Here is a 66,024-nt window from a genome sequence, read left to right as displayed (position 1 = left end):
TGCTATTCTAATCTATATTGTCAGCATTTTGTGAAGGTGGTGTGTGTTTGCTAACAATATATTAATTTTTATTAAATTTAATATATGTGTTAGGTGATGATACAACAATGGGAAAAAAAAAACTATAATTTCATTTTTAACCATACCTGTGATCTAAATAGATCGTAGACAGTCCTAAGTCAGTTAAAATGGGAAGGAAAATGTTAGTATAATATAGTACTTACAAAAAAAATATTTAGGAACTAGTGTAGTACCAAAAAGAATCTGAGACCCAACTAGTGTAGTACCTAAAATAATTCGGGATCCAACTAGTGTAGTAATTTTAAATTCGGGACCCAATGCGGATGCAGCCATCAAACAACATCGATATTCAAAAAAAATATCTTTGAAATATCCTAATGGGAACACTATTAAATGTAAAATATGAAATTTTACACAATTAATTTATTACATTTTTACAGTGGCGATAATTATTAGAGCACTAAAAACAGTACATATACGCAATTATTTTTCTTATTATCACATCGTTAATTCTCGTTTTAAATAAGCTTAACAATTAAAAATGTATGCATTCTTATATTTATTTTTAGTAAACGTAAATAATTAGTATTGATACGTTTCTCATTGTAATAGTCATCAGAGTCGTCGAAAAGTTAAAACTTGGAACAGAGATAAAAAAACACGTTGTTAATATATAGTTCTAATAATTGTAATACTCTAAAATCATGAAAGAAATCATTCTCTACCGTTTCCCTAGTGGCCCTGGGTAGGTATGGGTGAAACGTGTGTGTGATGGTATTTACGCAAGTAACTAGTTCCTAACTCTTTTCCTACATTTCTGATTAGCACTACGTGCTCTAACTGTATTTGTATCCATTCTTATCGTTTGGCGTTATTGTGCGACTAACGTTAACAATATGCTCATTAGGCAGATTAACATATTAATAATGGAAATGGATAAAATTATGTTAACGCAATCTTTACCGTTTTAAACCGTATTTGTTTCATATACGTCATATTATGATTAACTTATTTATAAAATATGTTTATGCTACATTTACCCTTTTCTTAAACTTTTTTGTTTCTTCTTTATCATATTCCGATTAACTATTTTAGTATATTAAAATGACGCACTAACTACATTAATTGTATTTGGGGTTTACTACAAACTATAAAAATAGTACAAGGGAATTCCTGTTGGAAATTTCACATAAAGAAATTATCGACGAATTCACCAGTCTTAAAACGAGAATAGCAAATTCTCAAAGCTGAAAACTTACATTGTAGTAATAATTTATAAATATAAATTGAATTATTAAAAATAATAAGTAAAACTAAAAGTTAAAAAAAACATCATTAGATTAAATTTTTAATTGGTTAAAAGTTGTTTTCTTCTAAGTTTGCCAAGGGCGCTAGCGAGTCTTCCTACGCCACTGGTCTTAGTATACCTGTACATTATACAATAAACGTAACAATGTAATTATTACGGTTTTTGATTATTTCACGTCATAGTTGAACAACTTCAAGTATTGGAAATTATCACATACTACTGGAAAAAAAATTCTAATAAATGCAGCAGATACGATAAACCGGTAAAATGTAATATTAAATATCAATAAAAGCTGTACATTTTTGTATTTTAACTATTTCCTTCACGTACTTGTGATTATGAGTCACAATAACGTTTCGATTGGCCATAATTTCAATGTGGGTTTAAATAACCGACGAGTTAGTCGGAAAAAAAATTAACTTAAAATCCGAAATGTTACGATCGATAAAACGTCGGATATAACATTCGTCATCATCACTCGACGATACACATTGATACATGAATAAGACTTACACACAACACAACCGCGTAAAATGCACCGTCACCCTAACAACGATTTAGTTGTCATAGTAAACTCATAATGAAACCCTAGTCAAAACCATATTATCAACCGGTTCTGCTTTTATTAATATATTTACCCCAGGTTATTAGGATGTTCATCGTGATTTTATTATACGAATTTAGTACAACAACCGGAAAAGGTAATGCGTGTAATCTACCAGAAAAACAGTAGACAACTAATGAAATAAAAATAATAAATTTATACAAGTTAAGAAATATAATTTTATTTTTAAGAAAAAAAACCATGATTATCTGTTACGTTTATATTAAACACAATTTTTTCCGCAACTTTTACGAAATTTCTAATATCCGACTCAAACTCAAGTATAAATAACAACGAGAATTATGGTCGGTGCAGGTAAAAAATAAGTTATTTGAAAGTTTGATACTTTTTTACAACGCGTCTGATAGATTTACATTCTCGCGTCTCTCCAGATGCTTATCTTTTTTTTTCTCACATTGTAGTGGCGTAACCACATTTTTCGCAGTTATCGATTTCATATTATTTCGGCGATAGCCCGCGGTTTTGAAAAAACTCTAAACTTGAGTTTTCAAAGCGAATAGTTTTCTAAAAATCTGATGCCAACATTTTTTTTTTTTTTTGAACACACTACGTACCTACTCGTGCTCACACGACTCGGTCAGTGCTAAGCGCATTAATGCACATACGATAGACTGTGAAATCGGACATATTTATTTCTCTAATAGGTATTTTCAACTAACGTTATCGTAGTGATGATTCACCGTGTACTTAATCACAAACGGCGTATAATTCGATACCCATTTAACAGTAGATTGCGGCGGACCCGATGGATCGTACGCTTTACCGATTCTCAACAACCGAACCGTTGTTAGGGTAACGGCGGTGCGCGTTTTACTCGATGATCCTGACATGACGTTCCGGACAAAATGTTAACATGATCCCTTGCGACAAGACGTATGCGTGTCGAAATGAAATCACACTTCACCGAACAACGCGTTACGCGTACGGACGAATCAACGTCACGCTCGCGTTACATTCGCGTGGTCCGAAATCGTTTGTGTTCGGTCTTCCCGTGTCCCGAACGCGTCGCGAAACGAATGTTTTTCAACAAAAAAAAAAAAAAAAAAAAACCGGTGAGGTACTGTTGTAAAATATTATTTATTTCCGATCCGAAAATCCAATATGCCCGCAGATGCCGCCTGCTTGAAATACCGCGCCGAGACCGAGGTTTGCTTTTATGCTCGGTACGCGTGCAGCTCGGCCGGCCGTACAACAAATACAATGTACAAACCGACCTCGGGTCTTTGCGAACAAGAAAACTGTAACAGGGATTAGTACCGATTGTGCTGGTCCGCATTCATACGCGCGAACCGCAACAATACGATTAAGTAATGATGTGGCGACGAAGGGAACAATAAACGGTAATAATATTCGTACGAAACCGTTTGGTTGGTTTTTTTTTTTTTTCTTCCGTTCTCCTTGTATTTTCATTTTTATTCGTTTCAGACATAAACCGTCGGTTTACCTCTTTTTTCGTCCTCGGCGAAGCTGGTCCGACGACGAACCGCTCGACGGGAAGAGAATTCTTTACAAAAAGTAGTGTCCCGGCGTCCGCTTTTTTTCCGTCGCCGTTGTTGTTTATCCGCGTACGGCTATACGTGTACGTGGAACACGACGGCGCAACGTTACAGCGTACTGTCGTCGCAGGTGGTGTGTGCGCGCGAAGCAGATGTTGAGATTGGCTTAGGGGCGATGTCGTCTTGTATCGAAAGAAAGGACAAAAAAAAAAAAAAAACTACACAACATAACACAAAAGATCTAGAAAAATCCCGGACATTCATTTCTCTTTCCCTCACTCTCTCTCTCTCTCTCTATCTCTCCCTCCGTCTGTCACCCCGACATCTTTTTCTTCCCATAAATCTGACGCTAAAGACGCGTGCCCCGACGCTCGTTACACCGCTGCTACCACTGCCGTCGCTGCGCGGCCCGGCGGCGGCTGGATTAATATATTGTATAATACAATAATTGGACTTCAATGGGGGCCCACCACTTGATATTGTGTTGAGCACCTTCCCGCGGGCAATGTTGATCGATGACTTGGCCGTGACTTTTGCACTCCGCGTCGCCTACGTGTTTATCGGTACCTACCTATACCTCGCCGGTACCGCGGGTAGAGCAAGAGGTCGGTTGACATTATTGTTTTTGTCCACCGCCTGCAATTCATTGTTCCCGGTGCGCAGTCACCCCCGTAAGAGTGCTCGACTTATCGGTTATTTTTTTCCTCCCCGCCCGCGTTCCAGTGCTCCCTTTTTTTCCCGGAAAACAAAACCAAATTCAACAAGTACGTACGACCGAGGTGGCGCAATTCGTACACTTTGTAACTGCAACGCGAGTCGCCGCCCGCACCACGGCATATTAAAACGATCCGGGTAAAACTTATACCTATTCACTCACTTTCTCTCTCTCTCTCTCTCTCTCTCCTTTGCTGCATGAGTAGTGAAATCACCATAAAATCGTTAGAACAACAAGAAACCGAAAGTATGGGTTCGATTATAATAAAGGTACAAATTGCAATAATATCGTGTAATATCAGCTGAAATAATGTTTAAAATCAAAGCGTTTTGAAGCAGCGCCAACAGGATAACAGTTTTTATATCGAAAATGGAAAACGGCGTGTTCAACTGTACTGCCCTTATACCTTTCTGGTGGTAGCAAAACTTCTCTCGTAATTCGATTAAGCCGTTGAGACTCAAGAGCTTACGTGTGCACACGTAGAGAGGGAAATTAACGGTTAATACGTGCATTTCGTAACTTTTAACCTATAAAATGTAACCGAGACCGAATCGCTTATGAACGCAATATAATCTTGGTTAAAAAGTTAAGTTAAGGAATTCTTGTAGGTTAAAAAATATGTTTCGTAATAAAAAAAAAAAAAAGTTTTGAATATGGGTTATCCGTATACAACATTATAATGTAAAATTAACGATAAAACTTTATAATTTTTCCACAATATTAAGTTGATTTTTAAGGATGTTCACTACACTTTTTAATCTGAATCATACATTTATTACATTTCTTATACAAAAATTTAAATTTATCAAGAGAAATAATATTATTATTTTTTTTACGATTCTTATGATTTTTAGCAGTAAAAATACTTTTGATTTTGTGTTCTACATAAAAAAAAATATTTTTTTTTAACATATCCATGAATAGTATATGCACTCATAAAAACTAAATATTGAAAAAATAGATTAACTATTTACATGCTTTAAGAGAGCCGAGTAGAGTATTAACATTTTGCGATGTATTACCACTTTAGTTCAATCCGCCTTTATAATATAATATTTTAGATCTTTTCGGGCATGATTACCCATATTCATCCCCTCTTTCCCAAGTATAATAATGAGTGATGAATATTTTAATTGTTATCAAGCCCCGTGACCTACAAATGAAACTCGTGAAACAAGAGGCCCTTAATAAGTCAGTGGCTTATCTGAACAAAGAGTCTATCAGATATAAGAGTAAATCGCTATTTATACGGGTCCAAAACAAACTGAGCGCGAATGCATATCTCAAGTTACGTATTACGTACAAGTGTATAGAGACAGAAAGCGCCGAATGACTAACGGCCTTATGATCTTATCAATTGTATCTCTTAACTTCACTAACATTTATCAGTTAGTGATGTTTCCACCTCTAGAGATTATGAAATATTTAAATATATTAAAAAATATTCATAATTCATGAAAATAATTAGTAGTTCAACTTCAACTTCAATTACTGATAAATATAAAAGACAATTTCTTGTATACATAAATAGTTATAATAATAAAATGTCAATAGTTAATAGGTAGGTATAATATAGTTAAAATATAAAATTGGTTGATTTGTCACATTCGTTACAGGAGAACACATATAATTCCTTGTTTTTTAGTTTTTTGATTGGTGCTATACTGTCAATATTAGTTAAAGAATGTTTTATTTTAATATGAGCTCTAAGATTTTTTAAAAACTCAAATGAATTTCTACACACAGTGCGTGTTACTTTATTTTCAGACATGTTTCATAAAACCTAGTAAAATTTAAATTTGGTTTTACTCATTTACATATTTTTACTGTAATGTATTTGACTTACATTTAAATATTCAGTTGTACGGCAACCCAAAATGTACAAAATTCACTTAGGTAAATAAAAAATGTATGTAAACTTTAAATATATAAATGTAATAAAGTAGTATTTAAGTGTTAAATTATTATAAAAGAACTCTATGTTGGTAAATAGAACAAATGTTGTGAAAGTTCCTTTTTAATCCAACATCTATAATCTCAAGTAGAAAATTCCTAGAAATGGGAAATCATAAAAATGATAAATTGTTCATGATATGACTCTAATCTTGGTAATAAATGAGATTATTAAATAATATAAGTTATATTTTCATGAGATGATACATAGTTATTTATAAAAATATTATGAAATGTTATAGCTCTATAACTATGGTCTGCACCTTTTTTTATGTCAATCAAAGGTAGGTGTGTAGTTGAATGATTAACGAATCAGAATCTAAAATATTGTATACAATATGTTCAACCTTTAATATCATTCAAGAATGGATAATGGTCTCTTACTATTTTTCAATATCAATTTCAACAGTTTTTAGGTTTAAATTTATTTTATATTATGAATAATAAATAAAATATTGAACGAGAATCTTGATACTTGAGATAAATGTTAAATTTTGAAAATTTTAAATGCCTATTATGGATAGTATATTTTATAACTCAACAATTCATATTTAAATATTTCATAACGTCTGGAGGTGAATTTATCACAAAATAAATTTGTTGTGATAATACTGATAAATATAAGTGAAGATGAGAGCATAGGCGTGTCCAAACCTCCATAGCTGAGGAGGCCAGTTATAAAATTTAAATTTTTTACTTACTACAGCGATCTATAATCTATACTTATATTTGTGACTTATTTTTGTTGTATGAAATGTACATAGCAGCTAGAATTTTTTCGCCCCACCAAATCAAAGATTTTTCTGATCTTAAAATTGGTTTCCTAGGCTATTACAACTATGAACTTATAAATAAGACCTATTAACTATTGTACTACTTAGTTATTTTTTATACATTTTTTATCAAATATACATCAACCTTCTCTACACATCTTATTACCTATAGTTATTATACAATAAACAGTTATTTATTAAAATATTACAAATAATAAAATTCAATAAATTTTAAATTTAAATTTACCTTCTAATTAAAATTACCTACTGTTACTGTTTCAGCCACGGTTATAGATACTATATATATATATATTCGTGGTTTCACCATTATAAGCCAAGAGGCCAAGAACGTCGCTGGGGAGGCCAGTGCCCACCCTGCCACCCCGTAGACATGCCTATGGATAAGAAATATGATTGATAAGAGCATAAGGCCGCCATTTTGCAGCCATTCGGCGTTTTCTGTCTTTGGACGCTTGTGTACTACGCTACTTTTGGTTAGATTAGCGTAGTACTAGGTAAATTTTGGACGTCTATAATGGCAAACATATGATCTACATAACAATTTTAAATAATGGAAAATATTCAAATAATGTTTTATAATTGCGCAGAGCGCTGGGTAAAATTAAAATTAAAATATAAATTTTATAAATATTTATTTACTGACATGTGTGTAATAACAACCGTATCGCTTATACTTCGACTACGGTCCATGGTGTATAAATAAACGCAAAAGTAGCTTGAAATATATATTTTATAATTCACTAAACTACCAGGAAATTAGGGGTAGGTGTAATTCTTAATAAATGGACCCGTGCATTTGGTGAACGCAGTAGACTATATGAATACCACCGTTTGATGGTCAAATAATCGTAAGAAAATAATATAATAAGTAAATAAATATAGCAGTAATAACAATAATAATAATAATAATTTATAATAACTACGTCAACTTCGTGAACAGTCTTATGTAAATATCGTTTTTCAAAAGTAATTTCGTGTTAAGCGGGTACTCTAACTTATTCACGAACGGCCAACTGATTTTTCCGAACTCAATTTGCTTTCGTGACATTCGTGTGACACAGCAGAGTGCATCTGTATCGTAATCATTTCCATCTTTATGGGCACTTGGAGCACTGGGCACACATTATTTCCTATTGGCAATCGGGACACGTGCCCAAGGCTTCCATCTGGCTGGGGGCCCCGAAAAATAGAAATTACAACTTTGAATTTTAATCTGTAACGTATTAATACGGCTGGCTATAAAAAAAAATAATTCTTAATAGCAGAAAAAAATGTTTAGATAAACAGCAATGTCATAATGTTAATGTCGGATAAGTAACGAACGCTTGATTGTGTGCGTTTGCATTAGGTATATTTTATTTGGCATTCCATTATTTCAAAAGATTTTCCTTTAAAACGAATAACTCGTGTCACCCGGCTACACAAAAGTTATCATACAAAATAAGCTTTTGATGTTCTTACTCGGCTTTTTCCGGTTTACTAAAAACGCCACTAAGCTCCAGGTGCCCAGGTGCCCATGCATAGCCTCGGTCGTAACGCACGTACCGTCGACGTGTGAATGTCGGCATCCACCATCGGAGATTTATCATTTTCGACGCATGCGAGTGTGTGTGTGCAAATTCGATGACGGTGCCGATGAGATGAATAATAAAGGCCGGGGACAATGGAATAAAGAAAACGGCGGAACGGCACAACAGACGGACGTATTATCATGAGTTACGTGAGATTAGATGCGCGTTTTCGCGCGTTTAATGACGCGTTCGTGCCCGCGGACGACGGAAGGGTTGTTTGGGGGGGGGGGGGGGGGGGGAAGAGAAGAAAAAAAAAACACGCACACCGGCTCTCCGTCACGCCCAGCGGTCACAGGGCTCGCGCGAGCTAGCGAAAACCGTCGTTTCGCGGCGAAATCGTCGCGTCATTAATAATCGAAGTACCCCGTCGCGTCACCGGCCGCGAGGGGTGTACAAAATACGGAAATAAGATGTAACGCGCTCTCCGCCCGTCCGCGTTACACGTGTACCCCGCACGGGGATCGTAGGGTAATGACGTCTCGTGTGGATCCGACGATTTATCGATGATCGTGCGTTTGATTTCCCGTATTCCTTTCCCGTTTTCTCATCGGTAGACGATCGACGACGACAACGACGACGATGACAGGCTAGATAGTTAGGGGGATAATGTAACATAATTACACAGTCTTTTTTTTTTTTTGTTCCGCTCATGCTGCAGCGATATATATGCGTAAAAGTATATACGCGTAATGAACGCGCGCGCGAGTAGTTGTTGGAAATTGGCGAGATATATCCATCTAGCTCACCGATGCGATTCAAAAGGTACCGTTTTTTTTTTTTTTTTTTTTAAATTGCCCTTCTCGTCGGCATATGTTTGTTCGGCCACGGTCTGCCGATTTCGTATCTCGCGCGTATTCGTAGCTGCACACCCGATGGTGTTCGTCATCCGTTTTCCATATATACACTCGCCGTGGTCGTTATAATTATATAATTTCAACCCTTTTCGCCCACACACACATACCACACCGCCTTTACAATATTGTTACATATTGTTGTAGCGAGCATGCGATACATATGCAAATGCGCGCGGTTACTGGTAATGATCACCTATAAGTACGCGTATGTGCCGCAACGTACTTTATGCGACCGGTTAATTATAACTACCGCACGCAATAAATATTATATTATTATGTTATAACGGAACGGGGTGTCGGCGGTGTGGGGGAGAGACGCGCGGCCAAAGCGGCCCCTGCACGTACAGCTCGCGCATCTCTTTGGGTAAACCACCTATATGGGTGTGTATTCGTCGACCGAGAAAAACGGCAGTTGGACTGGAAAAAGTCGAAAGTCACGGTTTTAAATAGACTCGACCACCCCGTTTCGATGCGCTGGCGAAAAATTAAAGAAAGAACAAAAAAAAAAAAAAAAAAAGGGTTATAATAGCTGGTTCAGGGTGTATGAGAAAAATCGTGGGGGCCGACGTTCGTATTACTGTACGGCGAGTATGAATGTGCGTCCGTACGAAAATACAAACACACACCCCGTTTAGGGGAGGATCGACGTGTCAGAGGAACGGAATGACCCCTGTGCGCGCACGCGGTGCGTAGTGCAATACGTGTGTTGGTCGTGTTTAATATAATGACGGCTAAAATGTCGTTTCGAATTTACTTTTTTTTTTTTTTTTTTTGATTGACTTTGCCGCGGCGGCGGCGGTGGTGACGGTGGCTAAACGGCTCGTTTGCATATGACCTCACGCTGACCGGAACAAATTGAATCATGCCAAGTCACTGCCCACCGAATGACAGATTTTTTTTTCCGTCCATTGTTTCCTATTTATGACACGTGCCGTTGACAGCTGCGCGTACAGAATCCCGACGTGCAACCACCGCGTACATATATTATGCATATTACGTGTGTATTTAACTTTCGAAAACGTTTAGCTCATCTAATAGTACAATACTCGATGCAGTAGTGTTACGTGTATCAAAAGGGTTAGGTCGTTTATAAGTTGAGTGACCGATACGCGAGAGCCGTTCATGCGTGGACAGCAAATATATCATTGCACACATATGAACGCACGCGCGTCCATATGTAAGTGTACAATTACATGTATAGTTCGTTAAAAATTAATATTTCAAAACCGACTTTTGTCCGTTTGGACTTCGATAGGGTGTATGCATAGTTTTTTTTTTTTTTTAAACGTAATGCAAACATGTTTTTGTATACAATTAAAATTCAATAACAACTCGGCACCACGTAGAAAAGAAAACACAAACTATTCATAAGATATAGATGGACATCTGTTTTCAAAGAGCTACTCATCCGTCGTCGACTTAAGATTAATTGTGCATGCATTATTTAATTGATAATGAATGGCTCTCCAGGTGTCGATGGCCATGGACAGAACTCTTAATACACGAGTCACGGAATTCAAGTGTTACATGATATCCATTTTTATCCAAAATATATATCCGTTTTTATTATAATCGTATTAGTAATTTTGTGTTAAGTACTTCGAGTTTCGATGTAATATTATTTTTACAGAATTAAGATAAGGCTATACGTTTTTATTTTGGATCTGATAGGTGACACGTGAATTTCGTATATTAATTTGTATAAAGAGCTCTAGGTGGAACACATAGCACTCGTATATCCGTGGAACGTGTTTTGCGACTTATAATTATTCGTTTATCAAGAAGAAATCGCAGACATCACCCATTTAAAAACGGTTTCGATCTACGTTTCTTACACCAACACCATAACTCTCGTGCGGTTATGTGTATTTTTGTTCTACTAATTAAAATTTTGATCATTTTTTTAAAAATAATTTTGTCCTAATTTCGATGTTCAATCATTTTCAATCACCTACTTTTTAAATTTCACAAATCGCCACCGGTGTACGAAGCGGAATAATTTCAAACGGTCCGGACAGTACCGTGAAGTTCATCGTCGTTGATATCACCGGGCATACGATGTCGAAACTTATGACGAACTATATAAACGTCCATTGTGGTGACCGTCATCCTAGCGATCTGAATTCAACGTGTGAGGAGGTAATACGGTTTTGTCTCAATATTATTTAATTCGTTGAATTTTAAGTATTTCTTAAACCTGGAAATATGTAACGGCCACAATATACCGACGACTATAAAGCGCGCCTGCTGCAGTACGAATGTGTTTAAACGGATTGAGTCTTTCAATGTGTATAATTAAAATAACAAATATCACGTATATTTTTTAGATAACACGACAAAAGGAGCTATAATACGTTTGGTAAATTTGCCTGAATTATCCGTTTGAACCGTACAGCCATACCGGTCCATATTGCCAACACCGGTCAAAAGTGGTGCAATCCGGTGTTCATGCCCCGGGCGTTAATCACAGAGGGGCGCATGTTACACATTTTCAACGCGTACTTTTTATTACGTTAAAATTATTTTCAAAAAAAAAAAAAAAAATAAAATCTATTGTCGGCGTATTATAATTACACAAGTATTTACCAATAAATTATTTTTAATGTAACAAATTTGGCAGTTGCACTGGTCATGACCAGGAAATGTCGGAAAATTTCAACGCATGTTGCAACTAAACACCTTAGAGTTCTGATACAATTTATTGAGAAGTTTATAGAAGAAGGTATTTAGAAGCACTTAATGAATCTAAACAAAAAACAATAAAATGATCGATAGAACCAATATTTCCATCTATTCGAGGAAGAAAAAAAAGTAACAAATGCCTGGTGGATTAGCAAATTATGAATGATCAACATTATCAGAAGAAAATTAATTTAAAAATTTTATGAAAAACATTTGTGATAGAATATTGAATGAGGTAAAAGAAAAATTTGACTCTATCGATGAAGCTGCAAAAGATTTTTCTATTTTGGATGGAAAGTTTTTATTTTACAATGCCAGCAATTTAATTTAAAAAAAATTGCAATGAACTTGTGTTCCGTCAGTTACACGGGTGAGCGATATTGAAGTTGTACACTCGTCATGGTAAGTATTTTTTGGTTTAGCGCCACCGACGTGTAGCAATAATGTGTTACGTATACGTGCACGTAAGAGACGAAAAACACAATTGCGGATACAAGTGTTATTCGAGCGAGGGGCGCGTTCGTTGCACGTTCGAGGGGGTGCTTTCGACGTAAATATTAGAAAATAATTCGATAACACGTGTGTTAAATCCTCATCGGTATGTGTGAAAAACACTAATGCTACTACTACTACTACACCCGACTGTGTATATTATAATAAAATGTGCATGTCTAGTGGACGCGGGAGCGAAACCATGGGGGTCGCATGCACTGCAGCTCATTATTAAGCCATTACGGTTATCTACGGCGTACATTACACATCCAACCCCCGTACGACGAATGTAGCCCATACAACGTAGTGCCTGCTCGATCTAGGATCACGGCTCGATTTACACACAATATCGTTTTCTTCTTCTCGAGATCGACGACTACCACGTAACACCGTAACGAGTGAAGTGGAGCTCGAGCACCTCTTTAAATGTACAGGGAAGAGAAGGAGGGGGTAGGTAATTATTTTGAGATAATCACTATTATAATATAGTTTAAACACACAACGGGGTTGATAATAGTTATTTATTATACTTGTGTTAAAAATATATATCCATAATATCGATGAAGAATAAAGATTATTGACCTTAGCGGATTATGCGTGGAAAACACTTAGTTGACTGAGAACCGGTGTAGCTGTACAACCAAGATGAGTTTAGTAAAACAAATAATGAGCGATTATGGAAGCGTGCAAAACTAAAAAAACATTTAATGCAGGAATGGCCAATGTAAACGATTACCTGATACCACTAACCATCAATACGATCATTAAAGTAATCAACTACTGAACGAACCAACAAATAAATTTTAGTTCACTGTCACGTGACTAACTATAGCGACAAAAACATGAAAATCATTTAGACACAACAGTCAATCGTTTTAATTGTTTTTTGACACATATACAATATAAATATATATATATATATAAAAAAAAAAAAGAGATCGGTCAGTAAATAATGGAATATAAGACTGACTTTTTTATTTTTGAGTTACACTTAAAACGTAGTCAATGGAACTTATTACTAAAGAAAAAATTTTAAAAACTTGAGAAAAAGTTGGGAAAATGATCTGAATGAAATGCAGTGGTAACATGTCTGATTAAAATTGATACTATTTCCGGGATACCTTAAAATCTATACGACTCTAGGTTGTAAGCTCTTGGTAACTGATTCGTAACTATCGTTTTTTCAGCCGTTGCATTATTATATTAATAAAGACAGTCGTGCAGTAATTTATTTTTGTTCGAAGTTGACACGCGTCAATTCGTTTTTGAATGGTAAGTGTTTTTTTTAATCGTATACACAGTACGAGATTAAAATGTTATCGTACAATGATCACAAAACTTATGGAAACGTCTACATGGTTTAACATCTGATGCGTTTTATTGTAATAATATAATTATTATAATTATAACAGTTATAGAAGCGCCTAAAATCTTCACGGTTGACGTACAAAACACTATAAACATATAAATGTTTTCGGTTATAAAATTAATATGTATTCTTTAAGGGTTTATTTTTTTACTAGATAATAATAATATTGTCTTAGAACTTAACACGTATAGAAGAACATATGTACTGTATAATATTTTAGGTACAATCACATTGCAGGTTTAATTAACAAAAGTCATAGGTTGTCATTCAAATTAACAAATCATTAATCATAAAAGAACAATATTTGTGATGGTTCGTTTTTTGAATGAACAATAAGTCTTAAAATATTGTTACGCCTATTGTATTTCACTTAATAATGAATTGTCTAAACCTGAAAGCATTAATAAACTCATAAAATTAATATACTCGGTTTCTATGCCGTTTTCCATTATATACCTATACAGGGCCACACAGTTGCAGACGCTGATACAAGAAAATACATGCATGGAAGCGATTTCCCCACCCAAATGTCACGAAACAAAATGAAAAAAAAAATTATAATATTATATGTCAAGCAATGATAAAAATTACATTTTTTCCATAGCAACTATACATTGACATGTTTTCAAAAATCAGAAGAAAATTAGATTTCACTCTATAATTTTTAATTTAATTTCACCTTTTCCCTTGAACAAAAACACTTTTGTTCAGGGGTATTTCTCGACGTTGCGCAGGCATCTGATCGCGTCTGGCACGAAGGCCTTCTTTATAAACTCTTCTTTTTACCCACCCCATTATACCTCACCTTAAAATCTTTCCTCACAAACTGCTACTTCGTAGTGCGATGTAAAAAAGAGTATTCTAGTATTCATCCTATAAGAGTAAGCCTCCCTCAAGACAGTATTCTCGCACCTACATTGTTCAATATATATACAGCTGATCTACCTCAATCAAATAACATCAACTTACCTACTTTTGCAGACGATACTGCAATAACCTTATCCAGCCATAACTTAGACTCTGCCATAAATAACCTCCAAGACCATCTAACTAATTTACAATACTGGTTTAACTTATGGAGAATAAAAATAAATGAAAACAAATCCACTCATATTACCTTTACCCTCAGCCCAAAAAATATTCCCCCCGTTTATCTCAATGACAAAATAATCCCCATGGACACATCAGTAAAGTACTTAAGTCTCCATCTAGATAAAAGACTGACCTGGGCAACACATATAAAAACAAAACGAAAATCCTTAAATCTCCGTCTGCACAAGCTAAGGCAACTTCTCCGTTCTAAAATCTCACTGGAAACAAAATGTTAGTTTATAAACAATTGATACGCTCTGCAATAACGTATAGAATTCAATTATGGGGCTCTACAAAAATTTCTAACCTAAAAATATTCCAAGCGTTCCAATCAATAAACCTTCGTCTCCTCGCTAATGGGTCCATGGTATGTAAGTAACAGTTCCCTACATCATGATCTCAACGATATCTGCACTAGTTTTGTATAATTGTAATAACTTTCACAAAAACTTCCGAAATTATCCTAATCCTGTAGACGCCAAGCTAGCATCTAAAACACTACCTGACTAAACCCTCTCCGTCGTCTCAAACTTAAATGGCCACATGATTTTATAATTAATTTATATTTATATATTATAGATAAATTTATTATATACAGTAAAATTTAATCTAAATATAGTTCATATTGGAACCAGTGTCAATGGACTCTCCCTTCCCTCAAGCCGTCCAGCCTGGTAAAAATGTCATCTAAATTACTTATTGTACTTATATTATACAAACTGTAAATTTTTTTATTTTAATAAAAAAAAAAAATTAATTTCATATTTAAATATTTTTTTTTACTGTTCTTATATATAAAAAGTTTTCTTTTCAATGAACCTATCTATTTTTTTTTTTTTAACATTTGTTTGAAAGTTTATTCATTTACAGCACTAGTTCCCCAACTAAGGGGCGTATATACATTGATGTGGAAGTGCAAGCAGTTATTACGAAGTACAATTTTATTGAATAATTCCGAATATTGTATAGTTTATATTAAAAAAAAAAACACCAATAAAGTTAATAAATTTCTTCAATATATAGGAGAGGGGTTGCGAGATTTTTGAAAATCTACGAAAGGGGAGTAAAACAGAAGAGGTTGTAAACTACTGCTTTACAATGTAAAGAAAAAATTATGGTAAACGGTAATACTTAAAATATTATAGAATTATTAAATTATATATATTATATACGTATTATGTCCACAATATAAAATTCTCCTCTCCTAATAATGACTTTGGATCTGTGCCTGCACAGTTATATATTATATGCATTAGGGCTGTCCTAATATTTCAACTGTAAAAATTTGATGCTAGGACCCTCCTCCCATTTGTTTGAAACTATATAAAAATAATTTAGGTTAAATTTTGTGATGATGACCACCCCCTTCCCGTGTCTCAAGTGAGTTGAAAATGGTTAAATAGGGGAGTTTTACGGTTTTCTGTATTGAACTCTAAAACAGTAACAGTTATGATAAAATTACAAAAAAACTTTATTAAAGAACATTCAATTTTCTATAAATAATGTTATGAGTAAAAATATTATCAAATCAACAGTTTTATAGATACAGTTTAATTATAAGAATATTATATAAACTATAATTAAGAAAATTTATATTCAACATTTTTTTTTATAACTTCATGACTGCAGCCGGAAAATGTTTTGGGATATTCTTGAGCAACCTGAAAAATATATTAAATTATTAGTCGTTTTTTATTGAAGAATCGATAGATTCTTTTTATCTACTTGTAAAGTAAATTGTTTTTGTTCCTTATTTTTTTGAAAATTTTTAATTATATTTCTATTATTTCTATTATATTTCACCTCTTTCTGCTGCATTTGTAACAATTTTTAATGACGATACAATTTCTTAAGCTTGTTTATATTATTCTATGTCTTTCCCTGTACTCGTAAAAATACATCAAAAATTTGAAACCGTGCAAATAGTTTCTACGATTTATTAGTTAATAAATTTAATGGATGATCTTTATTTAAAAAATGAGTTGTCATTGAACTTTAAATTTAATTTTTTTTCGATTCTTCTATTTCTTCCTCACTGTCATTACTATATTGTTCTTTCCCTTCTAAAATGTAGTTTACCATACATTGTTTTGTTTCACGATCGTCAAATATAGAAAACACGGCACATTCCACGTTCAAATACCATAAATGATTGATACATTTTCTTATGTCGACTTCTCCTAATTTACCATTGTAGTTCTTTAGTTCTTTTTAAAATCAACAAATCATTCATGGATGATGTAACTGGATGTGATGCGGTTTTCCACTCTTGAATATAGCATTTAACTATGAAACAATAAACTTCATCAATAGAGTTTTGTCCTCTTGTAGTAATTTTAAATTGATCAATGAAAAATAAAATGTTAATACAATAAATGGTTTTTTCCGTCTGTCGTGCCAAGTGATAAGCACCTGGTTGTCGAAATTTAATTCCACAAAGAGGTAAACCTCCTAGAAATATCAAAACCAACTCAAGAAATTCTCTGTAGTCATCTCTCGGGAAACTAGTTTAATCTTTGTATGCAAAATAAAGAGATGTCATTTTTAACGTCTTTCAGATTTTTATGCGAATTTTAAAAAGTAGAATATATTCTAAAATTGCTTGAATCTATATTTTTCCAATTATTTTTAAACCGTTTAAATAAAGGTATGTCAGAGCTATTCATAACAGTAATCTTCATACGAGCAAACACAGCTTGCAAAACTATTTCAAATATTATGATGACAACTTTCGAAAAATAAAATATCACGGTTTAATAATTGTTCTAAAAGAACATATGTCCCATTAAAATGACCACTATTACTTGGTGTGGTATCAAACACAAACGCCTGAGCATTTTCTACAAAAAAAATTGTCAAATTTTATAATTATTCTTTGAATTTGTTTTCATGTGTTTTTTGTAATTCTGTTGTTCATGTTTTATTTTTGTCTAATTTTCTCCATTCTTCGTATAATTTTTTCAGTTTCTTAATGCAATCTGAATTATCATGTGTTGGAATTCGAGCTTTCTTCATAGAAATTGAACATTCATCAATAACCAAGCGTGAACTATCATGTAAATTTAGGTTTACTAAACGCATATTATAAAATAAAACAGATAAACAGCCTATCTTAGAAAGCAATTTAGAAACAGTTATTTGATTATTCATGGGTTCAATTAAATTGATTTGTTGTCTAGGCATTTTTTTAAATAAATTTTGAAACAGTAACCTATAAATTATAACATAAAATAACCACTATAAAATTATAGAAACGCGAAACATTCCAATGAAATACAACAACTAAAATATGAAATGTACTTTAATAACTATTATATATTGTTTATCTATATAATTCAAAACTGTTATTAAATTTTATTTTATCGCCATCCGAGTTTTATTTACTTTTAATAACGATGACGGTAATTTCCCATTATTTTTTATATAATAATAAACATTTAATCATATCTTTAACCGTTCATAAAATCCATATATTTAAAAAACCGTAAATCCAATATTTTTGCATACCTATTAAATTATTTAGTTTTTCTTTATTTTCAGAGAAAACAATAGATTATGGTAAAATGTTACTCAAAGAAAATTTTATATTCTTTAATAAAATTCTTTTATAATTTTGTCATAACTGTTACTGTTGTAGAGTAAAATACAGAAAACCGTAAAACTACCTTATTTAGCCATTTTCAACCTTCTTGATGCACGGGAAAGAGGTGAGTCATCATCACCAAATTAAACGTAAATTATTTTTATATGATATTTTCCTCCGAAAATCATAATATAATTTATAATATATGCATTAAAATTATTGTTCGGTGAAGCATGTTTCCAAAAATTTAGCGAAATGCTTTTTGTATGTTCAACGAACTAGAATTAATTCGTTTTGACACATTTCAATAACGTTCAAATTATATACACACAAGATATGTTGTCAATCAACGGTTGTGGACAGGCTTGTAAAGTGTAACGCAATTATTTATTTGAAGTGTACTTGTCGTTCAATGTAATAAAAGAAAAATAAAAGTCATTAATGAAATATATTATTTTTATGATAACGAAGATCATCTATGTCTTAGTGTCACCCAGAGTGTATTGACTGAATTGTTCGACGATGATTTAAGACTCAATAACTGCTGTAACGGATTAAAAACGACCGTGTATCTATTTATATACGGTTATTATCACGGTTATAAATCATTAAATCGATTGAAAATCGAATCGATTAAGAATCCGACCGCCTAGTCGGTCTACTGCAGGTGCGTATAGAGATGAGCGCACGAGAACACGTTACGGAGTACGTAGACGTGCGCATTGAATCCACACATGTTTGCAGTCAGGCGTTAAATATTGATGTCTATCGCGGTCACGTTGCATTCGCATTCGAAATGCATTTCCAAAACGATTCGTTTGATCAAAGATTCGTCGCGTACATTCGCGTATCGATTTACATCGATCGATTCCCGAATCCATTACTCACGTAACGCATGTGTCGACGGATTGTGCCATAAATATTAATGCAGTGATCGGCGCGAACCGTGGTTCCGTTTTCCAATTGTTCGTGCTGAACGATCATCAACCCGCGCGTACATGTGCACGTTTCAGCTGCTGCTGCATCGTGTTACATAGGTGCACCGTATGGCAGTACACCGCTGCAAGTGATGCGCGTCTGTGATTACGATTGTATTACCGAAGACTCGATTCGTTCGTTCGAGCGCTTCGAGTTTATAGAAATCGATTTTAATTGGAAAACAAAACGTGTTACGCGATGTTTTGACGGTGGGGCTTAGGGTACACGTGTTCCTAGGGGCGCGTTTCTCGCGAAATATCTGTATCACGTCGGCGTGGAAGTGTTCTCCTACAAAACTAGTAGCAGCGTGTTGAACGATTCGGTTGATCGCTACTGAACGTGCGCGACTAACGTTCAATAAAGACGGCTACTACGATTAATTCTTCATACGGTATTTCATGATTCCTTACGGATTCGATTAGCCGTTCGTCGTCGTCCGAAAAACGAACGTTCGGCCCAACAGAACTATTTTTTTTTTTTTTCTCCTCGTATTATTATCTAAAAACACATACCGTATTAACAATAATGTATTAACAGTACACTTTAATTTTGCTTATTGTGCTGACACGGAACGCGTTGCGGTGCGCAGGAGAACAGTGTGATTAATTTCGAAAGTGGACGAAGAACTGCGTCAAGCGTACTACGTCATACACGACGCGAAAAACGTACATTTACCGGATGCACCGCCGCCGGTGGGTCCGATCTATTGCGTCCGCTGTGCAGCGAAACGCTATCAAAATATAAGTTTACGAGAATTCAATAGTTTCGTGATCACAGTCCCCGCGTGAACCGAAAATTAAATAACATACGAAACGTTTCGGAACGAATAAGGAAACGATGGGAAACGTAAATCGCTCCAGTGAACTGCGGAGGTTTCGCAGTCGCGAATTCAGATTATAACATTACGACCGTAGGTAGATGGTATATGTGTTCGACATCAACGAAACCTACGAAGACTCGTACGAACGTTATACGCAATAAACGGCCGCACAACGGACCAGTATTTTCATTACACTTTTGTTTCGTTTTTTTTTTTTTTTCTTCCACGTCACCGCAAAGAACTTAATGTAATCTACTAACGGGTGTACGTGCTATCGGTGTATTATGGTGAACGGGTGTCTTTATCGGGGACGGAAGTTGAGAATAAAAGAAAAAAGGAAAAAAAGGAATAAAGGTAAATCGAAAAACGCGCGGACGAATGGATACGGACACCTCGGCTGCGCGCCCGACCGCTTTACGGCCGCGAAACCGCTGCGGAACGTTGTTACGTTTGTACGCGCCACGGTTTTCGTCCGGGTTGGGTTCTAACCTAACCTAACCTACCCGGGACGCGTTACGCGACTTGTACCGCACCAAAGCGTTTACGGGTTCACGGGTTTGTTTCGCCCGACAGAAACAAGACCGGCATGGCGATAAATCAACAACGGACGGTAAAAAATAAAACACCGGTAGGCGCGACGGGTACTATACACCCAGTGCCGGTGGCGTAGGATTTCGTGTTGGTCCAATGTTAATTCTCGTACACGATCGACGTACAAAACGCATTAACGCGAGCGGACGACGAGCCGACGCCTTGTGTGCGGTTCGACGGGGTAAAAGTTTTTTTTGTTTCCTCCTCCTCCCCCCACCCCCTCCGACGGGGAGGGTCGCGTAGGCGAACGGTAAAAAATACGTTTGACCGTTCGTCCGGCACGGAAGCGCGACACGTATTCGAAACAAACGCGTACGTACTGTTATTCATTACTTTTAGTGTTTACTACGACTGTACAGCAATATATCCTCGTCCGTCGGGTCTCCGCTGCGTTGGCACACGTCAACGCGTGTTAATATTAGCGGTGTGAAATAAATCCGGATTCTCCGAAAATCCGAAAAAATCCGGATTTCGGATTTTCAGTCGTGAAATCCGAATATTTGGGTTTCACATTGTGGATTTCTGTATTCTAAAGCAAGTTTCCTGAACGTTGTTCATCATAATTTTTCAAACTTCAATTATTATATTTGTAATTAAGTATATATTTTCATTATTGCTTGTAATTTTCTGTTAGCTAAGCAAAAGTATATTTAGATATTATTTATTGTGTCTTTTTGGATAAATTATTCTGATACTTATAAATGTTGTTACTAGTTTCATGTATGAATTGATATTAGGTCGTAATATCTACACGTTATTGCAATATTGATAATTGTTGTTGTTGTTATATTTTTGCTTTAAAAGTTTTTCTATAAATATATTAATTCATTAAAAAAAAAAATGTGTATTTATCAAGGCTATATTATAAGGATATAATAATAATTATAATATTAATATTTTAATATAAGGAATCCATAAAATACATTAATTCAATGTTTCACGTGCGTGAAGTTTGGTAGAAGAAGAAGGTAGGTACATAAGTACGCTATGAGATAGTAAAGTAAAATATATGTGAAGGTTTGGAATTAATAGAACAAAGTGGGAGGGGGCTGCGTGAATTATCCTCCACTCAATTAAAAAAGCCTATTACGGTGAAATTAAGAAGTTCTAAAAACTGGTAAGATTAAATTAATATTAATAAAAACAATTATTAAATACAATTAATATAAATGTCTATAAATTAAAAAAAATAATACCCAATGAAAAATTTAAAAAATAGTTAGTAAAAATGAAATTTTCAAAAACACCCGGAGTCAGGGATCGCAATTTTTTTTAAGTCTACTATATGGACCATATGGAAGGGGAGAAACTTCATAGACGCTGGTGGGCTACGTGAAGTTCCCCAAACAAATATTTTTTATGGCGCCCAAAGTAAGGAGTTACAAATTCAGAAAATTATGTTACAAATAGTTACAAATGAGGTATAAAAGAATGGCGTTGGTCCGGAGTCGATGAGACAAATTCGGGGGGCTGTTCCCCCATCAGGAAAATGTTGATTTCGCCCAAAGTAAGGAGTTACAAATTCTGAAAACTGTGTTACAAATAGTTACAAATGAGTTATAAAAGAATGGCGTTGGTCCGGAGTCGTTCTGACAAAGTCGGGGGGCTACGTGAAGTTGGCCCCCCATCAAAAAAATGTCGATTGCGCCAAAAGTAAGGAGTTACAAATTCTGAAAATTGTGTTACAAATAGTTACAAATGAGTTACAAAATATTGGCATTGGTCCGGAGTAGATCAGACAATGTCGGGGGGCTAACTTCACGCACGTCCGGAAAACTATTATTTACCGGTGGTTGCCAATATTTTCACCCGGATACGGGTTTCGCTCCGTTGTGGTCCGCGTAACGGCCATGCGTAGCAACCAAACGTTGCGCCCGGGGCGAAACTTCGAAATGCGCCCTTACGTATTTTCAATTCGACAATATTACGCTTATTAGATATTATTTTCGATGATTGCTTTGATTATAATACGAAGGCTGTTGAAGATTTTTGTAAACAAAATATACGACATTGACCGTTGTAATTTTTAACATTAAACGCGAGATTTTCATTTTTGCGCTCTCCCAGGAATTGCGACCCCCTAGCTACGACCCTGGTCGCACGGTTCGGTTGCGGGTTTTCGCGCTGGGCTCCATTGCCGTTGCCGTCGGGCACAGCACCCGATCACGTATGGGATACGCGGGGAATAGGGCTCTGGCGGTGGAAGGCCGGGAGAATATCCGTTGCGTGATGGGTTCTGGAATTGATCATCTCCGAGCGAACGTTCACCCGGTCGCGACGGAAATAACGAGAATCCGTCTGCCGACGACGACATAATATGTCGATATTATCGTGACAGCACGTAGGCTGCGGACGCTGGAGCGCAAGTTTTTTTTTTTTCACGAAAAAATAAACAACATTCCGCGCCGGATTACGTAATACCGTGTTGCCGCGCGGTCGGATGTCTGCACCCGAATCGCGTTGTTTTGTTTTTCGAGAAATTGTTTAATCGAACCGAAAACTACAGTCCGGAAAACCGGAACGAAAACAAAATGCCAAACGGTGGTAAACCCGTACGGAGTCCCGTGCACAACATCGCGATTGTTCCGTCGGTCCAACGATCGTTTCACCGATCCGTCTCGCGAGTGATTACATCGACAACCGAACAATACGTAAAAAAAAAAAAAAAAAAAAACAATAATAGTACAAAACATGTACGACGGGGTATTATAAAATAATTATCGTAATCGAATAGCCGTCGCTAAACGCGGATGAAAACGGCGTGTCCGATCGCGGGAAAATTAATTCGATTCCCGCGCGCGCGTACCTGCTGGGGTTCTGTACGTCTAACTATATTAGCTTCCTGTTAACACACGCACGTATATAACATACGCGTAATGCGCGTGCAGTGCATTATATTTGTGTACGGTCGAGACAATTACCGTCGGTAATTAATGCGGAACAAATGGTCTTTAACGGTTGATTGCACATCGAATAACGTACAAGTGCACGATTATTTACTCGTGATATTATTATTATTATTATTATTATTTTTGCCTCCGGACAATACGTGTATGTTGTGCGAGTCGGATGGGGAAACAACGGAACGTCGAAGGTATTATAACATGTATACACTAAAATGTATTGGGGCGCATAATTTTCTGAATATAATAATCATTTCGGAGGACCTCCCGACGATTCGGTTCCGAGCGCATTATTTTCCTGCGGCCTGCAGCGTAAGTATGCGCTGTTCGTTGCGGTTGCGCGCGATCGACAACCGATTATTATTGTATATCAATTAGTCGTCCGTTTTCTATTAGGGTTTTTCATTTTCGTCCCGTTCCCTTTCAGAACACCCAACCAACCGGCCATAACGCGATTCGAACAAAATATTATGTCGGCGCACAACCGCGGGCATCACCCGGAATGTTATGCGATATCGCGACGTGCCAATACGCATTGCTTTAACACATAGTAGGCACTGCGAAAGACAAAACTCCGACGGCGAACGGGGAAACGTTAATGGTATAGGCGTATTGTACAAGCGAACGCGTATTGTACCGCTTTATACCGATAAATGCCTATTGGCATTATTATTATTATTATTATTATTATTATTATTACGTATTACTACCTTATATTATATTATATGAAATATGTGTGCGCGCGCGCGCGCGCTTTAACGGTCCATCGCAGGGGCACCGTGAGAATCGGCAGGGTTCGTCCGACAATAGATCACGTGCTCGCGGTGTTTTCGGAGAGGATTTCGCGGACGTTTCCTTTTCTATTTCTCACCATCCCTCCCTGTGCACTCTCTCTTTTTTCGAGCCCCGCACTGCTTGCGCTCTACGTTCGGACAACACGCGTTTTACCAGCGTACAACAAAACTAAATATAAATAAACTCCGTAGGTAGGTGTGTTGTACCCGCGAGGACGACACACACGTACGTATAACGTACAAGCGTTGCTATCGGGTAGGTTCGGGGGCGCGGTACCAGGTGACGAGGATTTTTGGCCATGCGAAAGCAGATGTCCGGTCACGCCTTTCCGATCCTTGCGCGGCGGCATGCGTGAATAATGTAATCTCGCATTAGAGCCCGTAAACGTAACGGACCCGGAACCGACGTGGTGTTTGGAGACTCGATTACGTCCTCGGCATCGTCGTCGGACATCGTATATTGTATACTATTACGATCATATCGCGTTATTCACGTATTGGAATAAATTTCGTTTTATTGTTTTTCCCGTCGTTGCGCGTGCGGCGGCCGAGCTCGACACACCGGAACGGTAATGTATATAAAAAAAAAATTTAAAAAAAATATGACGTCGAAACCGGCCACTTAATCGTCCGATAATAAACTGCACGCGTCACTGTAACACACGCGCATCTGTACCGTCTGTACGTGATACCGCGTACAAGGTATACCCGTAGGAAAGGGGTAAGTGACGCGAAGACGTGCAGAACCATGTTTAATAACGTGCCTGTTGCAGCGTACATTTTATGTAGGTACGCACTCGTCACGCCGACATCTCGTGCGCAGCAGTGAAGTTCCGCGTGTAAAGTATATAATTTTAAATGTACGTATTATACATAATGTATACGATATTGAAACGTGTAGTCCGGCGCGGATAAACGAAACGGTGTTCAAGACAAACGATATTGTAATGATATGCGCGCCTAAGCAATCATATATTTTTCAAATGTAATGTATAATAAAATAATTATAAGAACTGTTAGCCATTAAGGATAATGATAATTTATTGAATAGAATAAAATATAACGATAATATATCACACACACATACATAACATTAGATATAAGGAGCTCAGTTTTTAGTCACGCGCGGAGACGCGTTCCAACTGTTTTTTTGTACAGTCATAGACGAGTGTAAAATACTACGCAGATCGTCTATGCAACAAAACGTAATTAGTTGTAAACGTTTGTAATGATTTAATTTAATTTTGAAAATAATTCTAAATACGTGTGTTAATATATGTTGAAAAATTTTAAATACAATTAACAATAGTGAGTTAAAGAAAAAGTTATTATTATTTTAAAATACAAAATTTGTCACCATATCTTGTACCTCAGACGTCAACCACGATTTGCCCAACAGGCAAATCGGCACGAGGATTGGAGAGGTAATATTATTTGTTTATAATATTATGAGTAATTGATTTAAAGACATATAACCGTTCCCGGTAACCTCGAGTCCGATTTTAAATCATTACGATATTACCAGCATAACACGGCGTCGCGATAAAAACTGAACGCAGGAAAATATAATCGATTCGTACCCCGCAACGTAATTCCATCTCGGTACTGTACATCTTAATTTCACCGATTTCACGCAGCGTGTAGCTATTACTTATTACTTGTAAATTTATACGTGTATTTTCGTATATTTTATGTGCCATTTATTATTATGTAACGACTTGGTGAATTCCCTAATAACTGCAGCTGCCAGTTGACGAGATTTCAACGGGCGTTACGACAAAATAATAAAATGCACGATGAAAAATTATCACGCCATACAAATAACGAATTATTAACCATTGGTAATGATGGTAATGACATTGCCCATAGTACTAAAAGTTTACATTACAAATTAAATAACTTCTACTGTTGTAAATAATATAATGCAAATAGTTATGTTACGGTAATAATATGACGTCCTGTAATCATCGAAATAATCCATAATCATAAACAACAGACTTAATCAAAGGTCGAAGCCTTCGCCTCAATGAACTAACTCCTAAATCGTTATAAATTTTAATAAAATATTTACAAAATCGTTGTAAAAAAATTAATTGTTATGGAACTAATGTTTGAATTATACGTATTGTAATAAAATACAAAATACTACGTTGAAAAATTTGAAAAAAAATGCGAATAAAAATTATATCGTAATTTATACAATTTAACTAATATAAGTACTTAAAATATGTTCAATCGAAAATAGTATATCGTTTAGAATTCTTAAATTAACTTAAAATAACGTACATATAAAAAAAAATCGAATGTGTGTGTGTGAATTTTTTAGATGTGTCAGAATAACAATACGTTGCTAACACGCTTAAGCTTGAAAAAAATTTAAAAAAAATTAAAAAGTATTATTGTGATAATCAACAGGTAAAAAAATGGCCATACCGCAGTTGGAGTAATAGACGAAAGAAAAAATATTACCCAGGAAGGTTTTTTTTTTTTTGTATACTTTTATATTTACTTACACTATTTAAGGGGAGAAAAACACTTTTGTTTGCGTGAATTATGTTCAAACCAGATTTTTTTTAATCATTCAGAATTATAGCCTATACACTATAAAGACCCTCTATTTTGAAATCGCGCTTTAAAAAAAAAAAAAAAAAAATACACAATATACATTTCCAGGTGTAATTACGACACATGCGCATAAAATTTACGATTTTATTGAATTTTTTAACCGAATTATTTAGCTTTTAAATTTCGTCTTATTGTTTGTTTGATAATAAAAATGCGCTGACAGGGCGACAATACAAGAAAAGAGATAGTTATATAATGTGAGCCGATCTGCGTTTATCGCTAGGATATGGGCCCAAACAAATGTTCAATACTCGTGAATATCTAAGAAATAATCAATACAATATAGTTCTAAGAATATAAAACTACGAAGGAATAATTCAGATAATATTAAAATACCGACAACATGACTTTTCGAACGATTATCAAACATATAATTCATTCGTGAACTGATTCAGAAAGATTTAGATTAAATTGTACCATTAGTTCACTTGACACGCTGATTTCGATCATATTAACCGTAAACACTTTAAAAATAGTTAATGCCACCCGAAGTTGATGAATGAATAAATAAATATTTATACACGTAGATTGATTCTTTTAAACGTCGTCAGTGTTTTTAAGATATATAAATTACACGTATAAACGAAGTGAATTGAACGCAATTAAACATACTATTCTAATAGATCACGTTTGAGTTTTGGATTAAATGTATATGAGCTACAAGTCGCTTGACAGAGTGTTTAAGTATTCAACAGTGTGTGTATTGTATGTGAAATTAACAAATTACTTAAAAATATTATTTTCGTCTCCAATTAAAATGTTTCGTACGAAAGTTAAATACAATAACTTTATTTGAACGACAATATTATAACGATACACGTGCATGGATGATATATGCTTGGATAATACTCCAAGGTACAGGGTATGTCTCAACGTATTATTACGTTCTGTTTCTCTAACTACGAAACAGTTCCGTTTTAACCCCAACACTTAACATACCGGCCCAATTGTCTCATTTCGTAATTGAATTTGAATTTTTAGACTAAGAAAAATTCTCCACGCCTTATAAATTATGACGTTTGAATATTATTATTAATAAAAATATGCGTTATTACTTGAACGATCTCTAACGTTTTAGATAACATCTCAAGTAATAGACAACTGTGTTATGAATTATTTTTATGCTCGGTAACACGTTTCACCGTAGGTTCATGGGAAATAATGTGTTCATATAAAATGCGGGCAACGGTTCAGCTGCGCCGGTAATGTTTATGAACGAAACCATACGGTATTAAAATGGTTACCATGTTCCGTAGGCAATCGCGACGGTACACGAAACGTTATTAGTACAATGCGCAAAGTGCAAAAATACCCAATAATTACTTTCTTAGTAAAAAAAGTAAGTTAGTTTTGGACATCAAATACTATAACAAATAAGATTTAAGGTACAGATGATCACACACGTACAAGCTAGGTGTCTGACAGAAATCTCAATTCGCAGACCAGATTATATAAGGATAATTTTATTTCAGCTATGAAAATGTTTAAGAAGTTATGACTTCCGTTTCTTTATTATTATTAAGGAAACAGAATACATAGAACCTTGGGGGGAGGCAGTATGTTCGGAACAACTGTGCGAAAAAAATGTTTTATAATATCTAACATAGTGTTGTTGGAATAATGAAACGTCCAAACACAATGGTCGATTTTCTCTCCTCTCCACTAACTCCCTCAAGACCAAAAATTGAATAGAGGGTGACATGGAGATACTCTCTGGGGAATGTTTGGAACAGAGGAAAAATGGAGCAAACATTGAACAGTGTCGTCAGAAAAGTACCTATATTACTTTCAAGTACAAAGTGATACATGAAAATACAATAAGTGCCTGCTCCCTCGCCTACAATTGTACAGTTATAACAATAATAATACTTAAAATTACAACGTTACTACAAAGTTGATATTATTACATAATTAATCATTTCTATATATCTTCCACCACTAAGAAATTATTTACGAAATTCAAGTAACCACGTGTATAATCGAGTTAGTGGTTTCGGAAAATATTTCAGTCAAACAAAAGAGACTTGTTTAATTTTATTTATAATTATTTAATATAAATTCCCGCAGCGATCTCCTGCTGTCAGTTTTAATAATTATAAAAGGTCCTGTCCAAAATCAGTATGAACAATAATTATTTTGTTTTTACCCTGCGTGTATATATATTATTCATATCACTTGCCTGTTGTATTATGTAATTACTACGCGCATGATTAGCGTTACACAATAGTGTATACCGGAGACAGATTTAAAAACAACAATTTAACTATAAAAATGGCTGGTTTGAAAACAAAAACTTGGCGACTTAAGGATTTGATCGAATTAAATAATAATAATTAAAACAACTCACCCGTATGACCCGAACCCTGTTTGTCGGACCCATACCCGGTGTATATTACTTAATATGATTTCGAAATACTATGTTATCATACTGCCATCTGATTATTTTATTTTTTAAATTAAAAAGCTTATATCTTTATGCAAATTATTTTATATCGTTGTATTTTGTTACAAGCGTAAAGGTACATGTATAATTTTTTTGGCGTTATAGAGAAGTGAGTTGGAGGAGTCAAGAATGACTTATTCAAATCCTACTCCCAATGTTATAATATGCCTATATATATATATGATTCATCTACTATGTACTCGTATTATACAAAATACTCATAGAATACATGCCGTAAAAGAGAAGCATTCAACGTTTTTATATATCATCCCTTCCATCTAACTCTCTATCGAAAAAACGGATAAAAAGTTAGCCTAACCTAACCTAACCTAACTTCAGGGGATTATATTTGGTACAGCTCGACGGATAAAAATATTAAAAAAAAACCTTCAACGGTACCGTCGGATTAGTGGTAAATCCAAAAATGCAAAGTGGTACATTAAATACATTGGACGCCTCACCTCTTTCCACTATATTCTGTAACTAACAACGTCTTATCTATAAGATACGCTCGTAAATCGAGTTATTACATAACTTAGGAGATCGTTCCAGCCAAACGTATTCTTTTTACATTTACGAACAGCGAAGATAAAGTGAAAAATCATAACGCGTTGTCGTCCCCGACATAGATGATATTTTGTAATGATATTTTCTCCATGAATTTTCCGCTTGCAATTAATAATGATCGCGAACGCTACGTAGTCGACATGAATATAATTACAAATAAAACAATTTTGCGATGCACAGTAATTTCGAAGTACCGAGTGCATTGCTAATAGTACGTTTGAACACGGCATCGTAGTATGGCGTTAAGCGGCTATGAATAATAATGAGCAGATGTACAATTCTGTTAAACTAGAATTTTTTTTTTTTATTATTTTTTTGTAAACCGGCATGTGAAGTTAGCCGACCGAAACTTTTCTATATCGATAAATTTGTTATTCGGGACCTTCAAAACTTTATGCGCGCATATTGTGTTTGACAATGACGCATCGCGACGTTAGGAAGTCATGTTGATAACTATCAAAACATTACATACGCACGCGACATCAAACTGATAATAACGGTACACCGATATAACAAATATGATAATACTCTATTATACTATCAATTGTATTTTGAGCTGGTCGATAATTCAAGGTCGACGACTGGACCAACATTTTCTAACGGAAACATTCACTTAACCCCTTGCGTTCCCCACCGCTGGTTATCAGTGGCGTAATTTGGTTATGCTTGTAGGGAGGGATGAAATTGTCACACATTAAATTATTCCTCCCCCTAAATAAATAAATAAATAAAATAAAATAAAATGAATGTATCTTGGATGTATAAGTACCTCTTAATATTACCATAGTGACATGTTTAATGTAAAAACATTTAAAAATAATTTAAAAATTCATGCACACATTGAAAAAAATAATTACATAATACATATTTAAATATTGTCATTAGAAATAAGTACATGTATTTTATTGGTAACTGCGAAAGTTTATAATAAATGTTATGTAATGTTATAGTAAATTCGCAATAAAAGATCCACTCTATGTAGCTTTAATCCTAATTTATTGACAACTTTTTCTGGATCAATTTCAATATTTTTGTAGACTGCCAACATAGCAACACCATTTAATCGGTTCTACGAGATAAAAAAAGTAAATAGACATAAAGTATAATCTCCGAGCTGAAAAAGTAGTTATGTTTCGTACTGAAAATATAATATTCCATCTGGATATGTACAAAAGTCAGCGAAGTATATCGTCTTCGGAAAACATATCAAAATATTTTAAATAAACGGCATTTAAACTACTAAATGCCAACACCTATGTGGATATATGTATTTACCGATGGCCATGCTAAATGGCATTCAGCTGCACAGTGTAACCGAGCCTTTAAATTTAATTGATAATTAATATAGTAGTCTTGCATTATTAGACGTAACTAATGTATATTATATTTCATTATATATATATATATATATATATCAAATCCTATTATATTATTTACACAATATCATACCTACCATGCTCCACGATAAAATAAAATGCAATCGCTTAGAGATTTAATTTTGTACCACGATTCAATTTAATATAAAATATATTATCCAATTCTGTAACAGAAGTACTGAAATATTTTGTATAATCTTATTTGTAAATAATGTGTATACAGCTAGGGAATTCAGGCTTTTTTTTTTTTTTTTGCATTATTTCTATACAATAATATAATATTATTAAAATAGTAATCTAGTATTGAATAAATATATAAAAGTGGTGCTCTGGAATTAAAAAAAAAAAAAATCAAGGGAAAGATACCACACCTCAAACCTTCCCCCTCGTAATTTCGTCACTGTTGGCTATACAATATTCCAACCCGTATAGAAAAAATATTATAAAATGGCATTATTATTTTTATAATTTTCATAATTTAATTTTCGCATTTATTTCTTTGATAAAATTATTAATTTAAAAAATTCTAACACCGTGAGTAAACAATTTTTTTTTACAACATGCTCATTTCATTTAAATTATCTTTACAGTATTATTTGACTAACGAAACTTCTCATAAACTATTGAAGTACATAATGTATACAACTTTGTACGTAGCTTGGACATTTTGAATTTTTCACCGTAAAAATAAATAACAGTGTTAGGACAACCCTACGCTTATAAATAGAAAAAGTACCTTCATAATATTATATTAAATTAAGTAAAACCGTTGCGCGATTCTTATATAACCACGCAGGACTTTTATTACATATAAACATTTGTACGCAAAAATATTACGACGTGTAACCATATTACAATATAAACCAATTATATGAATTACCATCAATTAGCCAGTAAGTTATTGTATTATTTATCCGTTTATCGTTCGACTTATGAATTCATTCTAAAAAATTCGGAAACGCTCGAGAGCGCCCAAAAATCTTATTTATAATGCATAATATTAAAATAACAGTATCTGAAATGAAATATTGGGATATATTAACTAAACAATCTGAGGTTTTTTCATGTTCATATATTACACGAATTACGATGTGTTATGTAATGAAAATAATTTCATGTTCAATTACTATTCTCGTTGATGAAGTCATGAATAAATGAATAAATACGAAATAGATTGTTTTTCCAAGACATTGCGCAATATTATAAAACTTTAACCGAAACGATGATAATTTAATATGCAGTACAATAGAGATGCTACATTCTTATGAAATTAGTTGATTAAATACAAAATTATACCGATGAATTGTATGTGACAAGCTATCATGTTTTAATGCAAAAAGAAAAACAATAAGAAAGCCATTTGCAAATAAAATAACGAGATTCACGGTATTATATAAATAAAAAAATTTAAAAAATCGTTGGATATTCCAACTCCATACTATCTGCTTATGAACTTCTATGGAATGTCTGTTGTTGAAATGTTTACGGCCAGTTCACAGAATTAAACTTACAAAAAATGATATAAACTGTTATGTAATCCGAACCCATATTAGTATATAAATTGTCCGTTTTAAGAAACTAAATTAGTATTTCAGAGGACAGTAAAATCAAAACATGTAAGTAGAACAATTATTATATTAATGTGTACAATTTATGTGCGATGTTTTAATTTTTTTATTCTGATTACAAGTATAAACCAATCATTTTTGTATAATTTTTCTCTTAAATCGAATGCATCTCGTAACTAATTTATTAATATTATTATTTAATATAAATCATTTACTATTTTGAATTTCACTCTATGTAATATTTTATATCTGTAAACATGCGGCTTATAAATATATAAATATATATATTCTAATGATTTATTATACAAATAATTTATGTATAAATTGAAAATTTTCTTTTTAAAATAAAATATAAAATTTAAATTTGGGTTTGCGTTGAATAATCAATTCAAATGTTATTACCACTTGATACATGGATTATAAAATCAAAGTAGTTGAATTATTATAAAATGTTTTCAGCACACGTCGACAATTAGGTTTTAAAATTTATTGACAATGGATTTTAATTCTTTACGAGATTTAAAAATAATTTGATCTTATTGTAGGTTATTAATTGTACATATGGTCTGCCAGAGGCATTGTTATTTAATTGAAGCTTCAAACGGGTATCTGTAAACTACTGACTAGAGAGCTTTATTTTTATTTTATTTTTGTTTCCTCAAGCCGATTACGAGCTTTTTATATAAAAATCATTCTTTATAAGAGACTGGTTCATTATGTTTAATGTGCTTTACTTATTGTTAAAAGGTACTTGAGCTAAAAGTAGTAATTATGCACTTATTATACTACTAGAAACTGTGCATTTGCATATTTGTGCATATATTTACTGTTATCTTAATTTGATTGCATATTTTGAACAGTTTTCATTAAATGTATGTATACTTCTATTTTGATAAGAAAATAAATATAATTAAGGTAAATAAGTGACTAAAAAATACAAAAAATGTATACATTAAGTATAAGACACGTTTATTTTTCTCCTTTAAATCCGTTTCCCTTGTTCGATTAGACGTATGACACGGGTAAAAAGGTAAAATTATTTGTTCAAAAAATCGATGTTTTATTAAAAATAAATCCCCATTACATTTCTGGCCACGATTAAACTACAATATAAGCTAATTTTATTATGCCGTTGAATATGATCAGTATCAAATATGTCGTATAATTTATTAAATTTTATCTTATTGTGTGCAAATAATTTAGCCGATTTTTGTTGAGGCCGCAAGACGTTGTCGAATTTCTTTATCGATGTCGTTATAAATTACTTTTACCGCGTAGTAGTATTAATAATTAAAAAATAAAATAACTAACAAAACGTATCGATGTATCTAAACTATATCCTAACACACCTGTTAGAAACTCCTATATTAATAATGAATATTAATATGAATAAATATTTATAATGTAGTAATGTCAGCAATAATGTGAGCGACGACCGTCTGCCTTCAGCCTGTTTAAACCGAACAGGTCGGCAATCGTGTCCTACCAATTTAATCATATACACGTCTCGAACGAATCGTTTCAATTGATATGTTTTGTAATTTGTGAATAAGCAAATAAATCTTTCTGTAACACGATAATCAATATACGTGTTTGAAAATTGTGTTTCTTTTCCTACTCCGTGTAGACGAACTCAAAACGTTACTGCCGACGGAATCAACCGACGGTGCATAACACACCCTTATTGCTTTAAACCACTGCATATAATATATTAAAATTTATTTATTAATTTCAGGAAACGTTTGGGTCATTTATTACTGGTGTTTATTTGCTTGACGTACCTTATCATCATGATCAACGGTTATTCGTTACGGCGTTTTCGACCATTATACATCCCTGACGATAATTACAATATTGATTTCGATGAATCATCATTGGCCGATAACAAACTTTTACTGGTTTAGTATATTTTTGTTGCATAATAATTATCACCTTTGTACACTATAGATAATATTATATATTAAACCATATATACTTATGGGATTTCACGAGTTGTTCGTAATTTATAATTTCAGAATGCTGGAAGAAAATTTCCAGATGACAGTATAGCGAACGACGCTGTAAGATCATCGGATTCCAACATAAATAACAAAAAGAGAAACTCCGAAATCATCAGCGCTTTAATGGGACTACGCAGGGCTGTGTCGAACAACTACGGTGAACATCATGTACACGATTGAAAATAATATTTCATTTATGTTTTTTAGTAAACTTATAATGACACAAAAAACAAATTGTAGCGATTATTACAACAATAAATATATAACACAACCATAGGACATTTACAAAAGCACTATATGTTCAAAACATTTTTGTTTTTTTAATATGTATTCAATACGCATATTTATATGAATAGTTAAAATAAAATTGTTCAACTAGTATCAATTGTTACTTTCCTTTTTATCCCTTCATTGTAAGACATAACATTGCATACAAATAACTATGAATGTTACATTATAAAATGTACACTATTGTGATGATATGGGAATTTGGTGAGTAATTGTGTTGGTATAAAGTTGAAATCTATAAAATTATCATTTTTCAATACTTAATACAATATAAATATGTATATATTTGTGAATATACCATTAAAATGAATCTGTAACAGATTTTTACAAGTAGAATTATAGGAATGTATTTCACATAAAAATCCGCTAATTTTTATAAATAACGAGTCTTACAAACTCATTAAAATAGTTTTTATAATCTAATCTTAAACAAGACTCTCGGACTGTAGTTGACAGTATAATTTTTGAAACATAATTGGATAAGTTCACTCATATAATTTGTGTTCTTGTAGTTTCTATAACTTGAAATAATTTCATTGCCATATGGTATTTCAGTATAACCACAACTTTTTTTAATAATTATATAACTTTGTTATGACATATAAGTTTTGCATTGCATTTTTTAAATGTATACAGTTTACAGGTTCACAGTCATCTGTCCTCATTTGTTTCCTCTTTATGTTGGTTTTATTTCAATTATTCTCAATAAATACGCGTTTTATTGAATCGTGTTAGTTACGAAAGTTGTATACTTGGTGTTTTTTTCTTTTCAAATTGACCTTACTATTATTTTTTACTTATATTTAACATGATTTTTAAATTTAAAATAGACACTAATAAATTTCTCGATTTAAAATTGAACGCCATCTGTTGTTTTTACACTTATTCTTTCATAATTTCAGTAAATTATTTTTTTTTTTTATTTATAACCATATTCAACTTTTTTAATACTTAACCATCTTCAATATAATTAGAATATGAAATAAAATAAATACAGTATTTTTCTATGTGAAAATGTATTACGAATAACTGATTATTACCAGGATACCAATTTAAAAAGACAGTATAGTTAAGTTTATTATCACACCATATAAACATATGTTTTTAAATAAATCTATATTATATATAGATATTATATGAAATATCTATGAAAATAATTTATGTATTATAATAAATATTTATTATTAGATTAACAACACTATAAATTTATGCCATTTTTCGTTCTATAAATTTATCTAATAAAATATTAAAAAATACAATAAATAAATTGATCTTTTAAATCTTCTTAATAAATAAAGTAAATGAAGATCACAAATTACTCTTTTATTATCTTATAAGCTACGTTTTAACATTCATTTTTAGGTTTGATATATTGCATAGTTATAATAGCAACAACAACCTCAATTTTATTCTCATATAGTTTTTATAGCGCTACAGCAAATTCCTATGTATAATAAAAATGATATCAATTCAATGTAATTGAAATAATTTCCACACTATTAGAAAAAAAGACTTCAAAGGGTCAGTGCTAATAACTGTCAAATCAAAGAATCAATGGAACCATTCAATTTAGGTTTGTCAATTAACGCTATTGATAAATCCTGTGGAACCCCTTCGAGTTCCAACATTACGACAGTGTTTATACCGGGTGATGGAATAAAATATGTAGCAGGGACATAAAGAGTTATTTGAGGTCCAGCCGCTGGCCAGTATCGACCAACGTTAATTCCATTCACAAATGCCACGCCCTGCAAAAAAAAAAAAAAAAAGTATAAAAAATCATTCATTCGTTATTCAAATGAATAAAAATATTTCTAGTTAGTTTTTACTGTAATTGTCAGAAACGAACCTTTTTCCACCCAGTGGTGTCCAAATAAGTATCATAAATGTTCGTTAAATTGTTTGAAAATGTAAATTGAGTTCTATAGAAGGCTGGCAACGTGACGTGTTCTTGCGGTTCAAACATTGTAAGCCAAGACGTTTCGTTCAGAGGGTATGGTATCATCTTCCACGGGCCCAACACTTTGCTCCCCAGCGTAACAGGATCAAGAATTCCCTAAACGTACGTAACGGTTTCAGTGAATTATGGATAAATAAATACTATCCTACCTTTCGGTCTTCAATAAAACTTCCGTAGTTGATTCTCCCTTGGTTTTCTATAAGAATGCTTAACTTTTGAACCGAACTGTCTAAATTTAAACTTATCGGTATGTTTTCTTGTTTCCGAGTAATAATACTTGCTTGTACCTAGAGCGAAATAAATCTATAGAGTACGTTTTATTATCATTAAAATTATTTAACGTTTACGTACTTTATCTAGATATACGTATGCTCGATCCCTAACTGTGCTAATGGTTAAATTAACAGGAGTGGTGACGTTTTTTTGATCATTTGTCAAAATCGTCTCGTACATAACAAATCCCGAGTCAATATCCATATTTTCGAACGCTAACGGAACATCACTTTCAATCGGTTTAATCCGTTGCGTGACTTTTTCAAACAAATTTACCAATGGCGTCATCGTAAATCTTCCGTAATTACCTTTTGGCATTGGAACTGGTGATATTTCGTTTGACACAACATAATTCTTCAGCACAAAACACATTAAATAGGTACGTAAAATCATTATAAAAATAAAATTAGAAAACTTACAGCTTCTTCGAGGAAGTTCTTAATTGCAAAGTATTTTTCGGTTGGATCTCCAGCTTCATTTAGCGGAGCATCGTAATCATATGAGGTCATTTGGGGCAAATAGAGGGAATTTGTTATTGTTTCATAGTTGTTGGCACCAGATGTAAATCCGAAATTGGTACCCCCGTGGAACATGTAAAAATTAATCGATGCATTTAAAGCCAGCATGTCTTTTAGACCTCTCACAGATTCGTAAGAGCTCACTAAAGGCATTGGCTCCTGCCAATGGGGTAACCAACCAACATAGTACTCAGAATTGACAAATGGCCCCCTCTTTTGAACCGACCTCATATATTTAAAACATTGAGAAACTGAAAATTGTGTTTCAAAATAAATTGATCACGAAAAATGTGTTATTCACTTCCGCTTAATAATGCTTACCATTTGTTGTCGAAGCACCGAAATCCACAGTCGCATAAACTTCAGGCACAGAACCACATGTGAAATACGAATATCCACACCCGTCAGTTGTATAAAGTAAGGCCTTGTGTGCTACGTAACTTTTAAACAAATCACGTAACCATAACATATAAGCTTTATCACATGCATTGTAGCTACCATATTCGTTCTCTACCTATTAAAAAAAAAAGCTAATAAATAAAAATTAAATTATCTATAAAAATATGATAGGGTTTATTTTTTATACCTGAACCATGATAATGTTTCCTCCATTTCCGTACAAAAATGGATCAATTTTTGGCATTAGAACATTAAACCATTTGGTTATGTAATTTTTATAACCTTAAATTTAACACAAAAAAATTATTATTCAAATTACAAATTACGTGATTGATTTTTAGTTACTTAAAATTACTTATTATCCATAAAAAAAAAAAAAAAAAAAAAAAAAAAAAAATGAAATAAACCATTTAAAACAAATAATCCTACTTGTAAGTTATATGAGATAGCTTTTAATAATAAAAATTGACTTATAAAATTAATCAATTTTATAAAATATATTTATGCACTTTATTGTTTTACCATTCGCAGTTTTAATCACTTAAATCAATTTTGATTCCTATCCAAGTATATAATTAACATAAAAATTGAATACTTGTAAAAATAATGGCATATGAAAATTATAAATTATTTTATGTATTCTTATTTTTTTAGAATAATTGCTTATTATTTCAATATTAAATAAAATACCATCATATTTATTAACACTAAATTTGTGTATTATGCTGATAAAAACTTGGTCATAAGAAAAACTTTACTCGACATACTTGGATCATTAGTTCTAAGACGTTTTGGAGGCACAACATTCAACAGCCAATATGGAAATCCACCCTAAAATACATCAATAATAATTTGAACTAAGCTTCTAATTTATGTTTAGCTGAGACTTAGTACTCACAAAATCTCTTTCGGCACAAATGTATGGTCCCGGTCTAAGCAATACATACATTCCTTCCTCCTTTATTAATTGTAAAAAGTATTCCAAATCGGCCATGTCTTCAAAATTATATACACCTGGATGCGGTTCATGTAAACTCCATTCTACATATCTAAATTCCCATTTATTACTATAGTAAATATATTCAAATAACACATAATATTTTTAACAAAAAAAAAATTTATATACAGTATTTAAAGTATTTTCAATTTTACAACTTTCAAATTTGAAAATACGCATAATATATGTATAATAACAAATTATTAGTTATAAAAATAACCACTTAGTTGTTACATAGATATTTCTACATTTTTAATTTTTATGCTATTCAATGACAATTCACTTACGTCGATACAGCATTTAAACCAGCCGCTTTCATTTTCTGAATCCTATCCTTCCAATAAGGTTTAGGTACTCTAAAATAGTGTAATGAGCCCGAGATAAACCGAAATACTTTGCCGTCCATTAAAAACTCATTTCTGACATAATCAACAGTAAAAGATGGCTTGCTTGTCTAAAAGTAAACAAATATAAATTTATTATCGATTTGTTTTATTATAAATATACGAGTATTATGATATCAAAAGTGTGAAACCCATAAAGAAAAATGAATCGTTATTTATGTAATGATATAAATTAGTATGTAATAATTACTTGTATATTTTAAATGAATACAATAGAATACGTTACTAGTAGACATTTCAATGAAAATGGGTTGCAAAAAACCAGGGACTAAAACTTAAACTAGAATAAACCGGTTAACCTTTAAGTGTTAGGAACCTTAACCTTAACTGGAATCTTTATTAAAAAAAAAAAATAAGAAACCGTAACCTTAACCGTAACCTCAATTTAAAAATTTTTGATTTCGGTTAGTCGTAATATCTTGTTAGTTGATTCAGAGAATATTCGGGATTTCGCACTATATTAGTTATATCCTCAATTGTTTAACATACATAATTTATAAACAATCGATTTGCAGTATCACGTTATTTTTTTTGTCCAAACTAAATTAATTTTTACTCAATACAAGTGTAAATTTTATTTTTTTAAACTTTCTTGTAAAATATGTTTATTAGTTTGATGACTAAACAATAAACATGATTTCGAAATTCTGTATTAGAATTCCGTTTTTTTCAACCATGAAACGTGTTTTGTGTTTTTAATTCAACGGCAATTTATATTGGCCTAAGGTTTAACTATATACGTATACCTATATTACTTACTCTCTAAACTATTTTCTAAGACAAAAATATATTATACGCTATAGAACTCTTTGTAAAATAATATATAGTTCAGTATTTCAGAAGACACAGAATACAATGAACAAAACGATGTAATTTGTATTAATTATTTCTAGTAGTTTAACAAGGAACAATAATAATGATTGCAATATTTGTTAGCTAATGGTTGTAATTGTTGTTAGGTAACAAAGTAAATAATAATCGAACGGATTATATTATGTCCTTATACATGTCCATTAGGTATCAATCAACTATACTTGAAAACATAATTTGTTTTAAGTCATACAAATATATAAATGTAAAAACGCAAAAATTAATGAGTTAATAGTTGTCAGCTGATTATATTATACGTTCTTAGGTTGCATGGATAGGGGCATGACAAAAAATTAGGTTTTTTTTTTTTGTGGCAATTATACACAATTACATATTCACTTCAAAACACAGTTTATTCTCACAAGTGGTTTCTAAAGTAATTACCATATTAAAACAAGAAAGGTGTGAAAATGTATTACAATATATTTTTAAATATCAAAGCAATAAATTAATGATTCGATAAATGTAAATGCATTTTATATATATATATATATAGAGAGAGAGAGAGAGAGAGAGAGAGAGAATTTCAGTACATTTAATAAAATTTCTTTTTCTTTATCCAATATACATTAAAATCAAATAACCAAAAGCGTTTTCCATCAAAATTATTTTTAATTTATTCAAATAACTAATTAAAATTTTGTATTTTTATAACATTCATTACGTGCATTTTTATTATAAAACTGTTTTTTAACGATTATTTTTAATTTAAAACCAATATTTAACAGTAAATGGCAAAGCGCCAAAGAAACCATGTATAAAACAACGAAATCATTTTATAAAAAGAAATAAAAATACCTAGAATTAGTTTAACTAATTTTTTTGTAAGTAATGGTCACGGTTATTAGAATTTTTAATGTATACTCTACATTTTATCTAATAGTAGCGGTTGAAAATTGAAACAGGTCATAGGGTCCAAATCACAGAAATAATATATTTTAATATTTAAATAATATATTATATTTACGTTTATTTTTAACATTTTTAAGCTGACGAGAAATTTACTTTTTTGCAAGTCATCTAACCAAAGCATTTAAATTGTCTAAACGTTTACTAGTTTATGACTACGACTAATATATTGCGTTTACATAATATATGAGTGATCAAATCACTTTAGAACAAACTCGTAATTCATTTGAATTATACAGATTATAGAGATCAGATTTACAGTTATTCTCTCTGTATATGACGCGTGAGAAAAAATGTATAATGAAATAAATGAATAAAAAACGTTAAAGAAAAATATTTTAAACAAATCATATTTATTTTCTAATAGAAAAATTATAATTAACGTCATGATAAACACGAAACAATAATAGAAAGGTTCGCTGTACGATACAAAATATTAGGTTCCTACTATACTATACTACTCGTCCTGCAATATATATGTATACATGCGCGTATCACATATTTGAAAATATAATATTATTAAAATATAAACAATTCCTAACATCCTTCGAATTTAGCAGCTTTAAATGATAAATTATTATTGTTAACGAATCGACAATTTAACCGAACGAACATAAATACTGCGACGTCCGTATACGCATGGTCCGAATAATGATTGAACACTGAGCTTTTTACAATTATCAACTATGAAAAAACTGTTGCGATCTGTTACAGAACTCGTTATTTAAACAAACCAGAAATCTTGACCCCGTTAAAAATAAAACGGCATACCACGAAAAACAATACCATATTGTAATCGAGTCGGTTGAAGCGACGGGGGAAAAAATGACGAAAAAATAATGTACAACGATCGTAGGACCGGCGCACGCGATACGCGTGAAATCCAAACGGAGGACATTTTCATCCCGCGACGATGATCTTAGCCGGTCGATTCGGTTGAGAAACGCGATCGCGCCCCTACCAAGACTCGAACCACTGGGGCGGCAAACACCCCCCCCCCCCCCCCCCCCCCCGGTAGCTTTAGATGCGTTTAAACGCGTGCGACGGCACTGGGAATCAAAAGGGCAGTGGCCGACTTCCTCCGTACGGTTTATAAACATGTGGCGAGTAACGGCGATTGGAAAAATGATTTTGGTGTATTATTGATCGTGGACGCAGCAGCTCCCCGAATGGTGTTCGGACGGCGGCCGAAAGAGCTAAGACCCGGGCCCGGTAGTGCGGACGATCAGCGGCCGGTTGCTCACCTCGGTCGCGGTTGCGAGAGTCCAAGGGACGGCGACGGCTGCGAACAGGACGGCGACCGCGACGGCGACGCGGGACGAAGGGCCGGACGCCGGAAGGACACGATCACCGGAAACGGCCATGGTCGTCTTCTCCGTCCGGGAACGAGTGATCGGCGAGCGGCGACGGTCGACCGCGCCCGGAGAACGGCAACTGGCTCGGGGAACCGAAGACCGTGCGCGCGGCTCGAGCGCAACAGGAGGAGTCGTCGGCCGATTATCGGACTACGTGTACCTGTCGCGCGTCTGTACCTCGGCGGCGGCGGCGGCGGCGACGGCGGTGGCGGCGGCGCAGGTCTTGACCGATGCGGCCGAGCTCGGACAGAGTCACTCACCTTCGCGCCCGACGACCAGTTACGCTTAAGACCGGCAACTGCGTCGAATCGAGTTACGCGTACGTGGACACCGGTTCACGCGAAACGCATCGTATCCAAAACCGGACGCAACGGATGTTTCCCGCCTCTTCCAGGACGGAAAACCGCGAGCAGATATCCTTCCGGACCTAAACGTTTCCGTCTGCGTTCCTCGGGCAAAACCGTTCAGCTGAAACGATCGATTCAAACGTCTCTCGGCTTACCGGTACCGCGTCAACGACTTCCGGATGAAACTTTTGTCTCCGTACCGTAAACGTTTCACAACCGCACGACGTACGATGTCAGTGTACGTTGTTTTTTTTTTTTTTTTTTTGCCTAACTATCAAATGAGATCGTCCGTTTCTCGATGTGAACATTTTGAAACACTCGTGGCGAGAACACGAGAAAAATTACAGTACGCGTCAATAATACCCGCCGATCGGAACCGAACGCACATCGTTTCTGACATTTCTGCTTCGGTTCGAGCAAATTTCAATCACTCGTGTCCCTTAGCTGAATGTTCACCCCTTTTACAGTGAAACCTGAAACGTTTGATGTTGGATAAATTATGCGTCGAAACGAAATCGTTTACATTACACGACCTCGACCTTTATGTACAAACTTTTTCATCAAAACGTATTGTAATATTGGTTCACTGTGTTGTTCAAATGTTGTTCCATACATTTAACCCGATTTCAAATAAAATCGTAGACGGTTTTATTACACTTCATGACTTGTATTTTTAAATTTCACTAGTAAAACGATCGAACGAAAACAAAAATTGTGTAGTTTTCGACGAACACGTTTATCAATTACTACTTGAATACGTACAAACTGTACGATTTTTAGACCTATCTACCGTGATTTATTTTCCGTTCACTATAAACATGTCATGAAAATTGTGTGATAATAATCAACCGTACTGGATAGAACATCCCGGGTGCGAAGAAACAATTTATCTATATTTTTCGCCATGATGGGCACACCCCGGCCGACACGTAGTACACGGAACATTGACGAAAAATTTCGAATACACGTGTGGTATAAAAAAAAAATCGAATGGCATTGTAGTCGATTTAGCGTACATCGTTATTACCGGTCGATTTATCGTAAACCGTCGAGTGTACGGGCACTGTCTGCACTCCCACGCGCGACTGTAGTCGACCGTCGCGGAAGTCTTCATTTCACGGGGATCACGAAGTGGTTACCGGTTTCGTTATATGCTCATTAGATTCCGGTCTGATCGACAAAAGCGTGTGCGATTGTGTTCACGAGCCTCGGGGAAACCTGAATAATATGAATATTTAATGGTAATAAAATATCTTTAAACATGGACGGGAAAACGTTCGCAGCGACGCGTTACTAATTAAAATTCTCTATTTAATATTTTATTTTTTTTTTTTTTTTATCAAACTCGGTAATTTAAATGGTAAAATTAAATAAATTTTTTTTTTTTTTCGCAAATCGCCGATTTGAAAACGATTCGTTCCGCGATAACCAATAATGATTGCGTACTTACATAATACGAATATACATACAACAAATTTTATCCAGACGGACGCATGCACACATGAAAATGGAATACATCAAACTAAATAAATATGTGTGTAGTATGCATATATTATTATAAAATAAAAATTACATTTATACATCAGATTTTAATATTGTTTTCCTCACGCCACTTTACCTATTGCTTGTGAACAACGACCGTCTACGACGCTTACGTGCATGTACCACGTGCGCAATACTGTGTAAATAAAAATGTACAGAACTTAATGTTGTGAATCAACGATTTTAAACTAATTTTATATTTCATACTTATGTGGGCATATAATATGCTATTTTACACGAAAAAATATTATAATATACGTATATATAATAGGTACACAAAAATAATTTTAGAAGACCCGAAATAAAAGAATATTTTTATAAAGGTTTTCTAGGTGGAGTAATAATTATATAATTATTATATACTGATGAGTAGACTTTATCTTTTATGGAAAAGACAGTGACAAATTATATGCTCAACACTATTTTATATGTTGTATATCATATAAATTAAATGTTAATAAAAAAAAAAAAAAAAAAATCACACGGAGAAATTAATTATTATCCTTTATACTTCATAAACATTTTGAACCTTTCAGATAAAAAATCCTATATACTTCCCAGCCTGAACCGACTGTTTATTACAATATTATACGCAGCCGCCTGCTAATACATCGAATACATGTTAAACTAAACTGAACGACAATCCGTCGTGTTAACACATTCTGACAACACAAAAGACCGTATATTATGCGTTATCTATCAAGCGCGTTTTAATATATATTGTAAAAATTTTATAATAACGACTACAGTGTTTCTCTCGAGCACAATAAATACAAGACAATGGATACAGATTGCGATTTCTACATGTTTGCAGCTTTTGTTCGGCCCGTCTACCACACCCCACGTTAACGGATCGTTTGTAAAAATGTTTAGTTCCATAAAGTCGATGTTAATCATTCCAACCCGAGTTAAGTTTAAAAAAAAAAAAAAATTTGTAAACACTACGGTTCTTGCTGCATCTCAGTGATGGGTGTCATCAGTATTCAGTATACCCACGGAATGTAGATGGAATTTAATACAAAGGACGGTATGCATGGTATACATATAGTGTAAACGCATTTCATATTTGGAAACACTGCCAAAATCGTAGAACGACATTTGGTCAAACATTAAAAATTATTAAAAACTATATAGAATGTTTTTAAAATAACAGTAAGAATATTCGAGGGTCATAATATATGATAGCAGTGAATTTATAACGTTGCACGTTTTAAATCTTTAAGTATAATGGGAAATACACTTGTAAACAACAGAATAAACCGATGACGAAAACCGCTTACTAATCGAGAAATATGAGAATTACTAATTATTTTAAAGTTGAATTTATGAAATTGTACTGTCTCTCGTAATTTTTGTTATGCTATTTGATATTACAAACATTTCTATTTTTATTTCTTTTTTTTCACGTATAAGATTACATGAGTAAATTTGTACGTTGTAATCAGAGCAAGAAAATATACTGCCGTAAGTCATAGTTGTTTGGAAAAAATATCTGTCTTGTATGTAAATAAATATATTTACTTATATAAAAAAAAAATCTTGGTTCTGAATTTGTTATGAGTATATTTTTGCAATTTATGATATAATTGAATAAATAAATAATAATAGGTTATATATGTACGGAAATATATACAGAACATTTTTAGTTTTAAATTATGAGCATAAAAGTCGAACTAAACCTACGGGCGAAACCAAATCTATAATAAATAGTAAATACTCATAAAATAAATATGAAAATATTTGTCTATCGTGCTGAAAATACGGCTAATTATATTTATAACTTATTTATTACTATACGTGCAATGATCACACAATGGCCAACAGTGGAGATTTTTATAATTTTTACTTTAGTCATGCTAAAAATGTGTACACTTACGGCTATAATTCACTCGGACGGCACACACCTAATACAGATATAGTAAATGTTATTGAAATCATAGTACGTAATATACCATCTATTGTGCACAAATAACACAATAAGATTCTAATTAAACGTGTGAAAAAGTTGTAGAAAACAATCGGAGGCAATCACCACTAACACACATTCTGTCGATTACAGTATTACGTTTTCTCTCTACCATATAATAAATAGTGTTTTTTTTTTTCCTTACTTGCAGTTTGAAATATTTTTGCATGACAACGAAACTTAAATAGACGTGCACATTCTGAACACTCTATGAGGTTTGATTGGATTAGGTAAGGTTAAGTTTGACATATTTTGTAAATTCGCTGGTTTTAAAATGTTTACTTTGGCCGCGCCATAGTTTAGTTTCACTCGTATGATTCATAACTACGCCAGCAAATCTGAACACCGTACGGTATACTAAGCACATGCATATTACAAGGTTAATGAACATAATAAAGGACTTTCAAAGCGTTATTGAACGACAAGCGATGCGATAGTGCTACTACGTATGTGTATATTTTACTCGAACAACGATAAACAATATAATATGGTACTATACAAATTGTAGACATTGTAGGCAGCTGATTGAATACGCACAAGGGAGAGATTCACCTTAAATATTTAGAGTATATCATGATGGAAACAATTAAGTGATTTTATAAAATAATACATCTACTTTTTGTTAATCCCCGATCCGTTATGTACTACGTCGGCGGTGATAATAAAATAACTAAACACGCGAAACACCATTAGTCCACCTTTAGGGCATTAGAGCAAATCGTCGTGAGGCTTTAAAAACTAAAATGTAACTGCACATGTGTACTACTTTTGTTATTCGCACACCGAGTGTACAATATAAGCATGCACACGTGCACATCAATTATCCGTCTTCAACTGTGTTCCCGCGCAATACAAATCATATAATAAATGATCGCTTCAAAAGTTAAATATTATTCATCCATAGAAATCTATACACAATACGTTTCATTGCTACACGCGTACAACGATACGACCCTTCGAACGAAAAATAAGTACGAGGAAAAGCACACTTCACAAGTCACACAAGCGCATCAATTTATTGCTTCTACGCGTGTTGATTTATGAGTCTAAAACGGAATACGCGCACATACCGATGTAATGTCATTATTTTAGACGTGAATAATAACGCGATAAAAATTCTTGGTCATTAAAGTACGAATGAAATCACGTTGAGCGTCTGATTTATTTGATCAAACCATACGGGTACGCGCGTACGCGTATACCATGGCCGTGTGCAATGCCTACGGTAGATAATGTGATTTCAACCAACTAAAATGTATAATAATGTTACAACAGTCGAGAACGTGAACCCGGGAAAAAATGAGAGTGTGATTGACCAGCGTTGCGCGGTTAAATGTTGCGTGAAATCATCGACCAGAACGTCGTCGTCGTCGTCTTCGACCGCATGTCGTCCGTTTTTAAAACGTTTGTGGAACGTGGATCGTTTCATAATATCTTCACTACAAGTCTCGGCAGACACAGCACAACTCGATCGCTCTCATTTTGCCGCGCTCACGTTTTTGTCCGACACACAAGACGTAGCAGCACAAGAACAGCTTTGGATAAGAGACTACGATGGATAGCGACATACGGTTTGGAACAGGTTGACCAATAGACTTTAGCGAGCACAACGTTCTAGGAAGGGACAAAAAAAAACCCCCCTCTGGAACAGACTTTTTGAACAGATCTCGTATATCATGTAGACGACGCAGCTATAAATATCTTCGCGCTTCTTTTTTTCAATATTTTCATATATTTATTGTCTAATAGATTTTCTCTGCCTACTCACTTATTAACTCACTACTAGACATTTTATCATTCATAAGCTGCTACGATTTACTCTATATGCATAGGCACATGTATTTAGTTACTTGCTATCTGAATCAGGGGCGTTTACAAGGGACAGGGGTCAGATATCCCCCATAAGCCCTTTTAAAATTGCATAAAATAGTGTTCTTAATTTAAGAAAATTATAAGGAAACAAAATAATATTTGCAAGGATTTATTGTAAATTATTATTTTAACACATTCAATATATATATCTTTTATTATTTATTATTTAAATGTGCTGGTACTTAGGTTTAGGAATTTTCCTTCCATAATAATATATTTGCAACTGATCCTCCCTCATACAAATGTGATGTATACGCCACTGTAATGTACGAATAAAGTGTTTACAATATTTTATACCAATACATTATACGAGTATACATACCTTGGTGTTGTATTACAAAAAACGAAAATATTAGATTGATGGTTATTGATCTGTTAATGTTCGCGGCCGTGTTAACCATACATAAAATTCGTGAAGGTTATAAAATATTATTAAATCATAGTCATTTTTACGTTAATTCGCATTACATAATCACTTCTGTTCTCTATACCAGAGGTTCCCAACCTTTTTTGACTCACGGCACCCTTTATTATTTTCTAAAAATTTGGAAGCACCCTGTAGGCCTAGCCCTATACTCTATAGTTTATACTGAATACGCAATATTAATATATCGTATATTTAAATTAATATTTTGTAACTTCGGTTTTATTTAGCATTAATAAACAATAAAGATAAGATAAAGTCACAAGTATTTTACCGAAAATAACTTTAAAACAGTTCACATCAAATCGATAGCAATCGAACCAGTATGAAAATTAAAATAGATTGAACATCTCAGTATTACTATTTATAAAAATTATGTGTGTTAATAATTAATTCATGAAATTATATTGTATATACCTAATTAATTATACACAATAGGTTCTATATTATAGATATGGAGTATAGTCTGTATATTACTCACAGTGCTATATTTGTCATGAAGGCGTTTAAAAATAAATATATATTTCAAATATTTTTGCGGCACCCTAAATTTAATCTCGCGGTACCCTAGGGTGCCGCGGCACCATTGTTGGAAGCCTCTGCTCTATAGTTTTAGAGGGAGGACCCAACCAAAATGCAGATTAATTGTGTTACGTTAATATTATTAAAAACTTAAAAGCATCAATAGCAATAAGAAATTGAGAAACCTATGTAATTAATTTCTGATTTCTTTTTAACCTGTAAAATGTTCAAATACTTTATTGGATTTGCATGTAATACAGTACCTTGACCTTCGCTTGGGATTCATTATTTCTATAAATTTTATAATTCAAATTTAAATTATGTTAAACTCAACAATGGATTTACATTTTTTTACATGTATAATAATAATATTTATATATACTCGTATAGATAATAATGAAAAAACAAGTTATATATTTTCAATGCTTATTTTCGATTCATAGCAAAGTTCTTATACATTGTCGTAACTAATGGGTAATATTTATACGATATTAACTAATTAGTTATTAAGACTAATTATAAGTTTACCAGTACCTGTGTACAGCATATCTTTAAAAACATGGAAATTTTTTTATTTTCGCTTTTGAATCATGAACGGGATGGGAACCACTTTCGCATTACTTCCACCTCGACCACATAATTTATTATGAAACTTGAGACGAAAAATAATACATCGTCAGTTAGTTTACGCGTAATTCAGGGGCCTCTAACCCCTGTGATGTGGCCTTTGGCCTACAAAAAATGAGCTTTACTAATTTTTGCTCGTCTGTAGGCTTCGCATTTACCACTTCCTGGGAAATGATCCTTCTTTTTCTTGATTTCTTCGCACAGAAAACAATTGGAAGGCTCTTTACAGTCCTTTGATGGGTGACCAGGTCCTACATACGTCAAAAATATGGTCATTTATTATAATTCATACATAATTTATAAGTATCGAACGATTATTAATAATTTTCCATTTGAATGCTAACAAGGCAAGCTCCAAAATAATCATCATTCCACAAAACGAAAGACTAATCTTATCTTTGAAAATCATCTAACTAGAACGTTTTCAAGGCGTAACCTAAACAATTATTCGATAAATGTAGATAAAACATTTTAACTACTTGTAGGTATTATTTTACCGATGGAATTTGATTCCGTAAACTTATACGAATCACTAGATTTTCAACCTTAACAGTTCATTATTCAAATATACGTTGAAATTTCATGCAACCAAGCAACAAGGATCGTCTTCAGGAGGGGGTTAATGAAGCAGTCTTTCCTCCCCCGTGGTCTTTTGATGGCAATTTACCTATTTTATTATAAATACAAGTGTCAGTTTTTCACCAAAATTAGACTTTATTTTTCTGTACCATTGACCATACTTACTATTATGACTAATATTGAAGTGTTGGCGAATAAAATCACATTTTTTAAAAGTGTTTTAAAACAACGTTCGAAATTTCGACGGCACCAAGTTGGATTTCGTCGGAGAGACATTTGGATTGTTTCACATCGATAGTCCAGTGCACTTCGAATGAATTGAGATAGCGGCAAAATAATATACAGTTATGTACGTGTAATTGCAGAGTATTGTATAAGAGGGCCGCTACGGATTCCAGCGAATTGTTTCTATCAAAATATGCATATTAAAACATATTTTTGGACAAATTTTAAAACGTAACGTTATGCTCAGTGCTCGGGCGGGGGCTAAGATAATTATTTTACAATGCCAAATGTATTATGATATTTTAATACATTAATCATTATTGTAAAATATCGTGGATCGTCACTGATTATATATTATGCATAGGCTTAGGAACTTATAGCTCTAAAAAGTACACAAATATGCATGCAAATATGCTTCTAAAATCATTAAAATATGCATTAAAAAAAAAAAAAAAAAAAAATGATCACATAGTACACAAAATAAAACGTGTCGATCGGATGTAAATGTATATTTAAACTCCGTAACAAAACTTTGTAGTCAGCTACTCGTAGACTGTTGTACTTTCGGCATTACACAATTTTACAAAACACACCCGTACGACATTTTACGTATGATTCGACGTTGCGTGGTTAGCAAAAACAACGACGGATAATAATCGACTGAACTAAATAAACAATTTCTATATCGACTATTATCTTTATCGACATTCGGTCGATATCCAGCGGGTTATATGATCGATACGGGTTTATATTATTATTTATATTTCAACAAAAATTATAACCAGATATGAGAGGTAATTTGCAGTTGGGATTTTACTGAAAGTGTTCGGTCCTGTTACGCACTGACGATAAGGCGCAGTTGGTAACACTTCCGCGTGTCCTGGCGTGGACTGGTTGGTAACGCGTATTATGAACACATGTGTTTTCTCCATCTTCGCCGCCAACGCAGGATTGTAGACTACGCCCTGAAATACGTCTTATTATTCACTTTTCGTGAGGTGTTTGTTGTATTCCGGTTATGCGTGCGCCTTCGTCGCTATTTTTATCGCCTTCGTCGTGGTATACGTGACACGTGCGCCTTCGTCGCCGTTCAATAAGTAAGCCTTCGCCGCCATTTTAATAAGTGCGCCTTCGCCGTACTTATTGAAATTATATGACGCCCATCACCATTATATCTGTGTGATCCTCGATTTATTGTGTACGTGGATCGGTTCGTTTTACCAGTCATCGCGGTACCATCTGGAGACAGGTCAACCTTTTCAATTATCTTTATAAAAACAAAATATATTCGTTCTGTGCGCCCATTGGGGACATTTATTTTGTACATTATACGTTGCTCCTCCCCCCCCCCTACCTTTGCCTTTAGTTCGTAGCTTATTTAATGTTTATTTAATTTGATCAAATAAGACCTTGTATTTTAATAAAACAATTGCTGATCATTTTTATTATATCTCTTCTCCTTCATCCTTTGGTTTTCCGTTTATACGTGTGGCAATCGCCCGGATTCTACCGTTGCGATAACCTCTCGTCAGATACACCTGCGGGAATTTCGCGTGCACATTTTTGGACCTTCGAGCCGGATATTTGCCAAAATAATATGTTTGAAAAATTGGTAAACCAAAGACAGATACAGCTAAAAAGGAGCTAACGCGCGCGCGTGTTGTGCGTGATCAAACTGTCAAGTCTATCCATAGTATACATTCGATGGCTGTCAAAGTCAACAATAATGGTGCGTTGATTGAAAATTTGGCAGTTCGCATGGATAAATTAGAAACTTTATTCAAATTATTTCAAGAACAACAAAATATGATTTTGGATGTTCTAATAGAACTCAATATCGTCGATGAATTTTCCGTTGATTCAGACGTAACAACTTCCACAGAAGAGTTGTACTACAACACTTGTGCTATAATCGCTAAGTTACTCAGTGTTAAACCAATGAATAGTTCTGTATTAAACGCTCCACATATATCGACTTCCTTGTCTTCCGTTTTAGCATTACCTAAAATCGATTTGCCTAAATATGATGGCAACTTAATTCAATGGAGACCTTTCCGCGATAAGTTTGTATCCTTAATACGCCTAAATGACAATCTAAGTAAAATTGATCAATTTCATTATCTATTATCTTGTCTATCTGGTCCAGCTTTGTCTTGCATCAGTTCATTATCTTTCACCGACAGTAATTATGACATTGCCTGGATGACATTAATGAATCGTTACGACAACCAACGATTATTAGCTTTAGCCCACTTGGATAAACTATTTTCATTTCGCCCAATGGTTACAGAATCATTGCCGGCTCTACTGAACTTCATTAATATTTCCAAGAAAATGTCGCCGCGATTACTGCGCTTGGTGTAGACAATCTGTCCGACTTTATGTTATTTTATATTGGGTCACGATTATTGGACCCGATTACTCGACAATTGTTCGAAGCCAGTGTTTCGCAGGAAACTATTCCTACTTTTGATTCTTTGCTTACGTTCGTTCATCACCATTGTAGAATCCTAGAGAATACCAAAGGTCCTGACAATGATCGAACTGAGAAGAAACACGCAAGACTCAAGGATTATAAGACAACCAGATCATCTCTTGCCACTACATCAACTAGCAAAAAGGGGTCCAATCCAAAATGTTCATGTTGTACAGGAGAACATTTCGTGTATCGTTGTCAAGTTTTCAAAGATTTTCCACTACAAAAACGACGGGATACGGCGTTATCAACAAAATTGTGTTTTTCATGTTTGAGTCCTTCACACACGGCAAAAGCATGTAAATCTAAATGGTCATGTTCAGTATGTAAAAAAACGACATCATTCTTTACTTCATCAAGATTTCATCTCGTCATGTGTTGTACAAGGAAACGATCCTATTCAAAGCACTTCACAAGATAACATTACTAAGTTCTCTGGGTTGTCATGCGCCACTTCCACGGTCGTGTTGGGAACCGCCATAGTTCGTATGCGTGACTGCCGTGGTGATTATCAAACCGTTCGTGTATTATTGGATAGCGGATCACAAGTATCAGCCATGACCATGCGATGTGTATCAAAGCTAGGCCTTCCCAGACGCAGATGTCAAATAGGCATAGTTGGTTTATCAAAGAAATCAATTAATAACGTAAAAGGAATTACCAGTTGTCACTTTGTACCATGGCAACAACCATGAACTGTCGTTCTGTAGTTCTGACATCATTATTTTACCTCAGATTACCACTAACATGCCTTCTGTGCCATTACCACCTTGTGCTCGTCAGTCTTACGGTCATCTATCATTGGCTGACCCGTCATTTGATGTTCCTTCGTCTATAGATATGCTCATTGGTGAAGATTTGCTCCCTCACATAATGAAGCCCCGAGCCGACATTTTACAACGTCAAGGTTTGCCGTCAGCGGTGGACTCTTTCTTGGAATGGGTTGTTTTCGGATTCCTTGATGAACAAAATGCGTTTTATGTGCACTCGTTCTCAGTGACGTAATTTTCCTTAAAGGACATGATTCGATCTTTCTGGTCAGTTGAAGAAATTACGCAACCGAAAAGTTCCATCACTGAAGACCACCAATGTGAGAAATAGTTTTCAAAAACGACAACGCGTGATGAACATGGCAGGTTCCGTGTTGCACTTCCATTTATAGATACGGTATTGTTTTTGCAAAACCATTCGAAATTCAGGAAGAATCAAGCCTAATTCCCATCCAGTATGTTTTTGCAAAATCATGGCCTAGGTGAGTCTCGCTCACTTGCGCAAAAACGCTTATTCAATCTCGAAAGCCTTCTAAATAAAGATCCAGCATTATACGCTGAATATCAGCAATTTATGAAGGAATACTGGACTCTGGATCATATGAAAAGAGCGACTCAGGCCGGAAAATATTTCATCCCGCACCATGCTGCCGTGAAACGTGACGGTAACAAGATCGAAGAGTTGTGTGTTGTGTTTGATGCATCTGCTTCTACATCGTCGGGTTTATCGCTAAATTACGTCCTAATAGCTGGTCCTAAATTACAAATTGATATTTTTGATATTCTTGTAAGGAGTAGGTTAAAACGTTATCTGTTAACCGCAGACATAACCAAAATGTATCGACAAATTTTGTTAAAACCCAATGGTTGTGCGCATCAACATATATTATGGCGTGAATCTCCTGAGGAAGAATATGAACTTCGTACTGTCACTTATGGCGTTACTTCTGCTCCATATCTGGCTATCCGATGTTTGCATGAATTAAATGCTCAGGCTGGTTCGAAATTTCCAGCCGCGAAGAATATTCTCACCCGCCAAACGTACGTTGATGACATCGTGGTAGGAGCAGATACAGAAGAGTAGCTATCTATCATTCAGCCAGCGAGACATCATCGGCTTATTGAATTCTTGTGGATGCACCTTAAAAAAATTGACAAGCAACTGTCCGGTTATCTTGGAGAACATCGACACCAAAGATCATGCAAAATTATTGTCATTGGATCCCAAAGATGAGGCCTCTGTGAAGGTTTTAGGCCTTCATTGGGACCCATCATCAGATCGTTTTGCTTACCACACAAGTCTTCGGCCGGGTCAATATACCAAACGAAAAGTGCTCTCGACCATCGCTAGACTATTTGATCCAATTGGTTTCTTAGGACCCACACTGTTATAGGCCAAGATTTTTATGTAATAATACGTTGCTCCTCCACCATCCCCTTTTGCCTTTAGTTCGTAAGCTTATTTAATGTTTATTTAATTTGATCAAATAAGACCTTGTATTTTGATAAAACAATTGCTGATCATTTTTATTATATTTCTCCTCCTTCATCCTTTGGTTTTCCATTTACACATGTGGCAATCGACCGGGTTCTGCCGTTGCGATAACACCTCGTCAGATACACCTGCGGGAATTTCGCGCGCACAGAAAGTATTAAGTCTAGTGATGGGCATAATCGAATGATTTCAACAATCGAATTATTAGTATTCAGAGACATTTTTATGATCATGAGATGTCTCCAAATAATCATTCGATATGTTCAATTGAAATATAATATATAAATATAAATATAATATATAATTTTATTTATAAACGTTCTAAGAAATTTTTGTTGTGTTTGTGTTTGAGTAATTCAAAAATTATAGATAATATAAATAACTAAGAATAATCGTATACCCATCAATATTTGTCTAACAACTAGTATTTACTAATTCGATTATGAAGATTAAAAATAGTATTCATCCCTCACTCCTTCGTTCCACGAAGATCATTCGAAATATTTTTTCATTCGATACACATTTCGAGATCAAGAATTCGTTGTTTTTAAAAAAAACAAGATATCACTCGAAACAATATCTCGGGTATATAATCGAATTATTATTTTGATAATCGAGATATCTCGATTACGCCCATCACTAATAAAGTCCTCTTAGTACATTTTTCTTTTCGATCGTTTCAAATATGTATATATAATTATATGTATCTATAATTTTTTATTTTAAATTTGAAAAATTTGTCAAAATATGCAAAATAAGCATAACAATTTTAAAATATGCACATTCAAATTTTAGATCCAATATTATGGCGCCGAGAAACGAATTTACTTTGCACTCTGCTACATTTAACAATAATTAAAAAAAGTATACAAATGCTAGAAGTCCGTAAGCCTAATTATATATTATATATGGTGGTACCTATTTTATATGTTTTTTTATAAATAAATAGCTCATTTTTGTTGTTAATTATGTATGTATATCTATATTTTTAAGATGGTTTCAGATTAAAATCGATACCAATAATGTAACTATTTAAAATTTGTCACTATTGTGAAAAAAATGACTTACTTAAGAGATACTTAAGAATATATTCTGTAATTTAAAATTGTACATAGATTTAAAAAACAACTAACTAAATTCTTGAACCTTCATTAGCCCCTCCCTTGGTGAGTGATAAAATCCGCCCCTGAAGGTGATTCGGCGTTCGTGACGGCCGCCTAGAACCGGAACCAATCGAAACGCTCGACGACGATACTGGGTTGGGTTAGGGGAGGGATCTGACGGTGGATCACACGCAAAACTAGTCCGTCTTCCGAGATACGACCACAGTTCAGTGCTGGCCATTAGATTTCAACGTTAACAATAATAAATTAATAATAAATACGTTAAATAAATACTATTAAATAATTATTGCAACTGATTTAAAACAATACTATTGTGTATAATATTTTAGTACTCAATACTTGGATATTTTCGACATTTATCACTGATGTCTCAAACGCCACTACTAAAATATGCCTTACAGAATATATTTTACATATTTAGAGTTAAACACACAATAATATGCATGTAATAACACATGCAATCAAATATAAAAGTACCATTTACAGAAAAAAGAGTGGTTTCTGCAGAAAAAAAATCTTCAGAATGCAAATTAATTATATTTCCAGTGTAAAATGGTAATGAAGTGGATAACAATATAAAATAATTAATATACTAGTGAATATTTTGAAACAAAACTAAATTATACAACTAAGCATGTTTTACCAATTACCATGTTACATTTATTATACATCATACATTATAAAATTAATATAATTTACTAAAAATGTATTTAATATTTAATTAATTAAATAAATTAAATATTTAATTATATTTAAATTAATAGTTTACTAGAGAAACAACAGTCTAAACTAAAAATATAATTATAATCATTCTAAATGTAAAAACTAATAGCTTATAAATCAAAACTTTTAATTTGAAATTAACATTTTTTTTTTTTGCTTCTATAAATATACCATTTAATAAATTCACCATTTAATTTTCCTGTATTTCTGAATTTATCTTCTTTTTTTAGTTTTCTAGTAATTTTCTGTCGAAGGCACTGCAATAAAATGCTTTAGTTTCATTTATATTTTTTATAATATTTTATTCTATGTCGGACCAGGTTTTTGATCAAAACTAAACATCCGATATTATTGGCTTTGTATGATACCAAAATGGTTAACTTTTTTTTTTATTTCTTTTTTTTTTTTTGTACGGTATCAAAAACTACATTTATTAGCTTACAAGGAATCATAATTTTCACATACTATGAATTTAGGTACATTATTTTTAAATATAATTATACATATAAATTAGTTTAATTCTATATAAGCTTATATATATATATATTATTTCTTATATATATATACATATACATCAATTAGTTTAAAAAATAAGATGATTTTCTTTATGTAGCTCATCAGATTGCAATGAGACATTTCTGAATTACCAATTCCCAGTCTATTAGTAATTATTTTGTCTCTGTAATTGAATGTTGGGAATTTAAGCCAGTAAATGGTATAGTTTTTAGTTTCTTTAAGCTTATTATTATGTGTACATTGCCATTCGAATTACCATAAATTGGAACAATATGGATTCACAATTCTATGAATTTCATGGACACTTTTATGGAGTGTAACCACTTCTGTGATCAATGTGATCACATTCAAGAAATACATGATTGTACCGAACATTTTACCATAATAATAAGCCATATTATTTAAAATTATGATTGGCATTTCGTAGAATTAAAAAAAATAATAAGTCAGTAATGATCGTTTAGAATTAATAAACTATTATAAAGAAATTCATTTTTCTATTTATGGACACGCTCTTTAAAAGTGTCCGACTCTTATCACTGAATTTACATTTTAGCATAGGGAGTGCACCATCTGTATTCATATAATCTGTGGCCATACTATATTTGATGAGCTGGAATTACTATTAAAAAAAAAAAATCTTTATGGGAAATTATTATTTATTTGATGAGGTATCACTGAATTTTGTCATATGACTAAAGCTAGGATATATATGCATTTGCATTTTTTTTTCTTCAAGTCCGAATCGATTGGTTTTATTTTTTTATTTATTATTTTTTTTTTTTTTTTTGTCTATTTTGGTAAATAAAATGCATATTAAACAACTTTTTATTGCATATGAATCCTAGCCTTACTTATGATGTTGTGATAATGATGAATTCGTTCACTTGCGATTTTATGATAAACAATTTGATCAGTATTATGGTAAAATATTTGGTACAATACAATTATTTCTACAATGTGTTCATCCTGACCTGAGAGTTATGGTTACCCTGCATTGAATATACTTGAATTGCAAGGCATTTACATTACAGTATAGTGAGATTACCTTGTAGTTTAATGCTATCTGTGATTTTAGTAGAGATTATAATAATCAATAAAAAACATATGTTTAACATCAATACATATTTTATAATTTATATATGTTGACACAGATAAATAAATGCAGATATTTTTATTTATCCGTTAATATTTTATTCCTTTTATAAAGTTTACCTCAAAGTTTAGTAAATCATATTATAATTATAATATATTTTAAAATTATGATTCTTAATACCCTATGATTATTTTATGCTAAGGTAAAAATAGATTTTCTACAGATTATTTCTAGTTAACTAAAATTCAAAATTTAGAAATAGAATTATCAGTTTTCCTTTATAGTCTAAGAATATATAGAGATCACAAATTTTGCAAAAATCAATACTTTGGGGGAATATGTTGAATTACAGTTTTGTTGATTGCATACATTTATAAATAATACTATATTATGAAAATAGAATTGATTTCTATAGCAAAAGTCTTTAATAAAAAAAAAAAAAAAAAATATGATATGAAAATACAAAATTCATTGGAATACATAGTTATTTAAATATTTTTTTTTTTTTAGAATATAAGTGAGAAAATATTAAAGAGAATTATTTTAACAAATGCTGTATCCATATAGCTAATAACTACTAAAAATAAATTAAAGAAAAACAATTACATAAGATTTACACAAGCTCTTTATCAATTTTGTACTTGTAAAAAATGTTTATTGTTTTTGCTAAAAAACACTTAGCAATCCAAAAAGTTAGCTGCCATCAGAAGTTCCAATGCAACTTCCGCACCGATGTTAAATTCAGGTATTTCAGTAGAACTGTTGGTGTAACGAGCTTTGTATGAGAAGTACTTGCAGACGCAGCACAAGACATGGGAACTAAATGTTAAAACAGAAAACTAATAAGATATTTGTCACTATGACCATACATGATCGCTTACGGTATCTCTCTGAAGTTGATCTCATTGGCTTCGTTTTCGGAAAACTGCCCAGGACCGCTCAGCATGGCTTTGATGGTACCCGACATAATGGCATGTGCCCGTTTAATAATGAACTCGTGACCATCGCTCGAGATTAGTTTTACGTACATAGCATCCGGGCCTTCCAAATCACCATATGTTGTTTCATTATCCAACTAAACAATGTTACAGGCATACATAAATGTAGGTTCTTACGATAGTACTTAACTACATAAGGGGACCACATAACTAATAGAAATCGAGTCAACGATATAGAAAGGAATTATTGGTATAATTACAGGACCACAGAGTAACACAAACACATACGCAAATGTGAGCTATATGGCTACATTTCAAAGTAATATTAAGAATGCATTTAATAATAGTGCACAACAAAATATGGGATATGTGCAAGAGGTAATATTATAGAGGTCAACCATTTAAATAATAAATCTGGGAAAGAGCACGTTTAGCACCTCAAGGCAGGGCCGCATTAAAGGGAGAGCATTGGCTACAACTGCCCCGGGCGCAAGTTTTTTGGGAGCACCAAAATGTTGTGGTCAGAAATTTGCTCACTTGTGAATTATTGAACTAATAACTAAATTATTATTTTTTTTTTTGTTTTTCATAACAGTATCATAAATTAATGTTAATGTATTTAATTAATTTATGTATATTATTAATGTATTTATAGCAATATAGTTATCAGCGATCTAGAATATTATTAATATATTAATATACAAATTTGTTGTGATAATGTCAATAAACATAAGATATTAACAATAATACGGCGTATTATGTTATAGCGTGCGGCGTGCGATGGGGTGCCTACTACACAAAAACAGAATTGATTTTAGATTGTCTAAAAGGTTCATGAGTATCTATCTCCTACCTTTGAAGGGCGCCAAATTTTTTTTTTTTTTGCGCCGGGGCGCAAAATCACTAAATACGACACTGCTTCAGGGTATTAACAATAATTGGGAACAACCTTTTCCGTAGTACTGCGCGACCGATTCCCACGAGACCCGTGTATATAGGGGGGGGGTCGCTAAAAGACCAATATTTAGATGCGTTTTAATCGGATCTTGGCAAGCACCTTCGCGCCAGTCCGATTGACGGGTTAAACTAATACTTTGTACTTGTAAATATTTCAGTAGACAACAGTTTTATTGCGTGGTTATTTGGAAACATGCCGTTACACATCGCTCGTCTGAACAGTTGTATTGACGGCACGCGCACGTTAAACACGCGTACGGCATCGTCGTTTCGGACAAATGTCGGAGGACATTGACGACAACAGTTCGCGGCCGCGCGTACGTTGCCGACACGTCGAGAAAGTTCATCGGTTTACCTGTTCTTCTTCCGGTTCTCTGTACAAGTCTCCTTGCTGGACCATGTCGACGATCATTTGACGTTGTGCTTTGGCGGAGAAGAACACGCCGTTCCGAAAACAGGTGCGTGTGCGCAACGGAACGAAGGTCTTAACAGAGACGAATTAACAACGGGCAAATAATGCTGTTGAACTTACGGCGGCAAACGTTTGCTTCGCGATGCGTTCTGCGGGCAAGGACGCGTAGGACTGGACACTAGTGATAAGCACTATCGAACTATTCGATTGTTCCGAATTGTTCGAATTATCCGACAGTTTAAAATTATTCAATTATTCGATGGTTTACGACTTCTGAACTGTTCAGTAAAATTCGAAATTGGTTTAGCTTTGAACACGGATACGTACAACACATAGTACATATCTGTGAGCTTAAACATTATTTATTTTATTTCGCGATACCCAACCGCTGCTGTGTTAACCGCGATTACTGATAAGAATAACGATTGACAGAAAACGTAAACGCGTTAACATTATGATATTTTTTTTTTTATTCGATACGTACGAATAGTTTTTCATGGAAAAAAAATACTATTCGGTCGTAATAAAATAATATTCGATAGTTTATGCTCATCGAATACCATTCATCACTACTGGACACCAGATGTACCTGCCGCGGTAACGAAACGCTAACATCGGTTGAGCGGGTGCGCAGGGGTACATTTTACTGTTATCGAAACCTAGCGGACGCTTCAGGAACTAAACGCCGTGGGTGTTGATGGTATCACGTGATACGGATCACGGTTCGGTCGGTACCGGGAAGCACATTAGAATGCCTATACCGACCACGCGCAAGGCGTCGCGCTTGTTCTTCACTACCGTAAAGCGCCGGGTTCCCACGCGACTCGTGTATTTGACGAACGGTTTATAATTGCCGAATATATTCGTCTATTTGTAAAAGATACCCAAACGTTCTGTTCCCGCCACTCGCATGTTCGACGAACATTTGTTAACGCGAATACTCGTACAAGCAATCAAAATTATGATATTGAATTTAGAACCACGGAAATTAATGCACAAATATTCGTCACGTCGCGGGAACGCCCATCCGAATAACGATTGTGATACAATTATTCTCTTCGACTCGTGTCACTTTTGCCGACAATCGGCGGGAACAAGACGAACGACGAATACCGAATGCCGGATGCCGAATATCCGTACAAATATACCATTCCCGCTACATCCACGAATCCACAAACCGCTCTTTATTAATCAATAAACTACAGGAAATCGGCTTTGCAAATCCTCTATTATCATGGTTCAACTCATTCCTGAGTCGGAGAATCCAATTTGTCAATTATAAAAACTTTATATCGACACCTATAAACGTGATTTCTGGTGTCCGTCAAGGCTGTCACCTTTTCTCTCTCGTTTTTAATTTATTTATAAATGATGCTGTATCATCCATTTCACAATCCAACATTTTATTATTTGCCGACGATGCAAAAATTTACAAATCTATCACTTCCCCCGATGATACTAAACTTCTACAAAATGATTTAGCTTCATTTAACGAATGGTGCATTTCAAATAGTCTTTTATTAAATATTGATAAATGCCAAATTGTTACTTACTCCAAAAACACAACCCCTTACATTTTAATTATCATATATGCGACATTAACCTACATCGTTCGTCATTATTTAAAGATCTTGGGATTTTATTTGATTCCAAACTATTATTTAATGCTCATGTATCAGCGATTAAAAATAAAGCTTTATCTGTATTTGGTATGATAAAAAGAAACTGCTCCGATTTTCGTGATCCACTTGCTCTAAAATGCCTTTATACCTCACTAGTCCGTTATTTATTAGAATACGCTCCACTAATTTGGAATCACAACAATGTAGGACATAATGATCAACCTGGTAAAGTTCAAAATAAAGCTCTCAGATTTTTATGTCATAAAGGTAATATTCAAAGAACTCCTCACTCTGGCTACGATAATATTTTAAAACTAGCCGACCCGTCACAGCTTCGCCCGTGATTGGTTGTTTATTTTGCCTTCGGACCATGATATGTAGAATTTTTTATTCAAATATTATTGTTTAATGTGATCGACAAGTAAATATAAAAAAACGGTTAATGAAAACGGATTGAAATTTTTCTAGCGTTATAAATGATAAAAATAAATACAGATAAAAAAGAAATAATTTATGGTTGATAAAGAATTTGATTGAAGTTATTTCGTTTGCTCCAAACGATGTCATTTGAAACAGAGTATTATACTGTCTAGAATTATCAAAGAAATGTTTTGATAGAGGGTGAGAATTATCAATTAAACTTTTAATTGGGTCTGGAAGATCCTCAAATTGGTGTAAAATAACTTTACCGTCAGCGCAGCAAAGTCCATGGGTTTCATCTTTCCATTTTTTTGCATGGCACTTAGGACATAATATAGTCATTCGTCCAATTTGAAGCACTTTAATATTTAAATAATATAGGTACACGCAATATATAGGTACAATTGATTTTAATTTTTTATGAACTTTTATGAACTTTTTTACTGACAAAAGTGGTACTAAAACCTTCAGCAGAGAGTCGGGTTTCAGCCAAAATAAATTTCAGCCAAATCGGTTCAGTAGTCTTCTCGGTTAGCGCGGTCGAAGAAAAACCCTTACAATTTTATATATAGTTTATAGATAGATAGATAACACATATTTTATACATAAATACAAAACCCTATCAAAGAATTCAAAGTTTTTTATATTTTTTTGCAGCATGCAAAAATATACTCTGTAAAAAAATTTAAATCATACTCAAAATTGTTTTTTGTATACGAATTATATTTATTTATTTATTTTTATTTGTAAAACTACAGTCCTAATATTGTGCACAATCAATGTTGTTATAAAATATAATACATGTGTTTTACCATGCTTTTATTCAATATGCCTCACGAAAATGAATCTAATGATGAAGTGTAACAAAAATCAAACATATTAATAAATAAAAAAGCGTCAGTAAAATCATCATTCGAAATATACAAAATAAATGATAAGAATAAATACAAAATATTGATAAATTATATATATATTCGTATATTATAAAATATTAATACATTGAAATCAATACTCATCGTCCTCATAAAGGTACGTGAGTCGCCACAGCGTAGTGTCGACGTAGTACAAGCCACGCACCCAAGACATGTATTGGTCACTTACGACAGACTCATCATGATACTGTAGTGCATAAATAGTACGAACAATGATATCGCGAAGATTTATCAGTTCATTGGCAGTCATCTTCCGAATGATGGAACGACGGACACGGAAACGTTTTTTAATTCTGGGCACCATATATGCAACGGATTTGTCCATGTCGAGGATCGAGGAACAAAGAATCACTAAATAAGTCAAAACGACAAGACGATGTATTACTAAAGAAATAATAATTTTATTTGTATATTAAAAATCATAATTTCTATGGTAACAATTGTTTTTTTTTTTACAGATTTGCAATAAAATAAAATGTTAAAAAAAAAAAAAAAGATACTTTAAAATGTGTCATAAATTCAACTAGTTGGACCATGTAGGTAATTTGTTACACGAATTATTTATGATTCGTTAAAATAAAAAATGACAAAAACTGTTTTTAATTTTTATCTATCTTATGTTATGTGTTTAATTATATTAACCAACCGACAAAAATAGTCGGTACACCGAATCACGATCAGCTTCGCCCGTAATTGGTTGTTTATTTTGCCTTCGGACCATGATATGTAGAATTTTTTATTCAAATATTATTGTTTAATGTGATCGGCAAGTAAATATAAAAAAACGGTTAATGAAAACGGATTAAAATTTTTCTAGCGTTATAAATGATAAAAATAAATATAGATAAAAAAGAAATAATTTATGGTTGATAAAGAATCTGATTGAAGTTGATGAAGAAAAAAAAAGAAAAAAAAAAGAATTAAAATAAGAATTTTATAAAACTTCTGAGTATATGATGTTTTTTGTTATATTTCCTGTTGAAATTAAAATCATAAGATGATTCGGGTCCCCAGTTCGAGAAAATGTCACGTATGTCCATGTGAAAAGCACTCTGTACGAAGATCCACGCCAACGTACTTGAATTTTTGACCTTGCGCATTGTTTATGGTAATGGCAAAAGAAACTTTAACCGGGAATTGAAACCGTTTGAAAGAAAACGGCAAGTCAGATGGGAATTCTTGGAATAAATGCAAATTCATACAAAACGTTCCTCACCAAATTGCGAATTCAATTCTCACGAAATT

The 66,024-nt window shown here is 33.5% G+C and overlaps 4 protein-coding genes across 5 annotated transcripts; 2 read left to right on the top strand and 2 right to left on the bottom strand.

Annotated features, from left to right (window-relative positions):
* The first annotated feature begins 25,574 nt into the window (after nt 1-25,574).
* Nucleotides 25,575-35,592, top strand: LOC112682908. Of its 2 annotated transcripts, none has more exons than XM_025553679.1 (3): nt 25,575-25,627; nt 34,957-35,119; nt 35,237-35,592. In XM_025553679.1, the coding sequence occupies exons 1-3, from the start codon at nt 25,590-25,592 to the stop codon at nt 35,399-35,401; spliced, it is 366 nt and encodes a 121-aa protein (XP_025409464.1). In that variant the 5' UTR covers nt 25,575-25,589; the 3' UTR covers nt 35,402-35,592. The 2 variants fall into 2 exon arrangements, with proteins under 2 accessions (XP_025409464.1, XP_025409465.1); XM_025553680.1 differs by lacking the exon at nt 25,575-25,627 and adding an exon at nt 33,195-33,269 and having other exon boundaries at nt 35,237-35,590.
* Nucleotides 35,593-36,811: 1,219 nt separating this feature from the next.
* Nucleotides 36,812-43,461, bottom strand: LOC112682913 (beta-galactosidase-like). The gene is made up of 11 exons (XM_025553687.1): nt 43,084-43,461; nt 39,944-40,110; nt 39,558-39,708; nt 39,427-39,490; nt 38,847-38,941; nt 38,582-38,774; nt 38,162-38,511; nt 37,821-38,096; nt 37,619-37,756; nt 37,359-37,565; nt 36,812-37,257 (listed from the first exon to the last, which is right to left on the bottom strand). The coding sequence occupies exons 1-11, from the start codon at nt 43,201-43,203 to the stop codon at nt 37,048-37,050; spliced, it is 1,971 nt and encodes a 656-aa protein (XP_025409472.1). The 5' UTR covers nt 43,204-43,461; the 3' UTR covers nt 36,812-37,047.
* Nucleotides 43,462-53,002: 9,541 nt separating this feature from the next.
* LOC112682918 lies at nt 53,003-53,662 on the top strand. Its single transcript, XM_025553692.1, has one exon. It carries the CDS (start codon nt 53,003-53,005, stop codon nt 53,660-53,662), a length of 660 nt encoding a protein of 219 aa, XP_025409477.1.
* Nucleotides 53,663-60,105: 6,443 nt separating this feature from the next.
* Nucleotides 60,106-62,221, bottom strand: LOC112682911 (elongin-C-like). The gene is made up of 3 exons (XM_025553683.1): nt 61,749-62,221; nt 60,380-60,573; nt 60,106-60,317 (listed from the first exon to the last, which is right to left on the bottom strand). The coding sequence occupies exons 1-3, from the start codon at nt 61,803-61,805 to the stop codon at nt 60,176-60,178; spliced, it is 393 nt and encodes a 130-aa protein (XP_025409468.1). The 5' UTR covers nt 61,806-62,221; the 3' UTR covers nt 60,106-60,175.
* Between the last annotated feature and the right edge of the window lie 3,803 nt (nt 62,222-66,024).

This window comes from Sipha flava, unplaced genomic scaffold (genome assembly GCF_003268045.1).
Source record: "Sipha flava isolate LNK unplaced genomic scaffold, YSA_version1 214_pilon_pilon, whole genome shotgun sequence".
Classification (NCBI taxonomy): Eukaryota; Metazoa; Arthropoda; class Insecta; order Hemiptera; family Aphididae; genus Sipha; species Sipha flava.
This window is presented reverse-complemented; position numbering and strand designations above follow the sequence as displayed.

Bases quoted from the DNA above. Each gene is read 5' to 3' on its own strand.
- LOC112682908 (XM_025553679.1), top strand. From the start codon at position 25,590: ATGATATGCGCGCCTAAGCAATCATATATTTTTCAAAT. The intron at 25,628-34,956 runs GTAATGTATAAT...TATTAATTTCAG, and splicing joins CAATCATATATTTTTCAAAT to GAAACGTTTGGGTCATTTAT. The intron at 35,120-35,236 runs GTTTAGTATATT...TTATAATTTCAG, and splicing joins CCGATAACAAACTTTTACTG to AATGCTGGAAGAAAATTTCC.
- LOC112682913 (XM_025553687.1), bottom strand. From the start codon at position 43,203: ATGGCCGTTTCCGGTGATCGTGTCCTTCCGGCGTCCGGCCCTTCGTCC. The intron at 39,491-39,557 runs GTGAGTACTAAG...GATGTATTTTAG, and splicing joins TTTGTGCCGAAAGAGATTTT to GGTGGATTTCCATATTGGCT. The intron at 37,566-37,618 runs GTAGGATAGTAT...ACGTACGTTTAG, and splicing joins GTTTTATTGAAGACCGAAAG to GGAATTCTTGATCCTGTTAC.
- LOC112682911 (XM_025553683.1), bottom strand. From the start codon at position 61,805: ATGATCGTCGACATGGTCCAGCAAGGAGACTTGTACAGAGAACCGGAA. The intron at 60,574-61,748 runs GTAAACCGATGA...AACATTGTTTAG, and splicing joins GAGAACCGGAAGAAGAACAG to TTGGATAATGAAACAACATA. The intron at 60,318-60,379 runs GTAAGCGATCAT...TTTAACATTTAG, and splicing joins ATCAACTTCAGAGAGATACC to TTCCCATGTCTTGTGCTGCG.
- LOC112682918 (XM_025553692.1), top strand. From the start codon at position 53,003: ATGGCTGTCAAAGTCAACAATAATGGTGCGTTGATTGAAAATTTGGCA.